This window comes from Salvia hispanica, chromosome 5 (genome assembly GCF_029641045.1).
Source record: "Salvia hispanica isolate PSC_SH4W2 chromosome 5, Shi_PSC_v1, whole genome shotgun sequence".
Lineage (NCBI taxonomy): Eukaryota > Viridiplantae > Streptophyta > Magnoliopsida > Lamiales > Lamiaceae > Salvia > Salvia hispanica.
The window spans coordinates 23,677,919-23,736,742 of NC_142696.1; the positions used below are offsets into that span (position 1 = coordinate 23,677,919).

The 58,824-nt window shown below is 36.7% G+C and overlaps 4 protein-coding genes and 1 pseudogene across 8 annotated transcripts; 2 read left to right on the plus strand and 3 right to left on the minus strand.

Annotated features, from left to right (window-relative positions):
* The first annotated feature begins 12,913 nt into the window (after positions 1-12,913).
* On the plus strand, positions 12,914-14,143 carry LOC148926466 (uncharacterized). Its single transcript, XM_089059141.1, has one exon. It carries the CDS (start codon positions 12,914-12,916, stop codon positions 14,141-14,143), a length of 1,230 nt encoding a protein of 409 aa, XP_088915267.1.
* A 23,992-nt stretch (positions 14,144-38,135) lies between these two features.
* LOC148926467 (uncharacterized) lies at positions 38,136-38,706 on the minus strand (annotated as a pseudogene).
* A 3,056-nt stretch (positions 38,707-41,762) lies between these two features.
* Positions 41,763-47,644, plus strand: LOC125188117 (glycosyltransferase BC10-like). Of its 3 annotated transcripts, none has more exons than XM_089058689.1 (11): positions 41,763-42,092; positions 42,911-43,475; positions 43,943-44,041; positions 44,573-44,673; positions 44,756-44,827; positions 45,690-45,780; positions 46,041-46,121; positions 46,506-46,568; positions 46,679-46,801; positions 46,954-46,992; positions 47,090-47,644. In XM_089058689.1, exons 2-11 carry the CDS (start codon positions 43,092-43,094, stop codon positions 47,216-47,218), a joined length of 1,182 nt encoding a protein of 393 aa, XP_088914815.1. In that variant the 5' UTR covers positions 41,763-42,092; positions 42,911-43,091; the 3' UTR covers positions 47,219-47,644. The 3 variants fall into 3 exon arrangements, with proteins under 3 accessions (XP_088914815.1, XP_047940816.1, XP_088914814.1); XM_048084859.2 differs by having other exon boundaries at positions 42,945-43,475; XM_089058688.1 differs by lacking the exon at positions 41,763-42,092 and adding an exon at positions 42,204-42,350 and having other exon boundaries at positions 42,945-43,475.
* Positions 47,645-47,812: 168 nt separating this feature from the next.
* LOC125188118 (oxysterol-binding protein-related protein 4B-like) lies at positions 47,813-51,777 on the minus strand. 2 transcript variants are annotated; one of them, XM_048084860.2, is made up of 7 exons: positions 51,700-51,777; positions 49,727-49,894; positions 49,397-49,642; positions 49,163-49,259; positions 48,648-48,939; positions 48,450-48,552; positions 47,813-48,193 (listed from the first exon to the last, which is right to left on the minus strand). In XM_048084860.2, exons 1-7 carry the CDS (start codon positions 51,700-51,702, stop codon positions 47,939-47,941), a joined length of 1,164 nt encoding a protein of 387 aa, XP_047940817.1. In that variant the 5' UTR covers positions 51,703-51,777; the 3' UTR covers positions 47,813-47,938. The 2 variants fall into 2 exon arrangements, with proteins under 2 accessions (XP_047940817.1, XP_088914816.1); XM_089058690.1 differs by lacking the exon at positions 51,700-51,777 and having other exon boundaries at positions 49,727-49,900.
* Positions 51,778-52,966: 1,189 nt separating this feature from the next.
* LOC125188097 (PA-domain containing subtilase family protein) lies at positions 52,967-58,273 on the minus strand. Of its 2 annotated transcripts, XM_048084835.2 has the most exons (12): positions 57,900-58,273; positions 57,647-57,758; positions 57,202-57,434; positions 56,409-56,553; positions 55,902-56,296; positions 55,579-55,674; positions 55,398-55,470; positions 54,875-55,160; positions 54,458-54,783; positions 54,090-54,357; positions 53,723-54,004; positions 52,967-53,649 (listed from the first exon to the last, which is right to left on the minus strand). In XM_048084835.2, the coding sequence occupies exons 3-12, from the start codon at positions 57,387-57,389 to the stop codon at positions 53,243-53,245; spliced, it is 2,466 nt and encodes an 821-aa protein (XP_047940792.1). In that variant the 5' UTR covers positions 57,390-57,434; positions 57,647-57,758; positions 57,900-58,273; the 3' UTR covers positions 52,967-53,242. The 2 variants fall into 2 exon arrangements, with proteins under 2 accessions (XP_047940792.1, XP_047940793.1); XM_048084836.2 differs by lacking the exon at positions 57,647-57,758.
* Between the last annotated feature and the right edge of the window lie 551 nt (positions 58,274-58,824).

Genomic DNA, 58,824 nt, shown 5'->3' on the forward strand with positions numbered 1-58,824 from the left:
TATATTTTAGTGTGCATTTTGGAAGCATTATATTGCTTAATTCCCGAAGCTTCATAAAGTTCATCAGTGTCTAACAGTTTGAGATGTTTCTACATATTAGGAGGAAGTTCTTTTATCTATGGGAACAATATGTCAATCCGAGAGCAAATAGCTGGAAGTAATTTGTCTTGCGGGCCGAAAAAAAGGTTTTCCTCGACTCAACTCATAGTTCGATTTGTTTTATTATTTTCATTGTAATTTCTATTATACTTATTGTTGTTCATTTGTAAATTTGTACTATAGTTAGAATACTACCTACTACAGTTCATGAATTTTATTCCAGTATTTCTAATTGTAATAGTAATTTAATTTTAAATATTTAAATGAATACTCCTACAAAATTATCAATTTGATAATCTTAGTATATTATTGTAGTACAATAGACAATTGAACTATAATTTATAGTATTTTAAATTGTCTATAAATGAGCAATTTAAAATACTATAAATTATAGTTTAATTGTCTACTCACTTCTACATGTTTACGTGAATGTTATTTTTATTATAAACATTTCTAATATTTATATAAATACTTTAATTTTAATATTTAGATTTGTCATCAAAAATAGTAGTGTATGGTATTATTTGTGAATTTATTCAATTTTTAAATTATTTTGTACCATGCTAAATTTTTGAGCTGGGACGGAGGGAGAATTTTATTGATATTTGGCTCATTTGTTGGTCATGATGAGTATATTTTAAAGTTGAGGGGATTAGGATTTAGGTTTCAAGGGTTGAGTTTTTAGTGTATGATCACTATATTGTAATGAAATGAAGCTCGACTAGGAAGTGTGTCACCAGTGCAATCTTAAATTATAGCTTTTGATAAACAAATATCTTAAATCTCATTAGGAGAAGTGGTAATTATACATTCTTTAGGTTTTTTAGGTTTGTGTGATGTAAATTTGCTTTATATTTTAGTCTCATGGTCATAGTCATTTTTCCATTTTACAAAAATAATGTACAATATTATATTCCACGTATTTATATTTTAGTTGAATCCTAACTTCCTTCGTTTGTTTTTACTAAGCAGGTCATATTAAAACTTAAACTAAAAACAACCATGTTTTCTGAAAAAATGGAGTAATATATAGAGAGTTTAAATGATTTATTTTTCAATTTTAAATGCAAAGAAGCTTGAAGAACTGAGGGAAATTCATTCTTGCTAGGGGCAACTTCAACAATACTTCAACTCATTGTCGAGATTGAACTAGCTCCAATCATTCTGCAAAAGGTATCCTATTTCATTTTTTTTTTGCTATTTTTGTACAATATCTATGTTTATTATGTTGAACTATAGCACTAATCTCAAATGAGTAGTATGTTTTTTTTCTAATGTTGCAAATTTCATTTACACTATTGCTTCTTTGTTTGTTGAATATAGAAAGAGAGAGAAGTACCTGATTGAGCTGGCCGACAAGTAAAGCTTGAGTAGGAAGATGTTTGTTGTCCAGAAAAAAAAAAGCCACATACATATTTGGCGAAGAAGATGAGAATGGAAGCATTTTTTGTTTGATTATATCGGCTAATAAAGTTATCAAAAGTTAAACCCTCAAAATTTACATGAAAAATATTTGTGCATCAAATAATAAATCAATTGATGATATACTTTGCATTATACAAAGTAATAAAACATCCCATAATAAGTTAATTGAAGATATATCATGCAAAATACAGTCAAATGATTTAAATATTTACATGAAAAATATTTATGCATCAAATAATAAATCAATTTATGATATATATTTCAAAGTTAATCTTATCACATTTTAAATATTCAGATCCTAAGAGGACTCACCTCACCTCATATCATCTCATCTCATCCCATTCTTTATATTTTGTACTAATGGTATTAGTAAATAAGGAGTATAAAATTAATTAAAGTACATATTCAGAATGCAATCAAATAAAATATATATAATTAAATAAATATATAAGAAAAAATATTTCTAAAATCTGCCAATCTTACAATTTTCTATGTAATCATTCAATTATAAAATTTAACAGATTGAGAGTATAATTAATATTTTTATATTTATGACTATTTTAATTAGTTTTGTAATGTCAGTTTACGTGTGTGCTTATATACATAGTATATTATTCAACATTTGATTATTTTCATTATAAGTTTTTAATAGTTTTTTCATATTTATTCTTAATAGTGTTTCGTTATTAAATTATATATATTTTTAATTATATATTGTTGATGTGTGTTTGCAGTTTAGTTTTTTATATTGTTAGATTGTTAGATATGTAAAAGATTTTTATTACTAATATTTATGGATTAATTATAATAATTGATATTTCATTTAATATTCGTGCTACATAATTATTTGGAATTATATAAATTTTGGATGAAAATATAATGTGCCGTGCATAGCACGAGTGAGATACTAGTATTTATATAAAGGAGGGAGTTGTGGGCAGCAGCGGAACCAGGAAATTAAATAAGCCGGGGCTGAAATTTTTAAAATAATAATATATTAAAATATTTAACTTAACATGAGTGGAATATGAGTCCTACTTATATATATTACTACCTTAGTCCCCCAAATATTGGCACAGTTTGACTAGGCATCAAAGCCCACGTAGTTCTCTTACCTTGCTTACCTTTTTGGCCGGCCGTGCTCGCCGTTCACCGCCCCCCGTCATTGATATTGTTGAGCGTCCTCGCTTCTGACCTCGCCATCGGTGGAAAACTCTTCACCATCACTCTCTACACGGAAGTCGAAATCCAGTTCTTGTGTTCTCATGTCCGCCTTTGCCCAATCATCAAGTAACATAGTGGCTTCCATGTTTTTGGCGGAGAGAGTGCTCCTTTTGTCGTCTAGGACACAACCGCCGACACTAAAAGCTTGCTCCACAGCGACGGTGGAGCGGGAACGGCGAAAATATCCTTAGCCATTATCGAGAGTATCGAAAACTCTTTGTCATGTGTTCCCCACCAATCAAGGACGTCAATTTATTGAGTAGGAGGACCTGCATCTTGAAAAATAGAGCGCGATTCCAAATATATATCTAACTCACTAGTAGCTCTAGTCCTATTGGTTGTAGCACCGTATAGATCTTGCAATTGTGATACTACGTCGGGATCAATCATGACATTGCTATAGTTCCCGCCACCAAAATCAAATGTTATAGGGCTAGGAGGTGCACGTAGCTGGTGAATGGTGTTATATCGCATTTCATATTCCCCGTAGAGAGCACGAAGCGCACTATCTAACCTTAGTTTGATTCCTTCAACATTTGGAAGATTTAGTTCGAAGCCTTCTCCTCTTGTCAAACCCATTTCGCGAAGTTGAGAAAAATCCAAATCGTGCAAACAACCATAGTACATGTCTAAAATTTTATGCACACCATGCAACTTCCACTTTGGATCCAAGCATGTTGCAATAAAAAACACATTTGGAATACGCGCAAAATATTTCAACCATTTTTCAACCATATAAAACAAAATAGCCTTCAGCTCAATGAATTGAGTATTTTTCACACATGTCTTAAAACCAATTTCCACATACATGCAATGCTCCAAAATGCGCACAGAAGTAGGATAATAAATACCGGATAACTCAACAGTGGAATTTTTTAAAGCTTGGAATAATCGAAACAAATCCATGTTGTGGTCCCAACAAGAGGGCATCAAAAGCAAATCAGAAGGAACATGCGGGCAAGTTCTAAAAAAATCACATAAATACTCAATGTGGTTCAAGGTCGAGTCCAACATATCGTACGTCGAGTTCCAACAAGTTGAAACATCCAAACGAAAATTGGTGTACCTGCACTGCTTGCTATGGCAATATTTCTTCCAAGCTCTACCAATAGGAGCTTTGTTATGAATCAACTTAACAGCAGTTCTAATAGGATCAACATACTTTTGCCACAAATCGATCGCATCTTGAACACACAAATTCAAAATATGAGCAATACATCGCACATGAAAATATTTGCCATCAATAACAGGAGAACATGCACTGATGAGATCATCTATACTAGCAATGTTAGCACTTGCATTATCAAAACCAGCATAAAATTTTTTATTGATTAATTGAAATTCATTCAAAACTTGAATGATCAATTGAGCAATTGCTTGTGCATTGTGTGGTGCGGGAAATTCCCGATATGCAATCAAACATTTTTTCAAAGTCCAACTGTGATCAACGAAATGCACAGTGATGTGCATATATGAATTTTTGCAAAAACAATCAGTCCACACATCAGAGCAAATCGAAACTTTATGACCCAAGTTAACAATAAACGTATCTAATTGCACCTTCTTTTCCATGCATTGTCTAACAACAACTCGAGTCATAGAAGTTCGACTCAATTTTCTTGCAGCGGCAAAAGCATCGTTATCAAAAGCATTGAACGGAAAATGTTTCATCACATCAAATCTAGACATCACATTAAGAGCATTTTTGTGATCATATTTTAAAAGAGTATTGCTACACATACCTGATGTTTGGGATGAACCCGTCCCACTCCCGGTCCCGACTCCATGTTGAAAGTTGAGTTGAGTTTGGGTTGGAGTGATACCAAACTCGACCGGATGCGCTTTCTCCATGTGACGGGTAAATGTACCATATCCTCCACTCTTTCGTAATGTGTATACGTTTTCACAATAGTTGCAATACACATTAAAAGTGTTCGGATCGGTACTTTCTCGTACCTTCTTGAAATGTTTGACCATGATATCTGAGGTTAAAGTCCTTTCAATTGGTTTAGGAGGTTGAGGAGGGTGTCCACGACCACGACCACGACGACTCCTTGGTGGTGGTGGTGGGGGTGGCATTTCTTGTTGTTGTTCCTCTTCCGCCTCCTCCTCCTCTTCCTCCTCGTCATCATCATCATCGTCGTCATCAAGATTCACGGGGGTTGGAATTTGTTGAGAATATGCACCGGGACCAGGTCCGGGAGCACCACTACCACTACCAACATAAACATCGCCACCATATCCACGTCCGCCTTGGGATTGAGAGCGGGAGAGAGCAATAGCATTGGCCATATCTTGCTCTTCTCGATTCAACAAAATAATATTTGTAGTGTAAATATCAAATAACATTATGAACAATAATGTAATGTAATTCATAATTAATAATATTAGTAGATAATAAATATTAACCTGCCACATATCCACGTTCCTTTGAGAAATCTCATCAATAACGGATTTTCGACTTGGCCTCTTGGACTTTCCTTTTCCCTTATCAATACGACCCTCTCAAGATGAAGAAATCTTGATAGTTTATGGAATTATAATAAAAATATGGACTTATATTTATATTTTTAGCAATTGAGAAAGACAACTTATAGAACTATAGAATAAGTATAACAATGCGTAATATAAGAGTAGCACTTGAATAATTCAAATGTAAGTACAAATAACACAATGAGAAACGGGAGACAAAGAGAGAGAATTGGGAGATTGAAGAGAGAAACTCTTATTAACACAAGAGTGGGGAAAATGTAAGTGAGGATAGAGGGGGGTATCTTTAGATAAAAATTGGGGGGGGGGGGGGGGGGGGGAATCTGAAACTGAATTCACAATTCGAATTTAAAAAAAAAAAGAAAAAAATTGAAAAGCGGTCAAAAAACCGCTGGAACCGCCGGTTTTACACCCAAAACCACCGGTTTGGTCAACAAACCGTCTGACCACCTGCACTGAACCATCCCATCGGTGCCGCAACGTGTCAGCCTTGTGTTCCGCACCAAAACCGTGAAACCGCCAGTTTGGCGGTTAACCGCCGGTTCTGGTAAAAAACTGCCTGAAAAAGCCGACCCATGCCTGCCAAAAGCTAACCGCCTCGAACACCTCGCCGGAACCGGCGGTTTGGTGACGGTTTCGGTTCATAAAATTTGGAACCGGAACCGGCCCGCGGTTCAAATTTCGGCGGTTCCGGTTCAAGAAAAAAATCACGGTTCCGGTTTGGAAACGGAACCGGCGGTTAACCGCCGGAACCGAAAACCGTCGGCACCTCTAAATCCAAGTACCAAGTAAATTAGGAGGTTTAGAGGCAAACAAAATTTATAAAAAAACATGAGAAGTATTGCACACTGCACTTAAGATTATTTTATTTATTTTATTTAATAAAATTATAAACATTTACATACCCATCAAATTTTTATCTGAATCGGCTAATTATGGCAAGAGCATCATTAGTTTATTATATCCAAAAATTAAAAGCAGCCCAATAATTAAATGGCCCAAAACTTATAAGCCCAAGTATATCTTCTCCAACAATTTTGTCAATTGCGCATAATCAGTGGCGGCGGTGCGGATTGCATGGATTCCGTGGAGTCTAGACGGTTGGAGTGCAGGGCTTAATCTGGGGCGGAGATCGGTCGGAGAATGGAGGAATAAGGCGGGGTCGGGGTTCGGTGCCGAACAAGCCCTCACGCCAGCGGGGGCTTGTCCCTAGGCTAGTTCCGCCGCTGGTTGTGGGGGTATTTTCGGAAATGTCATTATAAATATTTTTCATTTAAAAAATGATTGTAGATCCAATTTTAAAAATTCATCCGGCATTTTAGTAATTAAATCAACTGTTACAACTCTTTTTGCATTGACAGGTCCCAATAATGTGTTTCAAATACAAGTACAATTGGTCGACAATTTTTCTACTATATGGTTGCATATTAAATTCTAATAATTACTGTGCATTTATATGCATAGGGGAGTGATCAATTGCTAACTCATCATTTAATTGCTAACTACAACTAATTTAAGGCCATAGGATTTTAGAAAACGTGTGGTCTACAATTTGCCACGTGTATTTTCGTTTTTATTAATAAAATAAAAAAAGATAAAAAAAAACGCCAAATTAGGGTTTTAGATGAAAATGTCAATATAGTGTTTCGGAAATATCAACACAATGCTTTGAGAATGTCAACACGATGCTTTAAGAATGTTAACTCATTGCTTATATTGACATTCTACATGTATTATATTGACATATTTTATATAGTATGTTGACATTTCTGCTTTACGAAAAAATTGAAAAATTTTCGATTTTTTTTTCAAATTTTGACGTCGGAACATATGCATATATGATATCGTTGGAATCCTTATAAAATTATCTTTAATTTGATATATGTTATATGAATTTAAAGTTTTGGGATTTCTTTTAAAAGTTAGTTATAACTAAACATGTAGTTAATTGACATTAATACCCCTATTGATATTTTATGGAATTAATCCTATGGCTTTATTGACGTTTTTTTTTATCGTATTGATATTTCTTGGTTAATGATCTAGGCTCTTAATTTGAATATCTAATGGCTATTATTTAGTTGTAGTTAGCAATTAGGTATTGAGTTAGCAATATAACACTCCCCTATATGCATATATAACAAATTCCAAATATTTACGTCGGTGCAATTTGAAAGTCACATACTATAACATGGTCTTACAAAAGTGACTTTTTGAAATCAGAGAGCAAAAAACTTCAATGGACGTCAACATATTGTACATTAAATAGAGAAATTTATGATCATAATATAAATGATGTAACATCCTTTCATATTCCAGCACGTTCAAGCCATTAATTTTCACCCTATAAAATGCACACTACACACACAAACACCGTATGTTTTTGGATCTTGGCAGAAAAAAACTGGAAATCCATTGTGAATATGACTGGCACCATTAAAATAGAGAGACAAGCGTAGATGGATAAAGAAACAATATTAATGGTGAATTCTAAAATGAGCTGTGGCTGCTGGAAATAGCCATGTTCGCCCATCACTCGACCGTCGGCATCACTCCAAAGATGATTAAGATCGATTTGTTTTCTTTCATTTGTGTGTAATATAAATGTGCATAGTCGGGTCGTAAAGGCTTCTCTATTTTTAAATGAGCATTGAAATGTTTTGAAAAATGATCCTAATTACTTTTTTTGCCTTATAAATATATTGGGTTGTGCTTTATTTTAACACGACAGACGAGTCAATAGACAACCTTTTGTAATGTATAAATAGGAGAGCATGCGGTGATCGATGATGAAGAACTTGAGATTGGGTAGGATGGATACGTGATCCGAGAAGGGCCTTTGGAGACTAGCAAAAGAGGCCACGCCGAAATTATATTTATAGTTGTTTATTTGTGTTATATCTTTTCTTTTCAATGAAGGGAAGGGAGTGAGATGATGGAGAAGATGGGGATTGCATTCATGCATTTGTTGTGGTGGTGGGTGCTATTATGTTTTTTTATTTTTTTATTTTTATTATCGATTTTAGTTGTTCTTAATTTATTTGTGTGGACACTCAACAGATATTATTGGTGTATTGGCACATGTACTAGCATTATATATGGATGAATGCTCTACTTACTTATTAAAATTTTTTAAAAAATGGATTCGAATGTATATATTTTACTCTTATTAAGACAATTGTTTAGTTTCAGATTTACAGCCAAGCTTGTGGTGAAAAAACCTCTATTATCAGTAAGGATTATCAAGTAGACCGACCCAGTGTAAGAAATTGAATACAAATCTAAAACCCTCCAAAATAGAATAAGTGATCAACAAAGTAAAATTAAACTGGGACGGAGGGAGAATTTTATTGAAAAATTAGCCTCATTTGGTGGTCATGATGACTATATTTTAAAGTTAAGGGTTTAGGATTTAGGTTTCAGGGTTTGGGTTTTTATTGTATAGGATCACTATATTGCAATGAAATGAAGGTCGACTAGAAAGTGTCTCACCGGCGCAATTTTAAATTATAGCTTTTGATAAACAATATCTTAAATTAATTTTACCATGTTAATTAATTTATAATCTCGAATCAATGTCTGAAAATACCTTAGTCCGTGCATAGCACGGGGTGTGATACTAGCACACAATTCTGTAATCCGAAAACAATCTGAATACAATATGTTCTTCTTTCCTGTCTCCCGTGGATGTAGCCAACACAACGTTGGTGAACCACGTAAGTCTATGTCTCTTTACGTTTTCGTTTGTCTCTGTTACACAATTACTATATTCTATCACAACAGTTAACATTTATGAAATTATTTAGGGTCGAAAAGACCACTAATCTCATAGATTATTCTAGAATTATATTGAAATTTCGTATGGTTGGAACTTGGAAGCATATTCGACTTTCTGTGATGCACACATTGAAAAGCTGTTGGTAGACAAAATCAAAGACGACAACGCAGTTGGACTATGTATGCCTATTTTCCATATTTCTTGGAGGGTTTTTGTTTTTTACTATATATTACACCCGTGCGATGCATGGCAGTATCTTTAAAGTACGGGTAGGATATTAAACAACATAATCTTATTTCATACCATTATATAACATTAAAAAAATATCATGAAAACAAAGTAACTTCACTTTGGACATATAGCCAATACTTATGCAAGAAGCATACTATATTTGCTTGTAATTATTGTGCTAACCAAATCAAGTGCTCAAATATAGAATATAAATACTTAAACTGCACTCCATCGTGTGTAAAAAATTTGCAACTTCTAATATTGAGAAAATTGGAAAACTCACATATACTCAATTCTCTCGTGATTTACGCTCCACTTCATTGCTTTTCCACACACAGAAACTGCCTTTCGACCGCCTCAGAGTCTACATCCAGTTGCTGGGTATCACGCTGCAGCTCGAGGATGTGGGCGCTTCAGAGTCTACTCCTCTTAACGGCCACTGAGTTACACTGTGGACAATGTCAAAATTGAGATCAAATATGATCCAACAAGTGAATTGGCAACTCAAGCAGCCTTACTTTATACTGTCTTTGGACTGCATTTGCTCGGATGAAAATCTTCCTACTTTTAGTTTCTCTTTTGCCTTTCACTACATTCAAGATAGCACCAGCCTTCTAACAAACTCGTATTTTAGTGTCGTGATTGGTATGTTGATATGCTTAATTGTTGAGTTTTTGTGCTCAAGATGGTTATTTCCAGCCAATTACTATATGTTTTGGAGTTCACGTGTTTGTTGAGTGTTTTAGGAAAAAATAGGCAGAAATGGGCGAAACAGGGACCTCACCCGACCGGGTGAAATATTGTGCAAAAATGCCACCCGGCCGGGAGGAATTCATAAGCCGTGGAGAGACCAGAGAGTCCGAGATAAGTCCCACCCGGCCGGGTGATTTTCCAGTACAACAATTGTACCCGGTCGGGTGGTGAAATTATACCTGCGAGAGAGTGGCGGAAAATGTAGACCCAGCCGGGTGAATTTCCTGTGCAATAATCGCACCCGGCCGGGTACGTCACTGGCGATTTTTCCTTTTCAAAAGCGCGATTTTTAGAGGAGGGGGATAAGAAAGAAGAGCTAGGGAAACTCTACTCATTCTCTACCGCCGTAAAACACACACTCTATCTCTCTCAAGTACTCTTGGAAGAAGATTGAAGATTCAAGCTTCAATTCCTCCGCCAATTGTACTTCATATCATGTTTTCCATTGTTTTCTTTAGTTTAGACTTGTTTTCTTCCATGAATATGAGTAGCTAAACTTCTTTTATGTAGAATTCTTGGGGAAGATGCATGATTCATAGTTTTAATCCAATTGATGTCGTTTTTATCTAGCTCTTGTGATTGTTTGGTTTATTCCTGTGCTTTTTCCTGTCAATTGCTTGATCACCAATTGGTAGTGTTAGGGTTTCTTAGAGTAATCGGGAGGTGAAATAATTAATCTTGAAAGAGGAATAATTCACACCTTAATTCAATAAAACTCGGGAGAGTTGAGATTCTGAGTGGGGTCATTGATCTAATCGATCTGTTGGGAGTTGAGTCTAAGAATTAGAAGGGGACTTCAATTGTTACACTTAATCTGCGGATTTCTCACCTTGGGAAAGGGTTAAATTCATATCTGTGATTGATTCAACAATTCTGGAGACTTTAAATGGTAATTTAATGTCAATCGGGTTAGGCTATGAGTTGTGCATCAGATCCTTAAATTCTGCATATTTCTTCATCTCTGTCTGCAACTTGTTTCTTTGTTCTCTTGTTTAAGTGTTTTATTTCATTCTCTAAATTTATATGCTTTCAGTAGTTGATAGTTTCAAACCAAATTTCTGGATCGTCTGAATAGTAGTCGAAATTGGTTCGTGGTACTTAGGTTTACACTTAATTGTCTCTGTGGGATACGATATTCTCTTACTTGCTATTTTCTACAATAACCCTGTACACTTGCAGATATTATTTGGGTAAAATAAAGTTGAGTCAAGTGTTTGGCGCCATTTCCGGGGATAATTTTTGTGTTATATAGCTTGATATCGTGATAATAATCAAGATTACTACTTCAGACATTACTGCTTTATTTTTTCTTTTAATTTTTTCGAGTTCTCACATTTGTGTTTTTTGTTGAGGTGTATGCACACACGTTCTAAAGGCTTGCCTCTAGAACCTTTCGACCTTGAGATCGAAGCATCGAACCGGAAGAGGAACGCATATAGGAGACTCACAAAGAAGATTCAAGCTTCTTCGCCTAACCGCATAGGAGCATCTGCTGATCAGAGGGACCTCTCACCTAATCGATCACCAGTTCAGGATTATCTTCAGCTTGATCCCGACTCTCCTATTCAAATGGAGCATGAAGAAGGGAACAACAACGGAGACAATAATGGCCCACCACCCCCTCCTCCCACTAATGCTGAGCTTCTACGACAGCTAGAGGAATTGCACCGACATGTTAATCGTGAACCAGCTGTGCTGGTGCATAATCAATACGTATACCACGGAGTGGCAAACCCAACTGTATTCAACAATATTGACGCCAACAACTTTGAGCTGAAATCAGGACTGATCCAGATGGCAGAAAACAATGCTTTTAGGGGCAAATTCTCAGATGACCCTAACAAGCATATTACCAAGTTCATTCAGATCTGCAACACGACAAAGATGAACGGAGTGACGGATGATCAAGTCCGACTGAGGCTGTTTCCTTTTTCTTTGGAAGACGCAACAAAGGATTGGCTTGAGAGTTTGGCACCGAGGTCCATTAGAACATGGGATGACATGGTCCACAAATTCCTGGAGAAGTTCTATCCCCCTAGCGAGGCTATTAAGAGACAACACGAGATCATTGGCTTTCAGATGACTCCTGCGGAGACTATTAAAGATGCATGGGGGAGATTCAAGACCCTGCTGAAGAGGTGTCCCAATCATGGATTGTCTCCAACAGTACGAGTCATTACATTCTTCAAGGGATGTATACCCGAAGCACAACGGGCGTTAAATCTTAGCGCGGGAGGTAATCTTCTCAAGAAAGGAGAGGAGGAGGCGTTGGAGGTGATTGAAGAGCTTGCATCCAGTGATGAAGGATGGAGTAACGAAAGGAGTAAGGTGCATAGGGTGGCTTCTACCACGGATCATGATACGATGAGCACCTTATCTGACAAGCTGGATGCCTTAACCATGAAGTTCGACTGCATGGCGATGGGGCAACTGTCTCAAGAGCCCCAAGGAAACATGGAGGATGCAAATTATGTGCAGCAGGGGGGCAACAGGTATTACAACAACTCACGCCCTAACTTTAATAGTGGAGGATACAACCAGTATGGGAACAAGGGGCATCCCAATCTCTCTTATGGGAACCCCAATAATGCCCTGCAGCCTCCTCCGAGATTCACAGTTTCTGATGGGATGGTGAACGACCCCAAGAAGATGACCACAGAGGATATACTCAAGTCCTTCATGCTACAATCTAATAAGGTCATGGAGCAGAACAATCAGAGGATGGAGAAGGTCGAGACGGATGTACAAGGAATGGCCACTCATTTGAAGAACATTGATGTTCAGATCAGCCAGATTTCCTAGACTGTGAGTACTCTTACTCAACCGGGAAAATTCACTTCTACCACCATTGTCAATCCCAAGGACTGCAAAGCTATAAACTTGCGGAGTGGGACGAGCTATGAGGGACCCTCAATGCCCCCAGGAAATGAAGGGAAAGTAGCAGAGAAGACTATTGAAGGGGAGGAATTTGTTGAGGAAAATGAAACGGAGACGATTCAGGTCACCACTCTACCTAAGGAGAATGCAGTTCTAGCTCCATCTACAACATCTGCATCTACAACACCTGTAGCTCACACTCCTACTGAAGTGAGGATTCCTTATCCTCAACGGGTGCAGAAGAAGAAGATGGATGCACAGTTTTCGAGGTTCTTGGATATATTCAGAAAGGTGCAGATCAACATCCCTCTGGTGGAGGCACTACAGCAGATGCCCAGTTATGCTAAGTTTCTAAAGGATGTGGTCTCCAACAAAAGAAAATGGATGGAATATGAGACGGTTAATCTGATTGAGAGCTGCAGCGCCATTATTCAGAAGAAACTGCCAGCTAAGTTGAAGGATCCCGCGAGTTTTACCATATCCTGCATAGTAGGAGATTGTCAAGAGGGAAGAGCTCTATGTGATCTGGGTGCAAACATCAATCTGATGCCGTATTCTTTCTTTCAGAAGTTGAAGATTGGAGTGCTCAGGCCCACTACTATTTCACTGCAGATGGCGGACAGAACAGTGTCGTACCCGAAGGAGATTTTTGAAGACATCCTAGTCAAGGTCGGGGAATTTAATTTTCCAGCCGACTTTGTGGTTCTAGATATGGAAGAAGATAAGCACGTCCCACTTATCCTTGGTAGACCCTTCTTAGCTATAGGGAGAGCACTTATTGATGCCCACAAGGGAGAGCTCACTCTTCGATTGAATAAGGAGAGCATCAAATTCTCCATTTATGACGCAATGCTGAGGTATGATGATGAGGATTCTTGGAGGTTCAGGCAATGCAAAATGATCGAGGTGGTTGATGTCTGCGTGAGAGAGGTAGCCCATGTTATCTCGTGTCAGGATAGATTGGAGCAATGCCTATCACAATCCATGCTAGCTTCAGACAATCTGCAAGCGCCTGAGCTCACTGAGGAGCTACTTCATTTTGTGGGAGCCCTTGATTCTGGAGTAGAGATTCCAAGAAGGAACAACAAATTTCTACCACTCAAAGATCCGGCAGAGGAAGAAGAGAAAGAAGAGAAGAGGGAGGAACTTAAGCCGTTACCTTCACACCTCAAGTATGCCTTTCTAGGAGAGAATGAGACGTATCCGGTAATTGTCTCTTCATCACTTAATCCTACTGAACTCGATAAGCTGCTGAGGGAGCTATAGAGTGGTCCATCTCAGACCTCAAAGGAATCAGCCCTACTGTTTGCATGCACAGAATTTTATTGGAGGAAGGATCCAAGCCTAAGGCGCAGTATCAAAGGAGGCTAAACCCGATAATGCAAGAGGTGGTCAGAAAGGAGGTATTGAAGTGGTTGAAAGCCGGAATCATATATGCGATATCTGACAGTGATTGGGTAAGCCCCACCCAAGTCGTAGCCAAGAAGGGTGGGATGACTGTTATACAAGGTGGCAATGATGAGATGATAGCCACAAGATTGGTGACCGGGTGGCGAGTTTGCATAGACTATAGGGTACTTATGTTGGGGTTTGTATACTAAAAGATGCTTCGAGCGTACATGCCTTTGTACAGTCAGCTTGTGCATGTATACGAGAAACGCCACGACCACTTGTTTACCTATTTATGAGAATAAATAATATAATATAATGGTTTATTATTGAAATATAATAAACAAGTCTAAGGCTTTTTACTAAGAAGGTCAAGTAGGGAAATTCGATGAATCTCCTCATGAGTTTTTCAGTAGGGGACTTGGCCAGATCTAGTAAGAAGAAAAACGTATTCACAACCTAGATAGGCTTTGGCTACCTATTGGTACGGTTGCGGCGTTTGTGATAATTCTCTCTTACCTAAGAAGAGATTAGTAACACCGGTGTGGTAAAGCACTGAAAGGATCTAATCCGAAATGTATTCTTTATTGCTATCTACTGAAAGAATATATTTCAGAAAGTTTAGTATTTTCTAGTCTATGATGTTAATATCAATATTGTTTATTCAATCAAACGCCACTTTGAATTATCAATATGTGAGAGTTTGTACGTAACTCAAGTTCATGATATCTTGGGTGGTAGTAGTTGAATAACATGAAGGTATTGGAATATTATTTCATAGAATTCGCGTGCCCAGTGTGGTATGATTAAATCCCTAAGGGGTGATCCCCAAGAGGTGTTTGAAAGAGGAATTTATTATTCAGAAATCTGCGCAGTTGGAATTTATTCCACGAATAATAAATAAAGTTTCAAACTAGAAAAACTCTTTGGAGAATTAATTTAATTCTAGTCACATAGCAGACAAAAGAATTAAATTGACGGATCAAGATAATCTTAAACGCGTGAAATATTATAAAATAAAATGGACCCAAGTTTTTTGTAATTTGGTGATTTAAGTGGGAGTGCAATATTATTCTTTAGTGGAATAAAATAATATTCCATTGATAATATATTAAATCATGGGTCATTTGATTTAATTAGTAATTTATCTAATGGGTGAGCCCAACACTTAAGTCATTCCATGGATCCCCATCCTAGCCCAACAAGTCCATTATAAATAGTGATGAGATGTGGAAACCCTAGCACACCACAAGTCACACCTCTCAACCCTAACCGCCACTAGCGTGGCTTCTCTCTCCCTCATTTGGCTCGATTTTCGAGCCTCCAAGTAATAGGGAGCTAGGGTTTTTGGTTTGATCTTGTCTTGTTCATTCTAATCCATAGAATTGAATCGAGATAGATAGATTGGTGTAGTGTTCCTCCTAGATCTCATCAAGACTATTTTGGTTGTTCAAGATCCTGTTGGTGCACGCAGCGGAAGAGCATGTAAATAAATCACATAATAATCAGATCTATTTAGCAGATTATTTAGACAAAATCTATTCGCGTAATTATCACATGTATCATGCTCATAACTTGAATTAATCATGCTTTAAGAATATTGAAAACCTAAAACATGCTTTTCTACGGAGTAGAATAATACCTAATTAATTCTCCAAAGAATTGAAGATGGCTAGCGACTTCTCCACGTGTAGCTTTAAGTACTAGACCACAAATCTTCTCTCTGGTTCCCGAACTGTACTCTAATATCAGTGTGGGCTGATCTTACTAGAATACTAGGACTTAAATAAAGAAGACAGAAGAAATCCTTTTTGGAATAGGACTCAAATTCGAAATCTCCTACAGCTGGGAGAGATCGAAATTTTCGAAAAATTGCAATATGAGATATTGTGTATTTTCTGTCTCCTTTATTCTCCTATTTATATTAAGTTCCTTTTGGGCCCAGACAGGGATCTATGGAAGGCTTTGGATATGGGCTCATCCAATTTACTTTTTACTAATTAAATTGAACCCACAATTTAATATAAGTTATAATTGGAATATTACGAGCAGCCACTACAGAAGTAATATTGAACTCTCCCCATCCAAATCCGAAATTATAAGTAATCCGGGTTTCCGTTTATCTTTCATTTCCCGTGCTTAAGATTAATATGTCCATTAATTAATTAATGTCTGCTATTGACTTAATTAATTAACTTCTTATTAATTCCAAGAGTGGACTTAGCATGAAACACTCATTTATTATTCATAGAGTAATCATACTCCAACTAGCTAGGTTCCGAATAATAAAACTTAGTTTCGCGCTCCTCTTGAGGACATTATCAAACGAGACTCACCTCGTGCACGATTCAATATAATAGCAATCCTAGCACCGCTAGATATCGATCACCACTGCCCAATATATCAGGATAATTGGGCTACGAAAAACCCGCACCATTTGATAAGTCAAAGCAATGCATAATCAATACCGTATGCTCAATGCTAACCTACATTGATTAAGAAATAAATATTTATCAAGACCTCGCCTTTCAGTAGATAGCCCAAGGCAAGTCTTGCTGTTAGATCCGTTCAGTGCTATACCACACCAATGTCATCTTATTTCAGTAAGGCTTAGAAATATACGGACTGACATTGCAACCTTTCTCGATGGGTAGTCTAATTCCATCTAGGTTGTGAAATTCATATTTTTCTTTGTTTAGAACTGACCGTATTACCTTAAAGTGGACGACGCCCACAACCGGTCTACTAAAACAAAGACTTAGACTTTGTTAAGTTAACTTATACATTTAAACATGCATTAACATCCATTAAATGTAAAACATAACAACATTATGACAAAAATAATCTGTTTTATTCATTGGAAAATAAAATAAGAGTTTTACAGTATTCAATCACTCGAAACGTGATTTCTAGTATACAAACTCTAACAATCTCCCACTTATACTCAAAACACTTTCGAGTATACAAAATGTGCTAACGTCTAAATCTCCCACTTATACTGAAAGCGGATTGAGGTCTTGAATTAGTCGAACTCCCATTCCTTCAACATGGCTTTCATACGGCTTTACCGCTAACGCCTTCGTGAAAGGATCTGCCAGGTTGTTTTCTGACTCAATCTTGACCACTTGTATGTCTCCTCTCTGCACTATATCTCGAATGATATGATACTTCCTCTCTATGTGCTTGCTCGCCTTATGAGCCCGTGGTTCCCTCGAATTTGCCACAGCACCAGAGTTATCACAATAAACGGTGATGCGCTTGGGCATATTCGTAACCACACCTAAGTCCAGAAGGAAGTTCTTAAGCCATACAGCCTCCTTTGCAGCCTCCGAAGCGGCTACATACTCGGCTTCCATGGTAGAGTCTGCAATGCATTTCTGCTTTACACTCTTCCAAACTATAGCTCCACCTCCTAAGGTAAACACATATCCGGAAGTTGATTTTCTCGAATCCAGATCAGCCTGAAAGTCTGAATCTGTATATCCTAAAGGACAGAGCTCGGCTGCATTGTAAACTAGAACATAGTCCTTAGTCCGATTAAGGTACTTGAGTATGTTCTTTACGGCAGTCCAATGTCCTTGGCCGGGATTTGATTGATATCTTGCTACCATGCCAACAGCAAAGCAGATATCGGGTCTAGTACCAAGCATAGCATACATGAGACTACCAACTGCCGAGGCATATGGTATTCTTCTCATCTCTGCTATCTCAGATGCTGTCTTAGGACACATCTCTTGAGACAACTGGATGCCATGTCTAAAAGGTAGGAAACCTTTCTTGGCATCTTGCATGCTAAAGCGTCTAAGTACCGTTTCGATGTAAGATTCTTGGGATAAGCACAACATTTTCTTACCTCGGTTCCTAAGAACCTTGATACCGAGAATGTGTCCCGCATCACCCATATCTTTCATCTCGAACTGGCTGGACAACCAAGTTCGCACTGATGACAACATCTTTTTATTGTTTCCAATTAGAAGAATGTCATCTACATACAAAACTAAGAACACAACATTTCCTTTTTCAACCTTCTTATACACGCAGCTTTCATTAGGGCATTTTTCGAATCCAAACTTTTGAACAGTTTGATCGAAACACTGGTTCCATGATCTAGATGCTTGCTTGAGACCATAAATGGCCTTCTTAAGCTTCCAAACCATGTGTTCCTTGCCCTTCACTACATAGCCTTCGGGTTGTTCCATGTAGATGGTCTCCTCAAGACTCCCGTTTAGAAACGCAGTCTTAACGTCCATCTGCCATACTTCCCAATCCATGTAAGCTGCTATAGACAAAAGTATACGGATCGATTTGAGCATGGCCACTGGGGAGAAGGTCTCATCGTAATCGATACCTTCCTTTTGGGTATACCCCTTAGCCACTAGTCTTGCCTTGAAGACTTTAACTCGTCCATCGGGTCCACGTTTACGTTTGTATATCCACTTGCTCCCAATGGCAGTACAGCCTTCGGGTAGGACAGACAAATCGTAGACGTCTTTGTCTAACATAGATTGTAGTTCCGAATCCATTGCTTTCACCCATTCGCAATGATCGACATCAGCCTGCGCCTCTGCAAAATTCCAGGGATCCAGTACATTGCTGTCCGAGGAGTGATCCATACACTCACCCAAACCAATGTATCTATCGGGCTCATGAGAGACCCTCCCACTGCGGCGCGGCACTACAATATCTGGAGTATTAGTTGAAGTTTCTGGAATTGTTGTTACACTTGGTAATTGTTCTTGGTTAATGGAAGTTGAAACTTGAGTTAGCTCTTCTAGAGCAATCTCACTGCTGGACTTATGATTCATTACATAGTCTTCCTCTAAGAATGTGGCATGAGTGCTCACAATCACTTTCTGATCTCTGAGACTATAGAATTCATAAGCTTTCGTTCCTCTAGGGTATCCTATAAACACGCAAACCTCAGTCCTAGATTCCAGCTTAGTTGGATCCTTTTCCAATACATGAGCCGGACACCCCCATACTCTGAGATGTTCTAGATTGGGCTTACGCCCATTCCACAACTCATATGGGGTAGTAGGAACAGATTTAGAAGGTAAGACGTCTAAGAGATAGTTTGCAGAAAGCAAAGCATGACCCCAAAACGAAACAGGTAACCGTGCATAACTCATCATCGATCTGACCATATTTAATAAGGTCCTATTCCTTCTTTCAGCCACGCCATTCTGCTGGGGTGTGCCCGGCGCAGTCGTTTGGGATTCAATCCCAGCTACCGATAAATAGTCCAAAAACTCGGCACTTAGGTATTCGCCTCCGCGATCAGATCGCAGGCATTTGATACTCTTACCATGTTGCGTCTCTACTTTAGCCTTAAACTCCTTGAACTTGTCAAAAGTTTCAGACTTGTAGCGCATCAAATAGATGTATCCGATTTTCGAGTAGTCATCTGTAAAGGTGACGAAATATCGAAAACCGCCCCTTGCCTCGGTTGACATTGGTCCACACACATCAGTATGAATGAGCTCAAGTACTTCTTTGGCCCTATTCCCCTTTGATCTAAAAGATCTCTTAGTCATCTTGCCTTCGAGACAGGACTCACACTTCGAAAACGGTTCCTTCTCAAGACCTTTAATAAGATCTTGATCAACCATCGCATGAATCCTTCTTTCGTTGGCATGACCAAGTCTAAGGTGCCATAAGTACGTTTCATTCATTGAAGTTGAAGGTTCTTTTCTTTTCTTAGAAATTTTCGATGTAGCATTGAGTTCTGATTTACGTTGATTAAATTGTGTAGAAGTGATCGTGTACAGATTGTTTTCCATGATACCGCGACAGATATAAGAACCATCTTTCTTAATAACGCAATTGTCATTAAAAGAAATCGAATATCCATCATAAGACAATTTAGAAACTGAAATTAAATTTCTTCTAAAAGAGGGTATCAACAAAACATTCTTCAAAATCAAAAATCTATCACTAGAAAAACGTAAATAAACGTCTCCCACTGCAACGGCCGCCACTTTCGTAGCGTCGCCCAGCTGGACCTCTATCTCACGATCATGTAGCCGTCTTGTCACCTGCATCAAGTCAGGATCAAAACATATATGATCAGTTGCTCCAGTATCAATAACCCAAGTATGAGTAGATGTCAAAGCCAAACATGACTCGACTACTAGAGCATGGTGCATACCTGTAGCCTTGCCCTTTTTAGGACAATCTGGCTTCCAATGACCTTTCTCTCCACACTTGAAGCATTTTCCAGTTTGCTTCTTGTCACCCCGCTGTTTCTTCTTTCCCTTAGCATTGTTGACTGCTACTTGGTTCGGTGCCTTTTTCTTTCCTCTTCTAGCCTTAGAGCCAGAGGAATTAGGCGCGATACTCATCATAGCTACTTTAGCTTGAACCATAAGGTCCTCCGCCGACTGAAGTTCAGTCAGCAACTCTGCTAAAGTATAATTCCGTTTGTTCATCTCAAAGTTGAGCTTGAACTGCTGGAAGCTAGGGGGAAGACTCTGAAGGATTATAGTAACCTGGGACTCGGGATCGATCGTCCCTCCCAATACCTCAATCTGGTTGAGGTGACTCATCATCTCGAGGACGTGTTGCCTCACAGACGAGCCTTCCTTCATAGACTTCGTCATGATACTCCGAAAGGCTTGAGACTTAGCCGTTCGATTCTGAGTACCAAAAAGATTTGCGAGATTTGTCATGATCTCGGCGGCAGTTTCCATGGCAGAATGCTGATGCTTGAGTACTGATGACATAGAAGCCAACATGTAGCACTTAGCCATCTCATTCGCCTTATGCCACCGTCTATGCGCATCTCGCAATGCTTGGCTGGCACTAGCAGCCGGGACAGCTGGGCGTGGAGTAGTGAGTACGAACTTGTACTCTTCTGCTGTGAGAACGATATCCAAGTTTTGTTTCCATTCGATGTAATTTTGGCCTTCGAGTTTGTTTTCTTTGAGAATGGCAGAAAGAGGATTAAAAGACATCTTGACGAATTTTATTGCACTGCAAACAGAAGATTTTACTATTTGTCATAAACTTATGTAAGGAAATTGAGTAGATTAACCATAAAACTTTTCAAAATCTTACAACAGCAAAATTAATAAATTGTATCCTCCTCAGGAGGTTAATACGCATTAAAATTTCGACAATTTACTGGTCACAACACCGACATATCAATAGCTTCCTCCTCTGGAGGTTGACATGTCAAATGCTTCCTAAGCACGACCACCTGGTTTAGCATTACAGTATTTTATTTCTACAACACACTCCCATAACAATGTTCATGTGTTGATAACAAAATCAAGCTATCTCATAAATTCCGATTGAACCCTGAAACTCGCAATTCCTTAGGATTATTGTCCCTACTCTGTAGGTGGCGATAATATTAGGAATCACTTTCTAGTTCACTCTATTCATTATTTGAGAAGTCCGCCCTTATGAACTTACTGTTTTCGTAGGATTATTGTCCCTACTCTGTAGGTGGCGATAATATTAGAAAATCAGCTTCACAAAATTTGGCAGTCCAACCGATGGAGACCATATATAAACCATTAGTTCATAATTATCGCTTAGATATTTGGGTTATGGTTTTAATTAATTATCCTTTAGCCTTAAGGCAGATTAAGACTAATTAAATTCTGTTGGTATTTAATTTACTGGATAATTAAATCTTTTATAATCTTTAATATCTTAATATAGAAACTATTAATCTAGAATTTAATTCTCATTCATGTCTTACTATAAGATATATCTAAAATAAAATACATTATTTATAATCTTAATTAGACATGAAAAATCAAATTCATATAATTTCCAAGTTCAAGATTAGGAATAATATCAATTATATTATTTAATGTATTCTTATATATATCATATCTTATAATAGATTCTAGATATATATTATAATTAGGAAACTATTAAATTATTCTTATCTATATCATCTAGGATATAAAATATTCATAGATATAGAAAATAATCCAAATATTCCTAAAATCTAGGGAAATCTTCCCAAAATGTTTTATTTCATTAAATAATATTATTTTTAATGATATCTATTAATTAAACAATTAAATAATCATTAAAATAATCTTTCGTCAATTTCTAGAGATTCGAGGTTGGCACGAATCTACACAACGAAGATACGAAGATATCCCCGGAGATTCTCGCCGGGACGGCGTGTTCGCCCCCCGACTACCGCCGGAAAACCCGCGCCTTACGGCGCGCTCTTCCTTCTCCCTTCTTCCTCCCGGCGGACAACCGCCGAGATTTCACCCTCCGTCGTCGTCGAGCCAGAAGGCGCAGCCAGAGCCACGACCTCCCGGCGATCTCCCACTGCCCGACGAGCTCGCGCGCACCAGCAGCCGGCGGCTGCTCTCGGTTGCGCCTCGCTAGGGCTGGGTCGGCTAGGGTTTCGGTATTAGGGTTAGGGTTAGGGTTTTGCGAAGAAGACCGGCGCCTCGGTGGTTCTCGGACGAGCCACCGTGCCAGGCTTCCTCCGTCCGACGCGTCTGGTGCCGCCTGGGCTCGCGGTCTCGATCGGCGGCGCGCGCGAGCCCCTGCTCGCATGCGCGTCGCCGCGTGATCGCACGTCCTCGGCTCCTGTCGCGTCGCATCGCGTTTGATCGGGGCCGGCTAGGGTTTGGCGGGCTTGGCCGGTGGCGCGCGCGAGCCCTTGCTCGCCGGCGCGTCGCCCCATGCCCGTCGCCCTCGGCTCCCACTCGATTGGCAACCCTCTTCGATCGATCATAGCGCAATTCGTCCCGGCGCAAGCGCCGACGAATCGCACATCTAATTAATTCTAATAATTCAAGTTCTATGATTCGAATGTTCTTGAGTTCAACATGCATAAACATAAAAAATAAAAACACAAGAACATGCTTCGTAATCAATCAAGACATGCATACATGAATTTCGCGAAATTTAAATCCAAATAATCAGAGCCAAAGACTGGCTCTGATACCAATTGTTGGTGCACGCAGCGGAAGAGCATGTAAATAAATCACATAATAATCAGATCTATTTAGCAGATTATTTAGACAAAATCTATTCGCGTAATTATCACATGTATCATGCTCATAACTTGAATTAATCATGCTTTAAGAATATTGAAAACCTAAAACATGCTTTTCTACGGAGTAGAATAATACCTAATTAATTCTCCAAAGAATTGAAGATGGCTAGCGACTTCTCCACGTGTAGCTTTAAGTACTAGACCACAAATCTTCTCTCTGGTTCCCGAACTGTACTCTAATATCAGTGTGGGCTGATCTTACTAGAATACTAGGACTTAAATAAAGAAGACAGAAGAAATCCTTTTTGGAATAGGACTCAAATTCGAAATCTCCTACAGCTGGGAGAGATCGAAATTTTCGAAAAATTGCAATATGAGATATTGTGTATTTTCTGTCTCCTTTATTCTCCTATTTATATTAAGTTCCTTTTGGGCCCAGACAGGGATCTATGGAAGGCTTTGGATATGGGCTCATCCAATTTACTTTTTACTAATTAAATTGAACCCACAATTTAATATAAGTTATAATTGGAATATTACGAGCAGCCACTACAGAAGTAATATTGAACTCTCCCCATCCAAATCCGAAATTATAAGTAATCCGGGTTTCCGTTTATCTTTCATTTCCCGTGCTTAAGATTAATATGTCCATTAATTAATTAATGTCTGCTATTGACTTAATTAATTAACTTCTTATTAATTCCAAGAGTGGACTTAGCATGAAACACTCATTTATTATTCATAGAGTAATCATACTCCAACTAGCTAGGTTCCGAATAATAAAACTTAGTTTCGCGCTCCTCTTGAGGACATTATCAAACGAGACTCACCTCGTGCACGATTCAATATAATAGCAATCCTAGCACCGCTAGATATCGATCACCACTGCCCAATATATCAGGATAATTGGGCTACGAAAAACCCGCACCATTTGATAAGTCAAAGCAATGCATAATCAATACCGTATGCTCAATGCTAACCTACATTGATTAAGAAATAAATATTTATCAAGACCTCGCCTTTCAGTAGATAGCCCAAGGCAAGTCTTGCTGTTAGATCCGTTCAGTGCTATACCACACCAATGTCATCTTATTTCAGTAAGGCTTAGAAATATACGGACTGACATTGCAACCTTTCTCGATGGGTAGTCTAATTCCATCTAGGTTGTGAAATTCATATTTTTCTTTGTTTAGAACTGACCGTATTACCTTAAAGTGGACGACGCCCACAACCGGTCTACTAAAACAAAGACTTAGACTTTGTTAAGTTAACTTATACATTTAAACATGCATTAACATCCATTAAATGTAAAACATAACAACATTATGACAAAAATAATCTGTTTTATTCATTGGAAAATAAAATAAGAGTTTTACAGTATTCAATCACTCGAAACGTGATTTCTAGTATACAAACTCTAACAGATCCGCCCACATGGATGAATAGCCAAGGACTAGGGAATAGGTTGGAAGATTCACGGTCGATAAACCAAGGATCTCCGGGTGGTGCAGCTGGCAACTTCGATCCTATGATGGATCAAAATGATGTAACAATCGAATCTACATCAAATTGCATGATTATGTGTTTATTTGATGTTATATCTGTAGATCTATGTTTATTGCATGAAATTGGAATCGAATGCATAATCACCTAAATAGATCCGTTCTAGGACCTGTTTGGTTTCCGTGTCTTCTGCTGCGGTAGTCCCAACAACTTAATGTAGCCACGAGGAAGGACCATTTCCCTCTCCCGTTTATTGATCAGATGCTTGACAAATTGGGGGGGGGGGGGGGGTATGAGTACTACTGCTTCCTAGATGGATATTCCGGATACAATCAGATCTTGATCGCCCCGGAGGACCAGTACAAGTCGGCCTTTATTTGTCCGTACGGTGTCTACGCCTTCCGAAAGATGTCTTTTGGGCTTTGCAACGCCCCGGCCACATTTCAGAGATGTATGATGTCCATCTTTCACGACATGGTGGAAGATATTATGGAGGTGTTCATGGATGACTTCTTGGTCTTCGGGTCTTCTTATGATCAGTGCTTGGATAATCTGACGAGAGTATTGCAGAGATGCGAGGAGACCAACTTAGTGCTCAACTGGGAGAAGTGCCACTTCATGGTACTTGATGGTATTGTGCTTGGGCACAAAATCTCTACTGCAGGTCTAGAAGTTGATAGAGCCAAGATAGTGGCGATTGAACAAATGCCACCACCATCTAATGAGAAAGCTGTGCGGAGATTCTTGGGGCACGCGAGATTTTATAGGCGATTCATCAAGGATTTCTCTCAGATAGCTCGCCTTCTTTCCAGTCTGCTAGCTAAGGATGTCAAATTCCATTTTTCCGAAGAATGTTTACAAGCCTTCGAAAATTTGAAGAAGGCGTTGGTGAGTGCCCCCATGCTTATAGCTCCAGATTGGTCTCAACCTTTCGAGATCATGTGCGACGCTAGTGATGTGGTTGTAGGTTCGGCGTTGGGGCAGAAAAGAGATAAAGTGTTCAGAGTGATTTATTACGCAAGCCGAACTCTAGATCCAGCTCAATCGAATTACACTACCACGGAGAAGGTGATGCTAGCTGTGGTGTATTCCTTCGACAAATTTCGCCCATATCTCATTGGAGCGAAAACTATTGTGTTCACTGATCATGCCGCCATCCGCTATTTGTTTGCTAAGGTGGATCCAAGCCTCGACTGATTCGTTGGGTTCTTTTGCTACAAGAATTCAACTTGGAGGCAACCCCTAGTAGGTAACTTTATCGATTTTTTGTGTGATTTTTCTTTCGATTTTTGGTGTGTTTGTTTTTCGTTATTCTTTTGGTTCTAGGGCCTTATTTTGTTTTTCTTTCTTAAGTCTCTTTATTTTTCTCAAGTGTCTCAGCGGATGTGGAGTTGGTTTTGCTTGGAAACTGACGTTTTGCAGGAGTGAGTTGTAAACACTGGTCAAAAGGGAGTGTAAATTCGGAAGGAGCATAAAAATCTGCCCAGAACGAGTCACCCGACCGGGTAAGTTTACTAGAAAAAAATACCACCTGGCCGGGTCATACAATTTGTGAAGAAATGTTCCAGAGAGGGCTCGAGTGACGCCACCCGACCGGGTGATTTATCAGTTTAAAAATTACCACCCGGCCAGGTCGGTGCCGAACAACGTCGGAATTCCAGTGAGTACAAAATTTCCTTCACCCGACCGGGTGAATTTTCAGTTGAAAAATACCACCCGGTCGGGTCACTCGCCGCGAACCCTAGGTATAAGAGCAGGTACATGCGATTTTTTCTCACTCTCACCCGCCCCCCTCCCCACTCGCCTCTCTCTCCCCCTACACAATTTCTCATAAACACACACAAATTCACTCAAATCTCACACACCCACCACAATTTCCACCCTCCTATCCACAATTCTACCTTGCTAGAGTGTTTTGGTCCGATTAATTTGTGTATTTGGAGGAGTTTTACCAACAAACTCAAGAAGGAGCCCTAATTTTCGAATTTTCTCTCGCTATAGGCAACAAAGGTATGTTCTTCCCTCTAATCCTCTCTATCCACGGATATGATGTGCAATGTGTGATGGGTATGAAGTTTATAACCTTTACAAGTTGAATTGGTGACAGTCTTGTGCTTAATTTGTGAAATTGTATGGGTTTTGGTACGAATTTTGCTTGTGGTGAAGTCATTAAGTATGCATTGTTGACTTGAAAGAATACATTGTCTTGCTTGAGTTGAAGTTTGAGGTTAGGTATGAAAATTTTTGCTATTCTTTAGTTGTGGGGATAATATTGTTGAATTTGTTGATTGAGTGATAAGGCTAATTTCATGCATCGGTATGTGCAAAGTAATGTTATAATTTGCTGGGTCTAACACGTTTCCTAAGCCAGGTGTGAGAAGAAAATGGCTAGATCGAGGAAGTTATGGAGGCGATGGTCTAGCAGGAGAATGGAACGAAATGAGCAGGAATTACGAGGAAATTGGCGTGATAAAGGGAGTCTACAGCTGAGGGCAACAAAGTCATTATCAATACCTCGCTGGACCCACTAAAACGCCTATAAATAGAGAGGAGCATGCAGCGCAACGGGGGATAGTTTTTACTCTTCTTAGCTCATACATTTACACACACACTTGGGAAAAATTCTGGGGATAATCGTGATAGGGGGGGTACTTTCTAAAGATCTCGAGTTTGGTAACACCGTCCTAGTGAGGGCGAAGATACAATTGTTTTAATTTCAGCTGTTTTTGCTAGTTTCCACCGTCGAACTTCACTTTTGGGAGTCGACTTTGATGTTGATGATGTTTAACTGCTTATCACTCATGGATCTGAGTTTAGCTGTTTAATTTCAAGTTATTTTGCTTAGATCTCTCTGCTGTTAGCGTAATTCTTAAATTGCTATGTCGATCTCTACTTATTTCGTTATTGAGGTGTTTGATGTGGAATTTGGTGACAGATCTGTGGTTGATTGAGTGTTCGGAGCTTAAATTTGTAAATCTGACGTGATGGAGAATTTCTTCTGTTTGGAGTCCGTGTCGGACGCTTGGATCCGGAGTGGATTTAGCGTCTGAAGTTGGTTTTGGCGTGTGAAAGAAACAGTAGTTGATAGACTTGTTTTATTTCCTTTGTTTTCTATTTCACTTCGTCTAGGTATGCAGATCTGTTAAGTTCTTCGTTATTTATGCATAGATTTGATTTCAAGTTAGTAGCCCTGTTTTTTATTTGCTTATGTATTTTCTCAAGAAGTTTTATGCGAATTTGGTTGTAGAAGACGATGTCACTGTCAGTTAGTACGAGAGTTAGTTATTCTGCCACTTTCCAGTCGTACTCTGCTTTTTCTTAGATGTGGTCCCACCGTAGAATTATCTCCTAGGTCTAGCTGTTAGGTTAAGTTTCTTTCTAATATTCCCAAGTCAAGTTAATTTTAATTTTCCTCAACCCAAGAAAATGCGTGGCAGCAACCAACACCAAAAATACTCCCAAATCCTTGATTACGAGTCTTACGCATCCTTCTCTGTGGGATCGCTCCCTACTTCCTTGTACTAGGTTTAGTAAAGTGGTTGAGGGTTTTTGAAGCGGGGAAGTACTTGTGTGTCCGACGACCGGGATTCCGCACAACCTACGAGTTCCTAGACCAAGTGATCTAGTGGACTTGCTGGATCTGGGGAACCTGCCTTATTTGAATATCGCAACACTGCACACACACTACACTTGTACTGTCACATCCCAAGTAGCTTCATTGAGCATTGACTACATGATGGGGGATGCAATTGATGATTTATGTGAGTTTAGGCATTGGGTCTTTCTCCCTTCAAGGATTTTGGTGAACAATGGGCATAGGGATTGAGTCTATCTCCCAAAATTGGTTAAGTTGTGTTTATAGATTTTAGAAATCGAGTCTATCTTTCTAATTTCTAGCTAGATTGCTTGTATGCCCTAAATGTTGTGATTGGTATTGATGATGTTAGGAATAGAGTCTATCTTCCTACATCTTTGTCTGTAACCTAAGTTTGGGGAGTCACTAATATTTCTCTTTCTAGGTACCTATTACTGATGGCCCCGAGAACTCTCAAACCGCAGAAGGTGGGTGTCACCCTTTGAAAAGGGGAAAACAAGAAATGGGAGGCCTTGGCATCTCTAGACAGCCTCCCATCCCGGTATCCAAATTGGGGCACTCTCAACGGGCTCGGAATCCAGCAATCATGGGATGTCCTTATCCAAGCTGGACACCTTGAACATTTGTTCTCCTTGAAGCTCGGGTCCTACAAGGCCCTCACAGTGGAGTTCTTCACTATCCTCACAGTGGAGTCCTCGGGGAAGAACATCAAGTCAATGTCCTTCCGCCTCGTTAACGAAGAACACACAATTTCTGTCGAAGAGTTCAATGAACTCTTCCAACTGATGGAAGAAGGTGAGGAAGGCATTCTCGAGGATCCCCAGCCTACGGATTATAATAGAAACGAGTTCTGGAGCTTGATCAGCAGCCAAGCGGTGTTCACCCTGTCCAAAGCCAAGATTAACACAATCAGAAACTCTGTCCTTCGGTACATGGCAAAGGCCTTGGTCTACTACCCTTTAGCTCACACAGAAGCATGCAACATGTCCACAGAAGTACTATTTGTGTTGTGGGGAATGCTCAAACGAAGGAGGATCAACATCGGACATTATATAATAAAAAACCTGGAGAGGCAGTCAAATAGACAGAGCAGCAAGTTGTGTTGTGGAGAAATTGCAGTGGCATTGGCCTTCAAATTTGGAGTAAGCTTTGAGGGAAGGACCCCAGATCCCGGTCCCATGATATTGGACTGGGACACATTTAAGAGGTCGAGCATCATTCTGGTTGATGGACGGGGCGCAGGGTACTTCAGGATAGACCCAAACACGTGCATTAGGTTCCCCGACCCACAACTTTTCGCGGTCAGTGGATGGGGCTACCAGACCAATTGGAAGATGGATACTCCAAACCACTTGGAGAAGATCGAGAGTGACCCCCCTCAAGGGGAAGGAGCCGCAGATGCCGTGCCTAATTATGTCGACCCCGCCTATCTTCCGCAACCGCGTATCCCCGAGGAGCTCATACAGATAGAGACTGCCCCAGCAACTATGAACGAGGATGATGAAGAGCCCGCCACGGAGTATGAAGAAGGCCAAAGCAGCCAGCCCAAGAAGAGCCGACCACGAGGGAGGCCATCAAAGGACAGTTACTTGGCGGAAATTGCTGCAGGAGTTCGATCACTTCAGGTGAGCCGAGACCAACAGGCCTTCCAAGTATACTCGTGAAATGTCTCCACAACGTCTCCAGCTACTTGATCCTCTACACCTTGCACCAAAGGCTGACACAGTCTTCACACACATCTTTGAAATTGTCTCCACTTTGTGCTCACTTGAAAAACCTGGATAAGAATTATACTTCACATGATACACATATACAAAGCTAGATAAAATCTCATCAACATGCCATGAAACTGGATTCTTTATTTTCTTTCAAAACCTCCACCTTGTTCGCCTTTTCACTTTTTCTCTAATAAAATTATCTATGTTTTTCTCGTCATAATATGCATACATCTCATGTTTATTTCATCAAGTTTACAGGGATCTACGCTAAAAGATAATGAATAATTAAAGAAGATTAAGTAAATAATACGATTGAATTAGAGAAATGGTAAATCAAGATCGTTAGTTGTATGTGAAAAAACTCACCTCAGTTAGTCGTAATACTCCATCCCACAGTTGAGTATGCTCGACCAATAATTCATCCCCTCTGCTACAAGCCCACCACGGGCACATGCTCAACTATGATACGAAAATGATTTTTTAAAGATTTTTTGAAAAACTTCTTTGTAAACAACATTAACAGTTAAATCACATGCAACATCATCATCGTTACAAATTACTCCCTCCATCTCGCTTAAGATGACACATTTTCCTTTTTAGTTTGTCCCAACTAAGATGACACATTTCCTTTTTTGGAAATTTTCTCTCTCCAATTTATACATTCAACCACTTATTCTCACTCCTATTAAAATATCCATCTTTCTTTATCTCTCTACTTTAATAGTTACACCCACATTTTCTTTCTCCAATCAAACACTTTAACCAATAACTCCTAAAATCTCGTGCCGGCTAAGCAATGTATCATCTTAGCCGGGACGGAGGGAGTAGAATCTTTAAACCATCACGACTCGTAACTCTTGAAATAGCAACATAAAGTTGTTTGTGACTAAATACAGGTTTTTTCAAAAAGAGTCCAACATGAGTAAGAGACTGACCTTGACTTTTGTTGATAGTCATTGCATAGGACACGATCAATGGAAATTGTCGACGTTGAAACTTGAACGGAAGCCTTGTATCAGAAGGAACTAACAACATCCTAGGAAATAGTTTTAGCCATTTCAACTTTTTGATACTATCACCGGAAAATTCACCGTAGTTATCATCTTGTTTTATTTTCTTATTAAGTTGTTCGTATACTCATATTACTTTTACTAATTGTTTTCCAAAATTTAAAAAAAAATACAAATGAAATTGCATGTATTAAAATAAATATATATATATATATATATATATCAAAACTGACCTGTTGAGTTTTTGCTTTGGGGATTTAGTCGTGTAGACTTTGTTAATTATTTAATTGTTCATTAAAAGATACTTGCATTCAATGTTAAACTCATCAAATCAAAATAACAAATACATAAAATATGAATATCTTACGTAAATAGAAGAACATACTTATGCCAAGTCTAAAGTTTTCATTATTTTATGCAATTTTGTATTCACGTATTAAACTCACTTGTTTTCTGATGCACTAATTTTGTAGGCACACATTCAACTCACTTTGATGGCAAGAAAGTCTCCATTGAATTTTGATGCAAAAATGAAAAGTTTTAATTGTCATTTGCACTTTGCAATTCCATTTGTAATACACAAGACTTTACAAAATTGTGAACTCTAAACAACAAAATTTAAACATAACAAATGCAAGAAGATAATTGGTACCTGGATGGAGAACTGAGGTCCTGAAGAATGAAGAATAGAACTATCAAACTGAGTTAAATCTTTGAAATGGTATTTATATGAAATGTGGGTGCATTTTTTAATCCTGATCAATCAATAAACCATCAATTTTAAATGGGACGCATGTCAATCACTTAAATCAGTCACAGTTTCACATTTTTTTATGTACATGTTCAGTGGACAATGTTAATTTATTCAATTTAGGGAATTATTATAAAAAATGACAACATAAATTAAAACAAATAAATAAAAGTCATAAGTTGCAACAATTAAATACAAATAATCTTGGAATGATTTAAATTCTGGGAATTAGAGAACATTTCATTCTCATCATTCATGGTGAATAATTTTTTGAAAAAAAAAAAGGAGAAATTATAATATAGAAAAAAGATTATATGTGGAGAAAAACAGAGATTTTTTTTGAATAGAAATATAGCAAATGTGATCTCAATTCGTAGAGAATGAAAAAAAAATATTTGAATAATAAATAAAATATTTATTGACCAATGAGATGGTAACAAATGGCATAATCTCAATAGTCAATAAAATAATCTCAACGTTTTTTTAGGATTAAGCATGTAAAAGTAACAATTCTTGGAGAATTCCCATCAAAGATCAACATGAGAGAGCTTCTTTATGTTAGAACGGTTTGATTAATTGTTAGTATAGAGGATAATCAACTTTGCTTTTTTTTTTCATGAGTTCATGTAAAAGAAACAATTCTTGGAGGTTAGTTATTAACCTTTGGTTTGAAGCATGTAATTATTAAAATAAAAAAATAAAGTAAATAAACCTCTTCAGCCAATTTTTGGGGAAAACTCTTGCTGTTCGGAAAAAAAAACCCCACTTTTATGGTCGTATAGATATAGATATAATATAGATTATATTGATTATATTCCCATAATTATATATGGTGAACAACAAAGAAACAAAAAACTATACTACCAAATAAGAAGGATTACATGATATTTTTTTAAAATCAAAACTATAGCAAACATGGTCTCTATTTATAGAGGATGAAATATTATGAATATTGGTATAACTTTTATAATTTTTTAATATAATATATAGAAGATATATAAATTTTAAAAAATATATTTATCAACCAATGATATTATGCCATTTATTACATTGATTTATTCATTGACCATTGATTTTATGGAGTAACATCTTATTACTCAATCAATCACACGCTTCCCACAAAAAAAAACTCGCTTTTATAGTAGTATAGATATAGATATAGATATAGATATAGATTATATTGATTATACCCATAAATATACACAGTGAACAACAAAAAAGACAAAAAACTATACTACCAAATAAGAAGGATTATTTGAGAAGAAAAAATGGTTTTTAAAAAAAAAAAATCAAAACTATAGTAAATGTGGTCTCGATTTGTAGAGGATGAAAAACTATAAATTTTGGTTTAACTTTTATAATTTTTTAATATAACATATTAAAAATATATTATATTATAAAATTGAAAATACATAATTGGTGCTCAAAACATAAGATGAAAATTAGAAATAGAAATTTTGAGAATCGGAGAATATATTACCCTCATCACTATTTTTAATGAACAACAAAGAATACTACAAAATAAAAACTTATACCAAAGAAGAAGGATTATATGAAAGAAAAGATGATGTTTTTTTTATCAAAACTATAGCAAATGTGGTCTCTATTTGTAGAGGATGAAAAATTATGAATCTTGGTATAATTTTTACAATTTATTAATATAATATAGGAGTATAAAAGATATATAATTTTTTTAAAAAAATATTTATCAACCAATGAGATTGTGTCATTTGGGACATTGATTTGTGTATTGACCATTAATTTATGGAGTAGCATCTTATTACTCACATCAATCACACCCTTCACTTTTTTTAGTTTTTGTTTTGTTTATGTGTAATATCTAATGTATGATGGTATTTTATTCAATGCCAACTTATCATATCATGCAAGGATGACACGCATAAACCTATCATATCATGTATCTTGCATTAAATTACTATTATATGTGCCAAAAGATTTATACTACAATATACTCTAAAAATTTTCATGAAAGTGGGTGGAAAAATAAAAACTCTCACAGCTTGGCTTTTATATATGTATAGATAAAGAACATATCATTATCATCATCCATGGTGAATAATATATTTTTTTAAAAGAAAATTTATAATATAGAAGAGAAAGATTATACGTAGAGAAAAATAGAAATTTTTTTCAATAGAACTATAACAAATGTGATCTCAATTTGTAGAGGATGAAAAAATATGAATTTTGGTATAATTTTTATATATATTTAATTTAATATATAAAAGATATTTGAATAATAAATAAAATATTTATTGACTAATGAGATTGTAACAAATGACATAATCTCATTGGTCAATAAAATAAATTAAGATAAAGACCACTTGATCTTACTTTATCCAATGGTCAAAAGGAGTTTAATCTATACATATATAAAAGGCGAGTTTTGGCCTTAATTTGAATATTTATGAATTTTGGGTATGGATTTCAATATTTATAATTAGTGTAACACCCGACTTTTCTACTACCTTTTATTTATTCTTGAAGGGAATCGTTTGTGCATCTGAATAAATTTTTCACCTCTGTTTCTTTTGTGGAGAGAATGATTTTGCAATTTGGACTTAAACAATTATTCTTTTGCAAGTCCAATTATATTTCTTAAGGAAGAACACTTATTCTTTTTGAGCCTCAATTCATTTAATTATTTTCTGCAAATTAGTTTTACCTAAATCTGCCGTTTATTTCACAAGTCTGTTTCCACAAAATCTGCACTCTCTAAAAATATGGAACAGAATTCAGATTCGTATATATGTACACGTCTACCTCAATCACACGATCTCTCTCCACTTTTCAATTTCAGAGCAACCATGTTTTCTACTATACTATGCTCTGCAGTTACAAGCGTTACTCTCCCCTCCTGCACGATCAGAATTTCCATTTACACCATGTTCAAACGGCAGTGTCATATGCCACTCTATACTCCCTAATCAGCTCCATAGTTTACAAACTGAGAGGAAACACCCGAGTGAAAGCAGAGAGTTACGTGGATCGAAAATCAGCAGGGATGTATGACGGCACTGCTTGATTACTCGGCGACGGACTATTGCAGTGAGCAGCAGGCAAGGGCGAGCAGCAGCAGTTTGATGTGGCGACCTTCCCTCGAATCAGACCAAGGCGGATCGGTGAACTCCGAAGGCTGGAATGGCAGCGCTGCGGTGGAGCCGTCGGCGGCGCTGAAACGCCATAAGAGAAGAAGGGGTTTACTCGATTTATGATTTTCGAATTGAGAGAGTTTGGGGCTTACTGATCAGGAGGTGGCAGCGGCGAGTTTGAGAGAGAGATATGATAGGAAATTGGAAATGCTTGGTGGTGGAAGATTAAGAGATATAGAGAGAGGGTGTGAGGCGGTGGAAATGCAGCGGCGGATGTGCTGCCAGGGCAGCGACAGCTACAGCAGAGGAAGTGTTGCACCGCCGTGAAAAGGAGGGCAGCGGCGGTGATGGCGACAACAGCGCTCAACGGAGAGGACAGCAGCAGCGCTGCACGCGGCTGTGCAGAGAGAAACGAGGAAAAGAGAGAGCTGGAAGAAAGAAGAGGGAAAAGAATTTGGAAACTTCAAATCCCATTTTGGATTTCACGTGAGGTGAGAAAAAGTTGAAGAAACTATGCGCCTTGTTTATTTAAATGTTTCCGTGAATTAGTTTATAGATATGGGCCTATTGTTTATAGTAAAGGAGATCATTGGAGTTAATCTAGTGTTTGGGCCGGAGTACATCAATGGGCGTGTTTCGAGAACGCAGTGGAACGCATGATAAGATTTTATGCGAACGAGGTGGACTTTTGAACTAAATACTTTCAAGAGCTTTAGTTTTAATATATCGATTTGAGCATCATTTTATGTGATGAAATTCCTTGTAACTGAGATTGCAATTATTATTGATTTTATTCGATGGTGATGTGATTTATGTGCTTAAAGTGAAATGATTAAAGTGAAAGTGATGTTATGTGATATATGTGTTGATATATTGAGTGATATTGTGAATTGCTCGACTTGTTGATGTGATGTGAGATGATGCTCGACCTTGACAGAAACATGATTCAAATACGTTTTATGAGAAAAATGGAGTTGCGAAGGGTATGTCATGCCATGTTTTTGTTTTGAGAAATGCCTATCTGTTTGTTTAGCAAGGGAGTGGTCCCTACTAAACATATTGAAATCGAATTCGGGTTTGACTAGGGAGTGAGTCCCTACTCAGGCTAGTGTACACCATTGGGGAACGTGAGCCGTCTTTTGGGTCGGCCGATCCGGTGATCGAGTTTGCGGCCACATTCTCGTTTCACATGTTGTTGAGGTTGTTGATATTGAGGTTGTTGAGATGATGATGTTGATGATTGCATAGTGGGGAGTGAGTCCCTACTATGAGTTTAATCGAATTCGGGTCCTAGCAAGGGTGCGTCCCTACTTGGACTAGTGTACATGATGTGGACTGTGAGTCATCGAATGAGTTGGCCAGTTTTCGTGCTCGTGGAAAGTGACCCCTTACACGGCACCCTAAAGAACATATATGGCAGTTTCTTAAGTAACCAAAGGAAAAATGGTGGTGTTTTGAAATGATGAGGAAAAGGATTTGAGGATGAGTTGAAAGTTTGTGTTTGAGGTCTTTTTAGTGTTTCTCAGCATTTTAAAGTAAAACCCGAGATTCACTCAATGGCGGCATGACATAACTGCTTTTATAAAATTGTTTTGGCATTTGTTCACTGAGTACATCAAGTACTCAGCCTGCATTTGTTTTCCATATGTCCAGGTTGAGCGGTGACGAACGCGGTGGGTGTTGAGCATAAAAGTGAAGAATGTCTATCAAATGTTCAGAATATGTTGTGTCTTCATACACAGCAGTATTCTAAACTCGAAATGCTTCTGCTGAATGTTGTTTCTTTTGAGTTAATGTATAAGTTGAGATAATATCTTTTTGAGTTGTTGATTGTCGAAATGATACTCTAATTTTATTCGAGCTACTTCTATTATATTGAGTTTTGGTTGAGTTTTGTTGTTTCCCCGTTTCTTTCCTGCTTCTTTAATCCTCCCCTAGTTGCGATCAATCGTGTTTTCTATCCTTAGAAAATGCGAGCGTGACAATTACATCCTTTATTCTCTATATTAAATCAGGCATATATTAATAATATATATTATATGCTAATACAATTTTATAATATGGTTATCAATATTTCATGAAAGTGGGCGGAAAAATAACTTTTTTGGGGATTTGACTTTTATATAGTATAGATTGTTGTTGAAATTATTAGTGGACCATTGAAAGTGAGATTTTATGGATAAAATTAGATTTGAATAATGTAGCACTAACACCTTAGAAAATGTGTGGTCTACAATTTGCCACGTGTAATTTTCGTTTTTATTAATTAAATCGAAAAAGATTAAAAAAAAAACTCCAAATTAGGGTTTTTGATGAAAATATCAATATAGTGTTCCGAAAATATCAATCAATGCTTTGAGAATGTCAACACAATGCTTTAAGAATGTTAACTCATTGCTTATATTGACATTCTACATGTATTATATTGACATATTTTATATAGTATGTTGACATTTCTGCTTGTACAAAAAAATTAAAAAAATTTGATTTTTTTTTTCAAATTTTGACATCGGAACATATGCGTATGATATCGTTGGAATCCTTATGAAATTATCTTTAATTTGATACTCCCTCCGTCCACCATTAAGAGTCCCATTCATGGGTGGCACGAGTTTTAAGAAAAGTGGGTGGAAAAAAGTTAGTGGAATAGGGGTCCCACTTTTATATATTAGTTTTAAATGAAATGTGAGTGGAATGAGTTAGTGGAAGGTGGGACCCTATTACCATTTATGGTAAAAGTGAACCGGGACTCTTATTCGCGGACGGACTAAAATGGAAAAACGGGACTCTTATTCACGGACGGAGGGAGTATATGTTATATGAATTTAAAGTTTTAGGATTTCTTTTAAAAGTTAGTTATAACTAAACATGTAGTTAATTGACATTAATACCCCTATTGATATTTTTTGGAATTAATCCTATGACCTTATTGACGTTTTTCGTTGATCGTATTGACATTTAGGGATTAATGATCTAAGCCCTTAATTTGAATATCTAATGGCTATTATTTAGTTGTAGTTAGCAATTAAGTTATGAGTTAGCAATATAACACTCCCCATGGATGACATTACATAATTCCAAATCAACAGGTGTATATATCATATATGTAAGAGTAAAGGTCAAAACTGGTCCTGAACATATGCTCATTTTACGATTTTGGTCCTAAACTTTATCTTTTGAATTTTTTGGTTCTATACATTTCAAATAGGATCACAATTGGTCCTCCGTTAACAATTCCGTTAATTTTATAACGGTCAACGGATTTAACCCAATTTTGACCGATTGAAACTCTTAATTATGATTTTTAATTCATTAGTTATATCATTAATTATTGTTCTAATTTATTACTCCTGATAAGACAAAACAAATATATTAACAATAAATATACTAAAACCAAATGAAATTAAAATAATTTATGAACGTTGAACACTCTCCGAAGCCCTCTCGCTGAACGACAGCGGTGACGACATGAACAAGTCCTTCAGCTTGTGGCTGACGGCGACGGAGGCCTTCTCCGGCGAGCTCTCTCCGCCGTTGCGATCGGGATCTCAGCGCGGTGGCAGCCTCCTTCGGCCGGCCGGTCCGCTTCCGCCGCGGGTGAGAAGCATTCGGAGGGTTGTGCGGCGGCGGAGATGGATTACCGGGCTGGTGGTCGAGCTCCTGGTAGGGCTTCTGGCGACGGCGCATTGGGTTGCTAAGAACTTGAATTTCTGCATAGAAATTGATTGGAAAAGAAACTAATTTGGGGATTGGGGAATATTCAGGTGGTAAATTGATTGCTAGGATTTTATGTATTTCGATAATATTATAAATAATTTATCATAAATAATTTATAATTTTATTTTAAAAAAATAATTTTGATTATTAAATAATTAAATATTGCTTAAGTTGGCCAAAATTGTGATTAAAATCGTTGACCGTTAAATATTAACGGAGGACCAATTGTGATCCGATTTGAAATGTACAGGACCAAAAAATTCAAAAGATAAAGTTTAGGACCAAAATCATAAAATGACCATATGTTCAGGATTAATTTTGACCTTTACTCTGTATGTAAACTACTAAACTCTTTACATATGATCAAAGTAATTGATCGTTGATATTCTAGTAAATAAGAAATCTAGTAGTATAACATATTATGAGATTATATCAAATATGTCATGTGCATACTTCCGGAAACTATTTTAGAATGCAAACGTGATTTTGGTCTTGTTCGATATTTATAGAATTCACATCGTATTCAACTTCAAGTTCTTGTCCGATACTTGACATGCGTGATCCGACGAGACATGCATATCATCTTTCGAGAGTCGGAAGTTATTTTTTGGATACAATTATTTATTTTTAAACGCTAAGCACTTTTTTGCAATTATGCTAAATATATTAATTATTGATGACATACATTATTATAACAAAATGCAATAGTTGAGGTCTAAAATGTGTAGGTTAATGTTGTATCCAAAAAATGATACTTTGGTCAGGATTCTAAATCCAACGGAAAACGATTACTCCATAATATAAAACCAGAACACAATTATTAATATTCTAAGTTTAACCAATTACAACTTGGAAAGAGTTTGAAAGAGTTTGAAGTTTGAACTATTCATTTCACGAAAATTCAAATAGGACTAAATAGTCAAATGTCTTAGTCCAATATCTTATCTACATGTGCAACAGTCAATGCCATTATTGGCAGCTATCCATAATTCAAACATCAGTCAACTCAAAATTTTCTATAGATTTCATCTTAACATAAATTCTACTCCCTATTGCTATTGTGCAGAGACATTGAGTAGTGTAGTAGTAGTAGTATGTTTGTTATTGAAGTCTCGATTTTGAAATTTTGAATTCTTATTAATCTATGTTACTATCGGTGGATCTCCAGCAACAACGTTATATTTTCGTTGCCACCAATATTTATTATGTTAATAGGGTTATCATCAATTTATAAGCAAAAAAGTGTTGTATAATTGAACTTAATGTCATTTATATATGTATATAATATTTTATTTATAGTATCAGTTTCTATTATTATGTAACTTGGTAACTGAAACTGAACTATGCCGGTAATCGATAGTTTCAATAAGTGAATAAAATATAAATCACATAGCGAAATTATCGACAATTTCAGTATTGCTTAACTCGAAGAGGTCTTACACAACCAATCTGTAACGATTTACTGAGATTGTTTGGTAGGCATATGCAGAAATTGAAGTTTATGCCTGCTACTATCTATGGCATGTGTTTTGTTCGATTAACCTCATGTAGATTTAGGTGAATTTTTTTTTTTTTTTGTTATAACAATATTTAGTTTGTAGTATGTGAATAGTATTAGAGAGTGTATTTGGAACAAAATAAATCTAGAGTAACGTATTTCATATTTTTATTAAATAAATTCCTTGATTATTTAATTTACGGAGATGGGCCATAATATTTAATGATTTTAATTAATTCTTCTCACGGAGAAATCAGTGGCCAATCCTAGAACAGACCAACGCATAAAACATGTTTGTATTGCATTTTGCAACACACAAATTTTCGATTTGGATTATTTGGATTTCATTGGTTTTTTTCTATAAATTTGAATTTCGATTCGATTATTTAGTTTACAATTGTATTTAAATAATATTATTAATGAAACAATACTAACATGTGTTCTTTCTGTCCACTGCTAATGGTCTTTGTAAAGTATGAGAATGATTAAGGAAAAAAATATTTAAAATATTGTTAGTAAAAAAAAGTACAGTAATTTATTTAAGAAAAGAAAATATTTAATCTAAGACTAATTTTTATGAACGGTCCAACACAAAACCATTGATTAGGATTAGAGAGACTAGAAAAGTTATTACTATTTCTTTATTTAGATTATTGGGTATTTTTTAGAAATTTCAGAATTTAGTTCAAAAAAATTAAATTTTTTCATAGAAATTCATATTCTCACAAAATTTGAATCTTCAAACTGATTCAATGTTCACATTCTCCACAATTCGAATTTAATACTCCTATATTAGTATCTACAAAAATTCCAAATTCACTAATAACAAGGGGATTCAAGCAACTTACTCAGAAATAATTCTAAATTACATCCGATTACCTAGATAAATAATGTGCACAATCACTAACTCTAAAGAGTACAAAAGTTCACCATTATTTGATGACCTAGAGTTCTAAAATTAGAAATTAATGAACTGTACCAAGAGGCAAACACATGTGCTTCGATATGAATAATACCACTGTCAAAACCAGGTAGATGGCAATTAAAATTTGCTACAATTGAAATTGTATAAAAAAATAGCAACATGAGTATTTTAATATATGGACATCAAGTAACTTTAAATAAGTTATTAGAATTCATTTATATTTTTATAAATCATTATTGTTATTAACTACTATAAATAGATGATTTTTAAGTAGTAAATTTTACTGTTATCAACGCAGTAAATTTTAACATATTAGAATAAAAAATGAATAGTTTACACATAACATGCATTCTCTCATAATTCACTATTGACCTTTTCCATTTATTTTAAGATACATTTATTTAATTTTATGTTAAATTAAAGTTAGATACTCCTACTTATTTATTTATCCTACTTATTTATTTATGGAAGGAGGAATGGAGGATGAAGTATAAAATATCCCAAATTAATGAAAATGAAACATTCTATGTAAATTAAAAAATTGGAGCTTTTTCAAATAAATAAACCAAAAAACATGTAATTAGCTGTCCCACCACCACCCCTCTGCCAAAACAAAATAAAAAAACAAATATTTTTTCGAAAAAAAAAGAAAAAGAAAATTCAACCCAAAATTAACATTGTAAAAATAGCCGGCTAATGGATATAGAAAAAGCGCACAAACACACACTACACACACCAGAATTCCGAATCCTCCAAATCCGTCTGCAAAATCCACACACAAGAATCATCAATTGTGTATTGGATTGGAACCAATCTGAATTCATCGGATTTATATACATATATTAATTTATATATATATACCTAGATTCATCGTCTCAGTATACCCACAGTCTCTCTGATTGGCTCAATTATTCAACGCGCCCTAGATCCACACACACAATTATTTACATACAGATCTTCCCGCTCTACTCCTCCGATCTCCTTTCTCCGAGCTCGTTGCTGCTTCTCTCAATCAGGTATTGTTGTTGATTTCTCACAGCAATGGAACTAATTTGTGTTTTTTTTTTGTGTGGAATTGGAGTGGAGGCGAAGGGGTTCATTTAATGTGGGAGAGGGGATAGGTTGGTTGAGCTTGCCCGTGCTTATAAATGCTTCCTTTTTTCCAATGATTGTTTTGATATCCGAGGAGCTGGCGTGCGCGTGTCGGTGGGGGAGTGGGATTGGATTGGTAGCCTTTTTGATGTTTGGGGATTCCCGATTTTGTGTCGAATTAGGTTGGTGTTGACTTTTTGGTTGCAAAGTTCCTCTTTTTCTTCCCCTGTTTTAGCAATAGAATCTGAAGTTTGGGCGGCTTGGGAAAGTTGAATCTGTCGAGATTTCATGCTATACTTGGTGTTATTTCCTCGTTAGCAGCTTTTTGACGATGTGATCAATGTGTGGGTACTGATGTGAAGTACTGTTTGATTTTCCCTTTATTGACCTTATCTTCAATGAGTAGATCTCTTTCTTTTCATTGTTGAGTTATTCCTCTTACATGGACTCTCGGTGATTTGAACTTTATGATAAGATTTCCTTTTTTTTACTTTCTTGTTTTCTGATCTTGAGCTGGGGTATACGTTGCAGCACATTTTAATGGTAATGGTATGATTCATATGTAAATCAAGCATTAACTGATCTAAATTCTGTAATCTACAACTAAGATGATCTGAAAATTTGGTACATATTTTGGTTGACTGTCAGCTAGTGTTCCACATAAAAGTTCACTGGAAACTAGAGATGTACTTTAAACTTACCTTCAGGCTTCAAGTAATAGTGATTCTTGATTTCCGTGCAGCTGCGAATGATTTGTTAATATGTCTTCTCTGCAGCTTCAGTTTGATAGCAGATCCATTGTCCTGCGGTCTGCTTTAGGCGGATAGGACAAGGTTACTCCTGTTCGTTTTGCACTTTGAGGAGAGAGGTGAAAGAATACACAAACTATCTGTGGGAGTGGACCCGTGATGCATAATTTCTAGATGAAGTCGTCTCCGGCATGGCGGCTCGGCATTAAAGACATGCAAATAATGCCAGGGTCTCGCCAGCGTGGTCCATTGAGAAAGCCGACATGGATTATTGTATTGGTGTGTTTAGTTAGTTTGTTCCTGGTTTTTGCCTATGTCTATCCACCTCAAAATTCAGCAGCGTGCTATGTTTTCTCATCTCGTGGTTGTAAGGGAATGCCTCGTTGGCTTCCACCTTCACCTGTTAGAGAACTTACCGATGAGGAAATAGCTGCCCGTGTCGTAATTAGAGATATTTTGAACATGCCTCCTGCTATACAAACAACGCCAAAAATTGCATTCCTATTTCTCACACCAGGTGCATTGCCATTTGAGAAGCTGTGGGATAAATTCTTCCAGGTATTTAATTTTTGCTTTACACTGAAATGGTAATTTTGAAGGCCTTGATAATTCACTGCTTTTGCATTATCGTCTATCGACTCGTTGAACTCTTGTTGCAGTCTGAGTGCCACTTGTAGAAATATTGTATGGCTAGATCACTTAAAATATTAATGAGTTTATGACTTTTTGTTGTTGTTATCTCTGGAAACCTGAGGGTTGGATACCATGGCAGCTTGATCTTTTATTACTGTTACCTCACAATGTCTTTGCCTAAATAGAAATGTAGCAATATCAGTTATCCTTCTTAGGTGAAGCGTGAAGGGCAGGAAAGAACATTTTCCAATATGTTTTGCTAATTGTAGTGCTTTACTTTGTATTTAAGAACATCTTTACACATTATACTGCTTTACTTTGTTTTCTCGGCTACAGCAATTTTCCATCAGCTGACATTGAGTATGTTAACAAAGTTTTACCCAACCTTGCAGGGTCATGAAGGTAGATTCTCTGTCTATGTACATGCATCCAAGGATAAGCCTCTACATTTTAGCCGTTACTTTATCAACCGGGAAATTCGTAGCAGCTCGGTGTGTTCCTTGTTTCTCATTGATTTTTGTTCATATCAGTTGGGTCATTAACAAATGTGGCTTATGTTTTATAAAAAGGGTTGTAATGAACAGAACAACTATCCACACATGAGGGTGGGAAGTGTACTGGTTAGGCTTAAGAGATTTCATGGCAATCTTGTTCTCACCACCATTTCATATGTGAAATACTTTTTAAAACATTTTTTTTGATTCCCTAAGTAATCAATAGTGTATATTTGTTAGACACGGTTCCAGCTGTGCATTGTGCTTGATCTACTATGGGGAATCAAGAATTATTGTCAGTTTCTCAGTAATATGTGTACCAGATACCAATTGATACTATTTCTACCTAATTATTTTTTTCTTTGGTTACTTAAAAGGAATTGTGGCACTTAGTAAGATTCGGCAATCTGAAAGATTTATATTGCTGTACTAACTAAATCAATATTTGCTAAGCTGTCATCATAAATCTTCAGGTCTAGTTAAAAGTTTAAAACTCTAGTAGAGTCTTATTATGCTTATCGTTTGTAGGTAGTATGGGGGAAAATATCAATGGTTGATGCAGAAAGGAGGCTTTTAGGACATGCGCTGAAAGATCCTGGGAACCAACATTTTGTACTGCTTTCTGACAGGTTACCACAAAATACTTTGTGAAATCATTTTTCTTACTCAAGGAATTCATTTTTACTGATTAAGATTTTCCCTCAAATGCAGCTGCATACCACTTCGTGATTTTGATTTTGTGTACAACTATCTCATGTACACAAATGTGAGCTTTGTAGATTGGTAAGTTTACTATTTTGGGTTCGCCCAACATCTTTTTTGTGCTAGTCTCTTTAATTGGCCAGCTTCTCTAGTGGGTTTATAACTTAGTTACATTGTTAGATCTAAATAGGTACTAGAGTTCAATGAATTGATCAGATGTTCCGCTATGCATTTCAAGCATTTGAGAACTTTGACAATTTTTTAACATTGATATGCATTTGAAAGGATATAAACACACCAAAAATTGTTGAGATGGAAATGAAGCAATTTTTTAATGATTATGACCAACCAACGCGTATTTTAGGTAGTTAGAAAGCTCCTGACACCCCTTCTCTATATTGACATTATCTCTACAATCACATAAGATAGAGTTGATAAGGTTTCTAAAGTACTCAGAAACATTTTAATTGTAGAAGACTTCTCGTAAATTTGGCATAGCTGGCAGACCGTGTAGATTTCAGAAATTACATCATTATTTAAGATGTCAAACTTTGGAAGGTGGATGTAATATTATAAACAGTAGGCTGTTCTTTTGAACTTATACAATATCATGGATATATACTCATGGCGATTATAGTAAATTTTTAATAAAAATATTTTATAATTTTCTTGGAAAACATTGTTTTCATCAAATTTACAAGAAATTACCATTCAGTAAAAGAATCCAGATGATTAAGTTAGTTTGTTCAGTAATGGTAAAATATGAAGGTTACTGTTTACACCCACCATGAGGGTGTTGTTTATACTTTCGATATCCTTATTGGTTAAACTTGAAGCTTTTGACTAAAGTTTATTATCGAACTGCCATCGTTACAATTAATGGTATCATTGATTGAAAGTAGATATGAGAGGAAGGAGCATTATTAATCCTTCTTTTGTGCAGCTTTGAGGATCCTGGTCCTCATGGAAGTGGCAGATACAGTGAAAATATGTTACCTGAAGTTGAGAAGCAAGACTTCCGTAAGGGTGCTCAGGTGAATTTCTGCTTTCAATTAACTTGAGAATACAGTCCTAATAAAAGCAAAATCATGTTCCTGGCTGAATAGGTCTAATAAATTAACTTTGCTAAATATCTAATGTTCACGATAAAGTAATTGAACAGAAATTGATTGTTAATAATTAATTTTCCATGTCCATTTATGTAATCTGGCTTCATATTTATCTTTCTGAGAGCTTGTTTTATTGCATCCATGATTCGCCTATGGTTGATATATTTACTTTTTGAACTATGCAGTGGTTCACAATGAAGCGGCAACATGCTGTTATAGTTATGGCCGATAATCTATACTATTCCAAGTTCAGGGACTATTGCAGGGTAACTGAGCTAATACTTTGTTTACATTGAAGTTTTGATCAATAGGTTATATGTTCCATAGATATTGATGAACATTTGGATGTAGATTTCCTGATATAAGTGGCTTAGACATGCTGTGTATATGCTCAAAATGGACGGAATCTGAAATTATTTTGTGAATTAATGTTTGTTCTAAAATCTGTAAATTTGTTAATATGAGCAACTTCAGGAGATAAGAAAGTATTCCTGAAGAAAGTATTTCCAATTTGTTTTCAATAAACGTAGATAGATAGCTGCAATTGGCCTTCAGGATATCCCTTTCACTAATTACTAGCTGTCTCAACTGTTTGAATATAAGTTCATTTTACTGAGTGACTTCTGCCATTTATTTATTTGATTGAACAGCCAGGCATGGAAAAGGGACGCAACTGCTACTCTGATGAGCACTATTTGCCCACTTTTTTCTATGTGAGAACCATTGCCCTTTTCTCGCTGTGGTTATATCTGTCTTCAAATTTCTCCATCCTTTGCTTTTACTTCTACGTTTAATGTTTGAGCAAGTTTCCGCCTCATTTCAGATGCTTGATCCTGTCGGAATAGCCAACTGGTCAGTAACACATGTTGACTGGTCTGAAGGAAAGTGGCATCCGAAGTCGTACAGGGCACTGGATGTGACGTATGACCTGATGAGAAATATCACAGTATGTCCTTTTAAGTATTCATCTTTATGTGTACGATCGATTAGATTTTCCAGCCTTTTGTCTAGCATTCTTTTAGATATCTTTTGCAGTCTAGGTATGATTAGCTAAGAAGTATATACACTGATACCCTTCGTTTCTAACTTCTGTTGCAGTCCATTTCAGACAGCGTGCATGTTACAAGTGAAGAAAAGGTCAGTTTTAATATTCTACTGCAATTGGCTAATGCTACGTTCCACTTCTTATGAAAATAATCGAATCAAGTCCAACTAATTGGCTTATACAATGCAGAAGCAAGTCCAGATCACACCATGCCTGTGGAACGGGAATCCGCGTCCGTGCTATTTGTTTGCAAGGAAATTTTTGCCCGAAACCCTTGACAACTTAATCCAACTCTTCCCCAATTATACGTCTATATGAAAGAGAGATGACTTGAGTACCAATTCTTTGTGGATTCAAGCGCATCACACCCTTCGTCCCCGTTTCAGTTTTAACTTTCTGCTCTGGTAAAGCACTGGCTTCTTTCGGATTGCAAGCGCGGGTAAGGTGGCAGAAAGTGATGGGAAGTCGTTGAAAAGAAACTGAAGGCGAAGACAAGGCCGGTGTTGCCTCCTTGGGGACAACCATTTGTTGTTTAATTTTTCCCTCCATTTGGGCTATTTTTATGTTATACATTGAAAAACTCTGGGGATTTAGGGCACTATCCTTCCAGCTGACCTTTTGTATAAGTTGGATATCAAGTTGCAAATATAGCCTTGGCAGATACTCTCTCTCTCTCTCTCATAGATTGTTTTGTTAAAATTTTGTCAGGTTTTCTATATAGAATGAAGAGATTTTAATTATTAATATTGTTGAGTTAACTCGTTTGATGTTTTTAAGTAGTGTATAATTAATGATATATTTATTCATTACTTATGTTTGTATTTGCATTTCTAAGTTGTGTTTCGCTCTTCATCTTGGAGTTTTAATTCATCGAGTTTTCACATTTCACACTACTGAGAGATGGAATTTCAGTTTCATCTCCAACCAAATTTATTACCTAAAACAATGTCATTGAATACTCATTAATATTCAATGACAAAAAGTCCACTATATAAATATTGCTTAACTAATCATATATTTTTCATTTACAAAGTGTGATCAGTCATTAACAACAATTGGAGCAGGGGCAACAACATTGTTGTTTGGTACACAATCCCATCCACTTTCCTTGCTTTGGAACACTCTAAAATGCTTTGGTATCCATTTTTCTTCTTTCAACTTTCTCTCCTTTGCAATCTCTCTTTGTCTCTCCTCAATCTCACTCTTGCATTCCCTTGCTTTGTCCCATCTCTTCTCGAGTATGGCTCGGCTCACTTCACTCCATACTAAGCTCGACTCACTAGTCGAAACTGCCTACACAGCCAACAGTTCATTATATATACAACATACCGAGAAATAGATCATATCCGACTATCTGAAAGGTCAAGATCCGTAGAATATTTTAGCATGTAAATTTTTTTTTAAATACAACAAAGTTTTCTTTCTAATTATTTTTCTCTTTCAACTAATAGGTTGAGATTAGACTTACCACGGCAGTAAGTGAAAAACTATTATTGATTTTTTTAAAAAAAAATTAGGGAAAAAAGAAGTAAGAAAACTTGCACTTTACCTTTGGATCCTTGACAATAGGAGTTTTTAATCCTGAAATTGTTTCTTTCGCATTGTAGATAGTTGTTTGCTTCCCATTTGCAACATCTTTCACCATTACGCTTCTAAACAATTGAAACAGATTTTTTGTGAAGATTAAGAATTTGACCAAAGTTCGGTAATTTACAGATATCGTTGCGCGTAGATTAAATGAAATTACCTATCCCAATGGCCATCGATGTCATAAATGGTCTCTGAAGTCGATGATCTAACGATCTTCCCCTTAATCGACCTATGCACCGAGGGTCGTGGCCAAAATGAGTTGCCTTTGTAACTAAGTTGCGCTTCAAGGTCAGTTTCTTGGCATCGGATTGTCACATTTCCTATCCATTCTACGCTCGAAAAGGGCAAGAATCTTATGATGAGTTTTGGAGAGTTGGCTACGTATGTTTCGTTTTTGTCGACCAGCTTTATCTGCCGTTTCCCGACCACTTCTGTCTCAATGTAACTGCCTACACGAGATGTCACATTTTTGAAATAATTCAATGTTTTATAGCTAGAACAGTGGAATAACTACGTGAGTGGAAAAAGTTAGTGAAGTGTAAAACTACTTATGCGAAATAGTAAAAGCAGATTACGACTTCTAAGTTCGGAAAAATTTAAATAGTAAATTGAGACGAAGGGCGTAGTATGTTTTCATTTTCGAAATGTACTTAGGAGGTTTAATATCTTTACCACAAAATTTCGGTATAGGAGATTGACACCATACGATTTCAATGTTGTGCTTCGCATCCATAGCGTGCAGCGCAGTTACCGGTGGATGATGTGACACCTTCATGATCAGGGACGGAGCCAAGAAATTATGTCAAAGGAAAAAATATATAGTAGTATGATTTTTTTTTTTAAAAATTTAAGAAGCATTTATAGTATGTGGAGAATTTATAAATTGGATTTTAATGCTCAACGTACCTGCTCTATGAGCACGTTGAGCGATCCTACCGAGACGTGGTGCGTCTCTCCAAGCAGCGGGTTATAAGGCGCGACGCCAAAGGGCAGCGGCCGCAGCGTGGAGATGCTCCATGCCGCGACCGCCACAAGTCTGCCGAGGGGCGTCTCCTCCTCGGCACACTTGCTCAACATGTCGGATCTCACGCAGTACACCGACTCCCCGTACAACTGCAGCTGCGACTTTGGAATGTTGAACTGCGGCGGCAGCTGTAGTATTATTCAATGAAACACAACTCAGTTGATAATAGTACTTTTTTCTGTAACCAATAAATCAGGAGAGAGAAAAGTTGCCTGGAGACGTGTGAGGTCAGAGCCGGGCCTAACGGCGGAAAGAAGGCTGAGGATCCGTCTGATGATGTTAGGCGTTTTGTAGTCGGAATCGGAGTCGTTGCCGTCAAGAGATAACGGCGCCGTTAGCACTACTCCATCCCTTCTTTCCAAACTCTCCTCTTTTACCTGCTTCATATCATATGAATTGATTTTTTTAAAATATGTAGGAATATCATATACTACTAATCTATATATATATATTGAATTCATTAATTGGACCTCAAATCATTGAAATGGCTAGATCAATTATTTTTGGTAAATTGTTTAATAATTTTGTAATCATAGTAAAAAAAGAACAAAAGGAAAGGGAGAAAGTGTGTTTGGGTTGTGAATAGAAATTATAAAAACCTTTGTTATTTTCCTAAAGTGTATTAGTTGAAGTGGGACCATGTGTATAATTAATTGTAGTTTATTCAATATATAATATGATTAAGGAACACATATTTTTTCTTGTATAAAACGATCTATTTATGCGCAATATTGTCGTTGTCAATAAATTTAAAGCATGACAATATATTATAACTAATTATGAATATGACAGCTAAGAAGGATAATTTATTATTTAATCGTCATAAAAGGGTAATTGAGTGGAAAATGCCGTTTTTAGGATAATTTTAATACGATATAAACGAGAATCTTTTTGTTCGTTTTCCATTGCTTTATGCTTTCCATGTCTTCACCTATATGTATCAAATATAATTAGTCTTGCTTTACAAATCCATTTATTTATTATATAGTACTATTCCATTTCCTATTTACTTTAAAAGCATTAATATCATATAAATTTCATTATTCAAACAATTTACAATTTATATGCTTTTTGAACATTAAATAAACTTAGTCAAATAGCCATAACAAGCTGTGATTATATATTTTCTCTTCACAATAATAAGTGCATTTAGTAATTCATCATAGTTTAACACTTTTATGGTATAAAAATACTATAGAATGAGAACTAGAAACTAATGTGAGTTATTGATCTTTATATAATTCACTATTATCACGAAGAACATAAAAGCATTATGATATATATGTATAGAGACAGCATTAACTATCTAAAAGTTAATTGTATATATTTAAAAGTAGTTTCCAGTTTTATGCTTCAAGTCAATATTTAATTAATAGATAGGCTATACTGATATGACTTATGAGGAAATGGGAAAAAATTAACTAATAATAGTAAACATAATATGTAAATATCTATCTGTATAAATTAATGATGAAGTATTGAAGTTGACTATTCTATGCATACGAATATATTAAATTATGATCTGACAAATTACCTATATAATAAATGTCATTCAATATAAATAATTAAATTAAAATTTACGCGTTAATGACGCGTGGAGGAAGCTACAGTAGAAATTTTCAATGTTGAATTTAATTTAATATAGTACTAGTGTCCAAGAAACTACTCCATAAAGTAAATTAATATATAATTGAATATATTCTTGATTCGAAAATACACAAAGTTGAAGAACCTACTTTATTCTTAAGATATGACAGAGGTATATTCAAATTCTTATTATCTGTACGAATATTGCCAGTATAGATAAACATACAATATACTCAAAATTATTTGAGATATCATGAAAATTAATATATAGCTTTATGAAAATATTAGACCATTGCATTAAATACCGTAAATTCACTATATTTGCAATTCAATGAAATTAATTGCACTATGATTCTTTGATCTCAAGAGATTTATGATTTGAATTCGAGACAAAGTCACAAATGCATAACTAAATAGTTTTTCCGGCCACCGGAATCCTACCGGGAAACCGCTAAACATTAGAATTAGCATATTAATGACCATTTTTTCTTTGCATGATTCTAAAATTATAGTAAAATTTTAACACACACATATATATATATTTATATATATACATGAAAATCAGAGAGAGGAGAGGAGAGAAGAGAGAAATGTGTACCATTTGAGGAGACTGCAATGATATATGCAAATGAAACTTAGAGAGAGAAAGAGAGAGAGATTTGAGGTTTGTGTTGTAAAGAGTGATGGTAAGGAGAAAATATAGGATTGTGCCTTTTTAAAGCCATTGCTTGATGCTTTCGATACATTGGAAAGTAAAACATTTCGTATAAGTTTTAGTAAGCTGCCCATAGAATACACCAAAACAACTGATTAATAAAAAAACTTTTAATTTAATATTAAAAGTTACTATATTATATTGTTGAGAATAAATTTAACATTATGTGAGCAAATATGAGTATCAAGTACTACATCCGTCCTTAAAAATTAGAAAAATGACATGAATTTTAATACACAGTTGATAAAGTAAGAGAGAAGAATTGATAAAGTAAAAGAGAAAAAAATGAATAAACTAAAAGAGAGGAAGAGAAAAAATAGTGAAAATAGAGTAGTGTTAGTGGATGGTAGAAAATTAAGAAAATAGTTATGTATTAGCTTTGAAGGAGGGAGCTAGGCTTTAATTTTGCATGATAAATTACCAATAAACTAGTACAATTAGTACAAATATATTTTTTCAGACCTAAGAATTAAACTTGTACAACTAGGTACATTAAACTAGCTTTGAAGGAGTACTATAATTTTTGGTTGATTTCTGATCATTTTCACTTAAATTTCAAAACCTATGAATTTATGGTGACTTTATACAGTTAGTCATTAAATATGTTGACATGTAATTGCTAAAAATTAGTTTTATGGGATAATTAAAAAGTATACTAGTAAAAATTTGATTAATTCATATAAAAATAATGAAATTGAATAATATAATAATAAAATTTTAATTTAAATAGTACTAATATTTTTTTCAATTTGCCGTCTCACATTGATAAGATAAAGGTTGGAATGCTTCTCTGCAGTGCCTTACCTTGAAGCCAACTTATAGAATTTATCGACGGTTCCTTCCTCTCTGAAAATTTATCACTTATTTCTATTTTTGTCCGTCATTAAAAATTTATTACATTTATTTTTACTATTTTTGGTAATGAACCCTACATTCCACTAATTCATTCTCACTTACATTTTATTATAAATCTAATAAAAAAAATAGGACTCACGTGCTACTAAATTTTTCAACCAACCACTTTCGATTACATTTCTTAAAATTCGTGCCGAATCAAATAGTGATAATTTATAAGGGACATATGGAGTACTATATTTTCATTGACAAATCCATTTTCAATTATTATTAAAAATGGATTATCTTGCCAAAGTCCAAAAATTAATAGTTGTATTATTACAACACATCCACTCAAAAATACAGCATAAAAAAGGATGTCAAGCCTACAAAAGCCTTTGTCCAAAGCAAGGCCACATTCTTACATGGTGAAGAAGAAGAAGAAGATGGGCATTCCACCTTAATATACCACTAATGTCAAAACTTATACTAAAGGGCAAGACTACAAGTCTCTACCCCCTTTGTACTACTTATCTATACATGACCCATCTATATATTTTCGGAGACGAAAAACACCCCAACATCACGCGCCCTATCGGTTATAGCCCATGGCCACGACGGGGATCCTCACCTTGTGCCCCCGGCTTCCCTTGAGCAAGACCTGGCCGAAGCTGTAGCCCCCCGTGACTGACCGGACTGAGAGCGTGATGGATATCTTTCTTGATGCGCCGGTTCTTAGGGTCATTGCTGGAGGGCTGGTCTCGATTGCCACTGCCGGGGACATCCTTGCTGATATGACGTACGTCTCCTGCTCTGCTACGTTCGTCACGGTTCTCGTCACTGTTTGGGTTCCCACAAGGTGTGAGATCGCGATTGAGGGTGTGTTCAGGTTCGATGGATGGCTGAGCGTGTAGTTGCAGGGCGTGTGCGTGTAGTTCATGATCTCGTGAGCATCGATCCCTGGGGTCGTGCACATGAATCCCAAGTAGTCTTCGTATCCTACAAGCAAAGAGAAGTCACGCGATTGTCCAAATTTGGGCATCGGGAGAGGAAATTCGTTAGTGCCTCGTACCTGCATTGAAAATCAGCCCGGGGTCTAGAGCTGCTCGGGGATTGACATGTCCACTTCCATAGTCAAAAGGTGTTGCAGGAACGAGCGACATGGTCTCGGATCCGGAATACTGTTGGGCTTGAAGAGGCCTCTCTGCCCGGTCAAGGGTTGTCGATGTGGTCATTAAGGCCGACTTGATAGCAGCGGGGCTCCAGTGAGGGTACTTCTGCTTCAAAAGAGCAGCTATTCCTGCTATATGAGGGGCAGCCATGCTAGTTCCCGATATCATCGCGAATCCTTCGCCTGCTTCAAGAAACGAGCTACTTTTATGATTTGTCACCTAATTAAGGAACACTATAAAGTGGTATTACTATGGAGAGAACTTCACCTATGTAATTTGACTCATCGGTTCCGTTTTGGGCCCAAGCAGCCCAGATTAGAGAGCCCGGGGCTAGAATGTCCGGTTTCAAGAGATCGGCATCTTGAAAACTGTAATCTTTGATGTTAGGTCCTCGAGCAGAGAACAGAGCTACTTGCGGAGCTGAATTGTGGAGTATGGGCCTCAGACCGTCCCCGATGCTTCCTACTGCCTTAAAGCTCTTTACTCGCCCCGTCCAGTCTCTAGATGTAGACACATTATAGTAGTCAATGAGATCCTGCAAGACGAGACCAGCCAATGACGAAAATGCAAATAAATGAGCTAATTCTTCGACTATTAACATGAAGAATTGAGTAGAAAGGGGGAGCATTAGTTACCGCTGACTTGGTAACATCTGTTATGAGGATCCCGGGAATGGAAACGGGGACGGGATCAAATTTTGTCCCTGGAGAAGCATTTTCAACTGCTAGGACGAAGCCAACTGCACCGAGGCTCTTAGCAGTCTCCGAGACTTTCTTTATTGAAGCAGTGCCAAGAACGAAATTGAAAGAATAACCACATAGAAGAATGTTCCCCTTCACCAAGTTCTTGTTCAAGACTTCGGGATGCTGGCAGTCGGAAGGGCTATATTTGGCCACAGAGGAATCTAGCAGCACGTCGTTAGCTGCAACCAAGGTGAATGTTCTATTTGCATGCGTAGCAGCTGCAGAAAGAGACGGCACAGTAAAATCCACATCAATTTGGAAAAAAAAAAGGTACAAAAGAATCTATAGTGGAATGTTTATATGACTTACGAGATAAACCAAGCCCGGCTAAAATCTTCCCGTTTCCCATGGTGAAATGATTCTTGTATCTTCGATCATCAACTGCAGCAGCTACAGTTGCTATCCAGGGGCTGTAGGATAGCAAGGTTTTGGGGAACGGACCTCCATTTCCGGCTGCTTGTACAACAAAAACTCCAGCTTTGACTGCTGAAAGAAGGGTAGCGTCGAAAGGGTTTAAATATGTGGTTTTCGTAGCTGCTGGAGGACTGTTGGGGCCCACCGAGAGGTTCAAGATATCCACACCATCGTGAACAGCCTGTTAAAACGTAAAGCTACTAGTCAATGGCTTACTCACAGCAAAAGAGTAATTGAAATCCAATAAAAGAGACTAGTGATATAAAATTTCAATTATTGAGCCTATATTTTGCTGGTTTGATATTAAAATTTCAGAGTTGAGCAAATTTATGGTAATATTGAGAAAAATATCTACTTGAAAACCAGACTCGGAATCGTTCTTGCTATACAGACAGAATTAATAGATGACTGAGTGTACCTGGTCGATGGCAGCAACAACATCGGCAACAAATCCACCGAATAATCTATATAGGGCTTTGTAAACGGCAATTCTACACAAAAAATGTTATATATCATTAAAAAGGATTTGGAAATTGAGAACAATCTGCGAAAGGTTGGTGTCATAACTCACACAAAAACTCAATAGTAAAGAACCTTACCTAGCTCGGGGTGCCATCCCACTTGCTCTTCCAAATTCAAATCCATGCAGCCGAACCGGAATCCCATTATTACCCGCAGCAATAGATGCTGTGTGACTATAAAAGATATTGTTAAATTAATGTTTTGAATTTGAAACGTATATGTTGACAAAATGCTAAGCTTAATACAGATTATCTAGTTTATAGAAAGCAAGAGGATTTCATATCTGCATAAGCAATCGCCAAGCAAACTTAAGCTCGAGTGCTTACGTTACAGATTCAATTAATTGTTTTGGAAATAAGAATAAAGCTTTTAAACAATATAAAAGTGCATTAAAACAAACCTTCCGTGTCCATCCCCATCAAGGGGAGAATCAAAATCAACATCTGCATTGAATGCACCAGCGGCTTTAGCCGCTTCTGCAAAATGTTGAGCTCCAACAATCTTCCCGTTACAAAAGTCTCTCTTTGTGACTGGATCCACCTCGCATTTACCTCTATACTTTGGAATTGGTCCATAAGGATCGGTTTTATGCGTTGCGAAACTCGGATGATGAGGAGATATTCCTGAATCAATAAAGCCGATCACAATATCCTCTCCAGCTCGGTCAAATCCGCCTCCAGTCGGCCACACTCCCGTTGGAAGTCCCAAGAATTGCGGGGTGTGGGTCGTGAGTTTCCTCACTTTCCAATCTCTCTCCACAGACTTCACTCCAGGCGCTCGTCTAAGTATTTCTGCCTACTAATAAGCTCAGGTGTAAGAAATACATGTAAAGGAGTTCCAGTGCTGATAGGCTCGATGAATAAAGAAAAAAAAAAAGCAAGGCCAAAGTATAAGAGCGGGATGTCACCTGCTCAGGTGAAGTATGAACTGCGAATCCATTTAAAAGATGACGGTAACTATAGAGTTTCTTATAGGTTCCTTCATCAAACAACATGCCGAGAAGCATATCATGCCTCTTTTCTAGATGGCTGGCATACGACGTGACCAAATCACTGAAACACAGAAAGAGAACACAATATTTTAGTTTTCAGGTTCGTATGTGCTCATTGATGTAAACTTAATCAGTCAGAAATCAGAATCAAGCAGGAAACCTCATACGAAGTTTACACACATGACACAACTCATTAAATCAAATGCGCCATACAAATGAAAAAGAGTTCGAGAACAGTGTGATCAAATCTTCCTATAGTCTCCCAACATATGACAGTTTTACTTGGAGTGTAAATATTCATAGTGTAAATTACTCCAAGAAAAGAAAGATATCACATTACATTCACAACTATATGTATATCACAAAGAAATTAATGAATGATGAATAATCTATACATCCAACACCTCAATTTTAGCATCATACTATTAAAAAGAAGAGCATCATCACATGTAGAAATTACAAAATTGGGTATAAATTCACAACAGGAAAAGTATGGTGAAACAACTCCAAACAAGTGGACTCAGAAACTTAACATATGTGTAAAAACTAGTTGTTTATGAATCTTTTATGATTTCTAAAAGTAAACCACAATACAATAGTCTCAATATTTTCAATGAAAATCAATTATTAGACCAACACCCGCTAATAATAGAGCAAAGTAAGTAAGTAAGAGATAATTGAGGTAAAAGAAAGGATGCATTAGAAGCACCTGGTGACATCAATCTTCTCATCAGAATCAGAATCAACTGCAGTGCCTTCGTACCCATTAACGCCACCTCTATAGCTTATCACAGGCTCGCCTTCTATCGTTACAATATATACCTCTGCTTTCCCACACACCACAACTCCTAATAACATTAGGATCAAGACACAACCATTCAACTCCCCCTTCCTCATTTTGCCCAAATTCCTCCCTACTCCACAAATCCTCGCAGATCGAATCTGTACATTGTTCATACACACAAAATCAACAAACACAGAAAAACAATGCCATCCAAAACAAAACAAATCAAGAAAATAAGCTGCAATTGCACATATGTACAATATCAATCAACTAAATCTCCCTTCTCCAAATAAAAGCTTAACCCCTTCACACACACACACACACACATAGTATACAGAAATTGAAATTTTAGGAAGAGACAAAAAGTTACCAGACAGATAAGTAAATAAGCAATGAATGATCCGAAAATGCAACTTGATGTTGAGATTGAGCTGTAACTTTACTGTTATCTCACTCACATTTTCTCCATGTGAATAATTTACCTACACCATAGGCTGATTTTATAAATAAATGTGTGAAGAAAGCGGTGGCATCAAGCAAAGAATCAGCCACAAAAACAATAAGAAACCCAAACAAAATCAGAAAAAGGGGTAAAACACAAAAAAGCTAAGATCTTTACTCACATTGATCCAAGAAAAGAATAAACCCCCAAATATTAATGCACAAAACCGCTATATGTTACTCCACTTTTTCGAGGAAACTTGAAGCAAAATGCAGCCAATCAAATTCAATCATGAAGAAGTAATTTTGCGGTGCTACGCAAGCTAAATTAGCTGAGACTGTAGGTCTTTGTTTCCAAATTGATGTATGCTGGATTGAATTTTGATGGTGGTGGGTGAAAAAGTTTGGGAGTGAGAGTGAAGTGGAGGTAGTTAGGGTTATACTGATTGAGTGAAATATATTTAATGGGGAAATTGAGAACAAAGGACGAGTCTTGATGATTCCATTAAACTATTGCTACCAGCTCACTCTGCTCCACCACCATTCTATCTTTCTCTTTCTCTCTCTCTCTCTCTCTCTCTATATATATCTCTTCTTTTTGTTTTTCACAAGAATTCACATTTCAATTATTTTTTTTATTTTTCATATTTGTATGGATAATTATTGTTTATAAATTTATATTCTGTACCGATACATAACAATGTCTCTCAAGGCGGCCATGGTTATGCATCTGTACAAACCCCTTATCTCTTCGAGTTGAATGTGTGTTTGGACTCACTGTATTGCTTCATCGTTTGCGAAATATTGAAAAGTTGCAATATAATTTTTTCTTTAAATAATTATATAGTTAGTTAAAAGTCAATACGAAGTTATGATTTAAATGATACTCTAGGAAATTGTTTTGTACATGCTCGCGCACTTAGTCAACTACTATATCATTTGTAAGAATGCACGTCAATATATGTAGCATCAGAAAATTTTTATCATGGATAATTACTGAAAAAGTTATGAATTAGTTTTCAGTTTCAAAATTAAGAAATTGAGGAAAAATATTATCATAAAATAAAATCATTATTTATTACATACTAAAACAAAACACTTTGTTGT

Excerpts from the sequence above, each read along its gene's own strand:
- LOC148926466 (XM_089059141.1), top strand. The coding sequence starts at position 12,914 with ATGCCCCCAGGAAATGAAGGGAAAGTAGCAGAGAAGACTATTGAAGGG.
- LOC125188118 (XM_089058690.1), bottom strand. The coding sequence starts at position 49,900 with ATGAAGCAGGTAAAAGAGGAGAGTTTGGAAAGAAGGGATGGAGTAGTG. Across the intron at positions 48,940-49,162 it reads TCCTATACCGAAATTTTGTG|GCAGTTACATTGAGACAGAA; the intron begins GTAAAGATATTA and ends CATCTCGTGTAG. Across the intron at positions 48,553-48,647 it reads ATCGATGGCCATTGGGATAG|AAGCGTAATGGTGAAAGATG; the intron begins GTAATTTCATTT and ends TCAATTGTTTAG.
- LOC125188117 (XM_089058689.1), top strand. The coding sequence starts at position 43,092 with ATGAAGTCGTCTCCGGCATGGCGGCTCGGCATTAAAGACATGCAAATA. Across the intron at positions 44,042-44,572 it reads GGGAAATTCGTAGCAGCTCG|GTAGTATGGGGGAAAATATC; the intron begins GTGTGTTCCTTG and ends TATCGTTTGTAG. Across the intron at positions 46,993-47,089 it reads ATGTTACAAGTGAAGAAAAG|AAGCAAGTCCAGATCACACC; the intron begins GTCAGTTTTAAT and ends TATACAATGCAG.
- LOC125188097 (XM_048084836.2), bottom strand. The coding sequence starts at position 57,389 with ATGAGGAAGGGGGAGTTGAATGGTTGTGTCTTGATCCTAATGTTATTA. Across the intron at positions 55,675-55,901 it reads GATGGGGATGGACACGGAAG|TCACACAGCATCTATTGCTG; the intron begins GTTTGTTTTAAT and ends TATCTTTTATAG. Across the intron at positions 53,650-53,722 it reads CGGGCTGATTTTCAATGCAG|GATACGAAGACTACTTGGGA; the intron begins GTACGAGGCACT and ends CTTTGCTTGTAG.